General features: G+C 43.3%; 1 protein-coding gene across 1 annotated transcript; it reads right to left on the bottom strand.

The window, feature by feature from the left end:
* Nucleotides 1-20,209: 20,209 nt before the first annotated feature.
* Nucleotides 20,210-56,463, bottom strand: LOC306786154 (uncharacterized protein; the record flags this gene model as incomplete). Its single annotated transcript, XM_079280831.1, has 4 exons — nt 20,210-24,136; nt 24,644-24,701; nt 54,490-55,540; nt 56,233-56,463. 4 exons carry the CDS (start codon nt 56,461-56,463, stop codon nt 24,121-24,123), a joined length of 1,356 nt encoding a protein of 451 aa, XP_079136957.1. The 3' UTR covers nt 20,210-24,120.
* Between the last annotated feature and the right edge of the window lie 13,204 nt (nt 56,464-69,667).

Genomic DNA, 69,667 nt, shown 5'->3' with positions numbered 1-69,667 from the left:
GCAAATCATATAGAGAATGAACTGAAAATAGTTACTCAAACTGCAGATGATATTTATATTTATATATATTTTTAAGTTTTTGTTGGGTAGTAAACTCATACGGCATAACTGTATAATATTTGTGTCCCACTGAAATATTTGTGACAATTTTGTCATGACATCTGAATAATCTATTGTTTTATTTGTTTGTTTTGTTGTCTGTCATTTAATTACTCTCTGCATGTCGCAATATTATGAAGGACAAATACTTATTTTCTATTGTTTTAAATAACTGAATAGAACTGTTTTCATTTCACCATACAGTTTTTCTCGATTGCTAAGACACATTTCTTGAAACGGTCCCCCATTCTCTCAAAACTGTAAACACAAAACCTCATCTTCAAGCACTATTTACAAAACCTCTGAATCCTCTTGCAAAATGAAACTTTCGCCTCAAAACAGTTTTACCTGTGCTCAAAATCAAACACTGCTCTCAAATCATAAACAAAGTGATCAAAATAATATACACCATCAAGCAGTCAGTAAACAATACACCAATAAATAGAAAACACATTGTTCAAAACATATAGTTCTCAGGGAGAAGTCGATTTTTAATCTCAAAACAAATTTCATATGAACGAAAACATGTTCTATTACAGTAGCTCAAAATTGATCAGAAATGACTACTGTGCTTTGCTCTTTGCAATTTCTTTTGTTCTTCCTCCTCCTTGTACCCCTATTTTTACAGTACTGTACCCTGCATCTCACAAACGTGTCCTTGGTCTCTGTGATACTGTAATTCTTGTTCTTTGTTGATATGAACCTGCAACCAGTCAAAATCTATTGAGCAGTCAGTGCTGTTACTGTAACAAATAGAAAGCACGATGTTCAAGGCCATACAATTTGTTTACGTATTGTACATTATACAGCCTACAATGCACTGTAGGCCTACTACAGTATACAATACCACAGTAAAAGGGACAAAAATCAAAGGAGTCAACATGTCATCAATGTGCTTCTTCTTGTCTTTGGGCTGAGTCAGACCAGAGCACTTCGTCGACATCACCTTCAACCACCTGTTTGCTCTCTAAACTGGCTTATATTGGTTGTGTCACATCATTTGATACAAGTGAAATCCATTTTGAGTGATTGTGTTGAATCAATGACATGTGTTCTCTATTTGTATTTGATTGTTGCCACTTGTGTTTACCAGTGTGGATGACATGTGCATTAGAGTGCAGAATGTGTTTTGAGACTGAGAATGTGTTTAGAGTTTTGCTGAAAAATCTAAGTGAGATCTGCAAATTGTGTTTTACCATGCGAAATAGTTTAAGGTATTGACAACAGACTGCACAATTAGCTAAATGAGTTCAGGCAACTGAGAACTTTGTTCGGCCAATGGGTTTTAGTGTTTTAGCAATTGAGAAAAACTGTAAATGTCTGAATGAATGTTTTCTACATAGTTGTTTTTGTGCCTTCACCAAACATGAATCGTTCATATTTCAGCGGTGATTTCTAATGGTTTTGGAATGCACAGACACATCATGTGGCCCTGCTTGTAGGGACGTGGTGTCCATCCTCTTCCTAGGGTTCCATGGTGGTTGCTTGACATCCTCCCCGTATATTCTTCATACATGTTTCCCATCCATCCATCCATCGATTCTCCATCTTGTCATTTGTACCACTGTTCTTTCTGTCTGCCCTGTTCAAACATCTATTCCAGGTCCTGTAACAGATGTTTCCTGGGGTTTTGTCCTTCTAGATGCACCTCTAGATAAAAACTCAAGAACCCTAATTCATGTTAACGGCATTTATGATATTATGAATATCCAGACAAACACTTTACATTCGGTACATGTGAGCAAATACGCATTAAGAATGAAAGTCCCTGACGTAACAGCATGTCCTTCTGTCGTCGGAGAGGATACAACATGGTGAGGGTGAGCAGCATTGTCTGTCTGAAGAACGTTGATGAGTGAGTGGGCATCAAGAGATTCCTCCAGCGCGGTATGATGTTGTCTGTAATACGCAGGTTATATCACAAGAGGGCAGCAGGAGTATTAGGAATAAATGCTCAGCTGCGTCCCCAAAGCCTCCTCTCCTCTCGGGTCTCAGCCGATGACATAATCCCTCTGCCGATGAAACGGAGGGAATTCTCTTTGAAACCGAGGGGATTTAGAAGATTACGCTGATGAGGCAGACTTCATCAATGTTCATTATGATGACATTCATGTGTTTGTTTCATTAAAATGGAAAAGGAAATTCATCCCTGCATTGGTATTATAAAAGACTTCTTGCTCTGTGGCGTGTAAGAAAAAGCATTTTCTTCACCTGATCTTGGCAGCGGGGGGGATCAATGCCGTGTGTGTGTGTACGGCTGCATCTGCGTGCAGTGCAAGCTTGACACATCACTAGTTGAGGCCGGTCACCATGGAAACCACCCCCCCCACCCCCCCTGCCTGTGAGGATGCTGATGGAGAGGAATAACAGGGTGAAGCAGCAGTCAGTCACCCAACAGGCAGGAGATCTCGGGTGTGCATGAAGCAGCTCTTCTGCCGTACGCTATACAGATGAGATAGCTGCACAGGGAAGTCTGATTGGTTCCATGTTCACGCTGATGAGAGCTACACACGCGTTGAAATACCAGGGCCGTGGTGACAGGAACACTTCCACACTAGTCAGCTTGTTTCTCACACAAATACGTGAAATGAGCACAGCAAAGTGACAGTGAACAAGTGGTGGTGGCACAGAATGTTTTAAATGATATCCTGACACCACAGAAACAAAGCTAACGGAAAGTCAATTAGGATTGGGGGGGGGGGGGGGGGGGGGGTTGACAGGGTGCTACCCTGCCAGAGCCTATACAGCATCTTTACGTCACTCTTCCGCAGTCCAAATATGGTCACTTTCGTTCACTGGTTGCAAAAAGGCTAAGATGGCGAGTGTCAGAACGTCGACAGTCAAGACTTCATTATGGCAGTCCACAAACCAATGGGTAACGTCATGGTGACTACATCCACTTCTTATAGACCAGGGGTGCCCACACTTTTCGGCTTGCGAGCTACTTTTAAAATGACCAAGTCAAAATGATCTACCTACATTAAAAATGCTGAATATCTATTTATTTATTTATTTATATATATATATATATATATATATATATATATATATATATATATATATATATATATATATATATATATATATATATATATATATATACACACTGAGTATACTTTATATTGACAATATATGTTGGCGTACCTTGCATAACTGCATGAACCCTTATGGCACAATACAATTCTATACATCTTTGGTCATTCCCTTACTCTGATGACTTGCACTGAATGGGATTGGCCAGAGTTGCACAATCCGGACAGTAGCTGCTGGTAGCCGCCTCAAGCAGACTTCAAATGATCATCAGTCATGGTGGAACGGTGTTTGGACTTAATGTTCTTCATGTGGGAAAAGGCTGACTCACATAAATGAGTAGAGCTGAATAATGCAGTCAAGAAGGTATCACATGTCCTCATGTTTGGGGACTTTTCCTCTGTGAGGAAACTGTCCATGAGCCCTGGACTTCAGCTGAATGTCAGCTTGCAGTGTCAACATCTCATCCTCTACTCCAGACGAGTTCAGGTGAAACAGCGTTGACATTTTTGATGCGAGTGAATCAACCTCAATATCTTCCCGAAATGTGCATCTCATAAGTGTAGCAACTGGCTCGAGTAAAGCAAAGTCTGGAAAGCGTTTGTCAAACTCTGACAGACACTTGTCAATCTGCTCTGTGTAGCGCGCACGCCTTCCGTCTCCAGCTCTGACGCCAGGTTTTGGAAGTTCCCCAAATCATGGCGCTGCAGCTTTGAGGACTGATGTTGCATTTTCCGTTTGAAAGCATTAACTGAGCTGATCATGTTGACCACGGTTTTGTCTTTTCCTTGCAGCTCTAAATTAAGCTCATTCAACATGTTGGTCAGATCGGTTAAAAATGCCAAGCCTCAGCCACTGATCGTCATTTAGTTGGCTGTATTCTGCATGTTTAACAACAAGGAGAAACTCCTTTATCTCCAGACAGAGTTCTCGGAATCTCTGCAGGAACTTCCCCCTGCTAAGCCATCTGACTTCAGTGTGTAGCAAGAACTCAGAGTGGTCGCAGTCAGCCTTCTCCAGATGTGCACGGAACAGCCTTTGAAGAGCTGTCGCTCGAATAGAACAGGCGATCTTCGTTGCCACATCCATTATCTCTTTCATGTTTAGCATTTTAGCGCATAATGCTTGTTGGTGTATTATGCAGTAGTAATTAAGGAAGTCGGGGAAAGCATCGTCCTCCCTGCACTTGGCAATAAATCCATTCGAGCGGCCAACCATTGCGGGCGCACCGGCCGTGGTGATTAACATCAATTTGCACACTGGGAGCTAGGTTTTGTCAATAAAGTTTTTGAAAGACTGAAAAATGTCCTCTCCCCGAGTGTGTTCTTTCATGGGCAGTATTGTTAACAGCTCTTCTTTTGCAGTCATGTCTGTAAACACCATCCGAATAAAAATGCACAACTGGGCTGTATCACTTACGTCCGTAGACTCGTCCAGGGAGAAACACTCTCAGTCCGCGATGTCCTTCCAAAGCTGCTGTGTCAAATCCTCGGCCATGACTTCACAGCGCCGTGTAACTGTACTTCTTGATAGCTGGAGAGCTTTGATTGACGATAATATTTCCGGTTTGTTTTTAAAGTCCCAAAACAACGAGTCAGCTGCTTCAACGAATGCCTCTTTTATCATCTCTCCATCTTGGAAGGACTTCTTGTGCTTAACGATGGAGTGACTCACCCGGAACGATGCTTCGGTGGCAGCCTTCCATTTTGAAGTCAGCTGTGAGAAAAGTGACTGCTGTCCGGACAACTGTGATTTTAGTGCCTTCACCTTTCTCTTTCTCAGCTCGCTTTCCGGCGGGAAGTCAGTGTCGTAGTTTTTATGAACAGTCCGAAAGTGCCGCTCCACATTTCCCTTCTTCGGAATAGCGATGGTAGTTTTGCAGATCAGACAAACGGACTTCGAAAATGACATCGTGAAAAAAAAGTCCTCCTCCCATTCCGCATGGAAGTGGTAAGTTTTTGGTTTCTTACTTGGTCCAGCTACCCCACTCATTTTTATACCCTTTCTTCAATATAAATACATTGGAAGGCTGACAAATTAGCTCGCCGGAGTTTTGCAGTAGCTTCTGCGGTTGACTGCGCATGTGTGGTTAGAAAAGACGTGATCTCAGACTGGCTGCCCTGCACGTCAATCAAGTGTCAAATGCCATAGGGAGGATGGACGATGATAGACTTTGTCATGTCTGTCTTATAAGTGCCCCTCTCCCCCCTCCCCCTCTGGACAGCTATGCATCTCTCGGATTGGACTTTTATGTCGGACCACTTCTTGAGAGGGTCTGACCTTTTCTGAGCCGGCAGCATTCAATGCCTCCGTCACACGCTGCCACTCTAGAGCCTCTTTGAGATTTGAAATGCCCACACTGTGTCGCCCAAACAATATATACTTTCGTTACTTCTTCCTCCCCAACAAGTGCTTTGTTTAATCCATTTTCTCTGAAGTCTGTATTATTCGTCATATTGATCAAAGATAATTAGGGGCCTTTCACTGAATACTTGAAGGCAACTATGGACGTTAAAAGGGCAAGAAGCTCGCTCACACACTGCAAATCTCAGCTTGATTTGGATTTATAAAGGGAAATCGTTGCGGGGTGTGCGGGGGTGTGTGTGTGTGTGGGGAGGGGGTGTTGCATATCAGAATATTTACTGGCGCATTCACTTTCCGTGTTTCGTATCTAAGCACATTTTAGATGGGAGGCTGCAGGTAAAATTAAAAGTGGACTTGTTTTCATTGATTAGTTTTTTTTAGAGTGTAGCCTTTATTTCAGTGATATTTCAGACATTTTTTAACATGCAGGATCTCCTGAACACATTTCTTCACAAAAGCAGTTAAAAAGTAAAACTCTACATACCTTACAGTGTTATACAGCAGTTTATAGGTTTGCAGTAAGAGTGGCTTGTTACAGGTGCAAAATTCAACATTTCGAGCATTAATAATGCAACAAATTACTATTTGCTCCGTTGAGATACCGTCTACCTGAGCAGAGAAAGAAGTAAATCTTACTCGAACTCATCACCAAGCCTTAACGCCCACCCTCTGGTTAGCTCCGTCAGCACTCCTGTTGTTGCTGTTACCACTATTAGCTGCCATGCTGAGAGCCGTGTAGAGGCAATCCCCCAATCGTAGATATACTCTGAATTTGGAATTTAGCCCCTTTAACCTACACCTACAACCAGTGTGCAAAATACGGGGGGTTCTTGACACTTCTAACCCCCTGAAAACCTCAACAGCAACATTTCAGATCTCTCTCAAATCTTAAGACAGTTATTTAACACTTGCAATTGTCACTAAAATGTCATTTAGAAGCTTACTAATGCCCAGCAGTTTTCATTATTCAAACTGCCAAACATTTATTCACAAATCTATATAGTGAGTGCAAGAGACGATTTTCAATCAATGACACAGCCAGCCAGTGCCGCAATATAGAGCCTTTCTTCATGTCTGATTGTGACCTCACTGGACCCCCTTTGGACAAATTTGAACTCCCCGATTGCCACCGGGTATCTCACACACTGCCTACATCCCTGATTCGTAAATGCAGCAGTTTAGACCTGCCGATGTAGACATCGCAACGAAAGCATTATATTGCAGTATTTGTGTCTGGTCTACTTAATAATTGACCTGTAGGTTACTCTATGGATGGACTTGATGCAATGTGTGATTGGCCTGCTGGTTGGCGGATGTCGGCTGGGCTTTGCTCTGGTCCTTCAGATTAGTAACATTTTGTGACCTTTTTTCTTTAAACTGATGGATGTTTACCTTTAGATGACCCCCAAACTGGAGGTCAAAGGTGATCCATTGTTCGATATTTACATATGTTGGTGCTGTACTGTAGACACAGTTGAGCGATATCTGAGATCAGACACAAGATCCAAGTGATTAGATATGCCCTAATCGCTGACAAATCAACTGCAACATCACCAGGGATCTGATAGGATGCCTCCTCCTTTCTAATTAAGACTCCTCGTTCACTTTCCTTATGTCTACTACATCACACTGTCAGAGGCCACTCACTGCCTCATCCTGCAGTCTGTGTAACGGCAGGGAAAAGTGACGTCCGTTAGAGTGTCGAGGCGTTCGTCCCCCGGCGCGTGCAGCCCATTAAAAGTAATTTCTGGAATTTGACATTTGTGGGCGAGGGGGTGGGATGCATAGTGAGGGTGAGATATGTTTCGCTGTTATTAACACCGACAACATGGGCCAATTATCTGCTCTGTCTTCATTTGGATGGTCTGCTTCCAGAAGAAGGCTGGCGAGAAAGGCAGGAAGAGATTAGAGGCTGGCTGGAACCAAACAAAGCCACAGAGAGCAGATTATTACTGCTCCTGTGTTATCGGAGTGCTGCTCGTTCATTTTAACTGTATTTTCTATTGCTTTAAGAAAACACATGACTGAAATGACTCAAAGGAATATAATGGGACCATCTTTATAAACTCAATCTAGTTCATGGATTATCACAAGCACACTCAAATTCCATGTAACGCAATCAAAACTATACATGGCAGTTATTGACTGACCACTATTTTCTATGAGCAGGTGTTGTGAATCAATACACAGAAACATTAATATGGGCTTTAAATGGTGCTTTGTTCGTGGGCATTCCTGTTCTACATAAACCAACGATCCATATGAACGTTCCAGCTGCAATCAGACCCGTCTCTACTGGTGAGCACCGGCCCACTTCCCACTTCTGACACCTGACTATCCCATAATACATTGTGTGCTGGTCACTAACCAGGTACATCTGTATGTGTTCAGGTGGTCATCCGTCATTGGATGGGACACCACATCGATTAAAATAAATCGAGTTAACAGCTTGCGACATGTTGAGACTGCTGTTGAATAGACCTCAGTGACTGTGAGTCAAATGGACTCGGCTGCAGCTGCTGCTCTGCTTTGGGCTAAGGGATGCCCCCATGGACTTAAACGTTTGTGCTCATTGCACATGTTTTATGACTTTGTCATATCATTGTTTTCTGTTTCTGGTTTAATTTGTGCTTTTTTAAAACAACATATGTTTTGGGGTCCGAGTTAAAAGCACCCAATCACAGCCATATGCAGTTTTAATAGTGTGCTCGTTTTTCACTTGACACAATATTCAAATTAAATGTAGCTTTCCTACAATAATACAAGTTTTGTAATAGTTTTTCACTTGAGATGACATTAATTACAAGAACTAACTAATTATGTTTTCAGAATAAATAAGTTCACATTTTGCTGTGATGGTTGTTTCTTACAGCACTTTATTTTTGGGGTCAGTTGTTTTTATCTTATTTGCATTATGTTTCATGAAAGGTGGCCCACTAAACACATTTGGAAAGATTAGTGCAGCACCTTGATGAAACATGTGTAGCTCTCTAACATAGCTTACCTTCACTTATCAATCCCAATCATGTCACGAATTCCCCTTCATATTAGTTTATTTTCATCCTGTCTGCTTATTTGACTAACTCTCCTGTCATTTCAGATCCTACCATGCACACCCAATCATCTCTCATTCCCCTCACCTGGTCCTCCACACCCATCTCACCTGCAGCCCATTCCCTCATTAGCCCTCACTATTTAGGTCCCTTCACTTGCACTTGTTCTCTGCCAGATTGTCTTGTGTGTCTCTGCCAAGCTCTCCGGTGTTATATATCGTACTATTCTGATCTGCCTGTTCCGACCCTGTCTGCCTGTTTTAGCGACCTTGGATTTTTGCCTGCCCCTTGTTGGATTTGTTTGCCTGTTGGACTGACCTCCCGGTGTTGACCCTGCCTTTACTTAGTAAAGAAACTAGTGATGGCGAGATGAAGCCTCATGAGGCATCGAACCACTTCAGCCAATTGGTTCGAGAAAGGGTTCATTACTCGAAGCTTCATGTGCACACGAAACCACCTACTGGCCAAGTGTATAATCACAGGCAGCTGTATCTCAACCACATAATGTGATGCATTGAATTTTTGTGTCTGTTATGGCTGTTGGGAATGACTATGACTTACAAAAATGTATGACCAAATCATTTCTGTACATAAATGATCACATATGTGCATAATAAAATATTTTTTGAATGTATTCTGTGTGTAAATTTTCCCAAAATGGTAGTATCATGATATGGCAGGCTGTGTAATAATGTTATGTCACTTTAGGAAAATGGCATGGGCTTAAGCAGGCAGAGGACAGTGAAAGTGCTTGTGGAACTAGGAAGAGGGGACTGAATATGCTTGTGTAACTTGGACAGTGATGTACAGGACAGGGGACGTTTTATTCATTTGTATTCAGAAATAACAGTTTCTCAACAGTTTTTGGTTTTAAACGATTCCTTTTTTTTTTGACACAACCTCTCCGGCCTTTGAAAACACCCTTTCACAGGCTACAGAACATGCTGGCGTGCACAAAAACGCAAGAGAAAGTCTATATCAATTTTGATACAGGAATTTTTGCCTCTCCCAGTACTCCAGAGGCAAAATCTGAACCACTTCCCGAAGCAGTCACGTGGTACAGCCGGGCAGCGAGGCTTCGGACGTCATCATTTGTGGCTCCTCCCCTAAATGAAGCATGCCTCGATACGCGCTTCGAGGAAACGCCCCCTCCATTACTCGACACACGCTTCGAAGCGTCGGCACATCTCGTAACATCACTAAAAGAAACCTATACCTGAATCTAGTCTCCGAGTTGTGCTTTTGGGTTCTAGTATCTGTAATCCTTACAAATCAGCCTTTGTTGGTTGGTTGTTGCTTGATTGTCAGTACTGTCACTTTCAATGTTTAAGATGCTGTGGATGAAGACTTGAGCTGTATCAAGAAGATCATCAACGTAGTAGATCTGCTCTTGTGTTGTGCTGTCTTGTTTGTTGTTGTCATTTCTTTATAATAAGTGCGCGTATTGTTATGGGCAGTCGGCTCAAAAGTTGTTTGGATAACGGCAAAAATCCTACATCTTGCATTCCTAACGGTTAGTAGGCAGGGTAGGAAACGTGGTCTGGACGATTAGGTGGTCTTGCTCGGTGGAGATTCCCAACCATCTGTGGGGAGGAGAGTTCATAACCTCATTGACATCATGCGTCTGCCTGTCATAATGGTGCTGGAGATCCATGACAGCATAGCCTGATGTCCTTTAGGCTGAGACACACTGCAGCCTTCAAATAGAGACTTCATTACTAAATAAAAATGTACAAATAAATAGTGTATTTGAACCATGGATATCATAAGTGCTATGGTGGAAGAGCAGTTTATTAAAAAAAATATACATGGCAAACTATTTACAAAATGTACAACTATAACTTTTACAGGTTATTATAGCAGTCATGACCGGGGACCAAACACAAAGGCACATCGCAGGAGGAGCACTTCAGTGGTGTCTTTGCATGGCAGTGCCTGCACTTCAGACGCCCAGCGGTGCTGTGCCCACTGATATATTCCAGCCTGTGATGTGCTCCGCTTGGAGCAGGAGGTGGTACGGGTCTGGCTGTGGAGGGAGACCCCACCTCTGCCAGCTCCTCGGCAAGAGTCTCTCTGAACACCTTCTGGTGCATCGGTACCTCTCCTTTACCTTTTGCAATGTCTTTGTGCAGGAAGGCGTTCACAATCGTGATGTTCATGAAATGATAAAAGAACGTCTTATACCACTTCTGGGTCTTGTGGAGGACTTTATAGGACCCTATCACGGCGTCAGAGAGGTCCACTCCACCCATGGACCTGGATGGACAGAAATACACAACATTGAGAAAAATATACCAAAACATAAATATATCAAGCACACAAATTATTACATTTCAAAGGGCATAAAACATTGTTGAATATATAGTACTTACTGGTGGAACTGGGATATTCTTCAATGCCCAGTGCCCATCTATACCTTTGACCCTCCTTTGCACCGTGTCCTCCGCATGGGCCGTGTGGAGTGTTGAACACATGAAGACGTCCCTCGTGTCTCGCCACTGGACAAAGAGGAGGGAGTCCTTCCTGATCCAGCGAATGCTGCCACAGGGAGATTTTGAGACCCGACTGTTTACTTTAGTTTTTGGGAATCCAATTCTGTTCGTGCGGATCCTCACATCCTCTTCTGAAGGATGTCGCGGAAAAGGGCGGCACTAGTGTAAAAATTGTCAACAAAGAGCTTGTAGCCAGTGCCCAGCAACTTCGTGTCGACGAGCTCCATCACCAAATCATATCAGCAGAGGAGGGGGGGGCAGCAAAAATGAGTGGTTAACTGTGATATCATGAATGAATGAATGAATGAATGAATGAATTTTATTTATATCGTGCTTTTCACAGACAGTAGTATCACAAAGTGCTTAACAGAGCAGACATTTAAAAGCATAAAAAACACAATGTCACCCTAGGGTCAATAAATTATCTACACAGAGAAAATAAAAAAATAAAAAGATAAAATAAAAAAGAATAAAATAAAAATATTTTAAGAGCAGGTCTAGGACATGGATTTTTACTCAAATGCCAGCCTAAAAAGGTGGGTTTTGAGCTTGCTTTTAAAAGTATCCACAGTATCTGCGAGGCGTAGAGTTGCAGGCAGAGCATTCTAGAGCTTCTGGGCCGCTGCCTCAAAGGCTCGGTCACCACGGGTCTTAAATCGTGTGCGTGGGACTGACAGAAGACCTAGAGCGTTTGACCTGAGAGTGCGGGCGGGTGAATAGGGGCGAAGTAGATCAGCTACATAAGTCGGAGCCTGACCGTGAAGTGCTCTGTAAGTGATGGTGAGAATTTTAAAGTGTATCCGAGATGCTACAGGAAGCCAGTGGAGAGATCGGAGTACGGGGGTGATGTGAGACCGTCGGTTTGTCCTGGTGAGTAATCTGGCGGCAGCGTTTTGGATGACCTGCAGACGGTTAAGAGCAGATGCACTGAGTGATGTGAAAAGTGAGTTGCAGTAGTCAATGCGTGAAGAGATAAATGTGTATTGTAAGAAATTTGAGCAAAAAACTGTGTGTTTAGTAGATATAATAAAAGTGTTTAATAATTCATAATTAGGAATTCATAATTAGTCATAATCACAAGTGTTTAATTAAGATAAACATAAAGTGTTTTAGGATTCGTAGCTAAAAGACATGAAACTTCTGCCAAGTTGCAGAAGTTTAGCTTTTATACTGAAGGATTATCATAGAAGGGATTAAGCAATAACTGACAGAATTTGAATGTGTTAGCAGCTCAGGGAGAGAGAGATGTGGAGATAGGCGTTTACTGAAGTGTATAGAGAAGTTAGCTAATAAAAATTGAGATAGACGGAAGGGGAGGAGTCGCGAATGAATATGTGGGCGGGATATAGAAAAGTGTTTTCTCTTCCTGTTTGGTTTTTCCAAAGTGGGGCGAATAGTGTATTATTTCATGAGATTAATGTACACCATTGTATAACTGTAATTGCAACAGCAGGATTAAAATCCTTCTTGACGGTAAACCAGTTTCGGTAACGTTTTTAGCGCTGTGTGACTGAACAGCTATCAGTCCACGTGTGCTGGCCTGCTCCACTTTCATCGTGAGGAGATTTTTCCCTCCACAGTATGATCATTTCTAATTCAGGTGTTGATACTACAGATCTCAGTTTACTGATATTTCTTAGATGGAAGAAACATGACCTGGACAGCTGCTTAACATGAGGGTCAAATGACATGGATCGATCAAAGAAAATCCCTAGATTGCGCAGGTTGCAATGGGCAGCAGAGGAGAGTGGACTAATAATCTGCCTGATCATGGGGACAAACTCCTCTGGAGCAATAACTAGGACCTCCGTCTTAGAGTCGTTGAGTTGTAAGCAGTTTTCTGCCGTCCAGTCTTTGATGGCATTGACACAGTCCAGCAGCCTAGTTAATGTGAATGCCTCGCTGGATTTGAATGACAGATGGAGTTGTATATTATCTGCATATAAATGATGGGACACAATATAACTTTTTATAATCACCCCCTTCTACATCCCGACCGGGTTCACGCACCCGGGTTCACGCACCCCCAATCCCCCACACCTTAAAAAAAAAGCAACGGAGCCCATTTATAGCCGCATAAAAATCGGACCAATGAGAGAACAGTTTGCTCGCGCGTGGCATTTGTTTACAAGATAAAAAAACACAAAAAATCTTCCTCCACCAAAACATATTTATTGAACAGACACAAATAATAATTCAGCTGAATGGATAGACCTCTTTCCCCACGGATGGTTAGGAGGTCTAACAACAATGAATCGTTAAAACAGAGTATATCTGCGTATTATCTCGTCTCCTTCCCCCCCCCCTCGCTGATGTCGTCCTCCGTCGGCCGCTGCACCCACTAAGGCCACGTTCCAGCCTTTTCGTGTGAAGACGGTTAAGATTATATGCAGGTTTAGTGATACAAGTTATAACTAAGAACATTATGATGTATTCCTCCAACAAACACACATCCGGGTGAGCAAAGGCCTTTACTCTGAAGATCAGGCTCATGCAAACAGCGCTGGCTGCTGCAGCTTGCTCCACTACTCCAACCTCCTCCTTGCGTGGCATTTTGTGTCATCAAATTGGGGCATTAGCTGACTCAGCAGAACCTTCTTGTCTCAGATTCATTGAGAGCTCCCTAAAACAGCAGAGCCATCCAGGCCAAATGTAACCAAATGTAACCAACTATATTTATTAGCTTCAATGCAATGCGCAGTTTGTGCAGCTGTAGACTTTGTATTAATCTCTCCTGGAATTGGCAACGTATCAAATTAGTTTTAGTTTAGTAGCAGAGACTGCAGCTTGTTTGTGTTCATTTCTGATGTAAAATGTACAAGCTGCTGTCTCTCACACACCCACTCATCAACCCCCACACACACATAAAACACACCAAAGCCTTAAGCTGAGAAGCTGTCCTGCATCATAACTCACTCTTTGAAGACACGATGAGGGACAGGAGCACGCCACATCTTACATTACATAATGCAAAGAGACATCACTATTTTGCATCCCGTCATGAAATGAAACGGTCAAAACGAGTGATTCTGCGAGCTCTTGGGGCGAGGGCTCCTTCAGTGACCCCTGGGAAACGGAGTGCTCACAATCCAGGATTAGCCGAGCCCAGAGACCGAGACTAAAAGAACTGTGTAAACGCGAGGTTGCGTTAGCCAGCAGTTGTTTGCGGCTCAGAGGACAATTATGTAAGAACAAGCAGGGCTCAATGAGGCGGAAAGGAGTGTGTGTGTCTGCAGTGATGCGAGGGGACTAATGCGCACAGGATATGTGCCCACAATTAGCTTGACCGTCCGCCTCATTGCCCATTGCTCACTGGGTTCAGAAACAAAGAGAGATAAAAAACAGCATGACATCAAACTGCCCACTTCTCCACATTTCCATGCCAAAACCCAAAATAGGCCCTCGGCCTAGAGGCTGGCAGTTGGAGGGCCGAGCTAACTCATGACTTACACACTTGGCCCGTAGAATAAAGTCGATTCAAATCTAAGTCAGACAGCTGGCAATCCATATTTGATGACTGGTATGACAATGCATCAGATGATGTAATCATATTAAAACACACAGAGCATGACCTTTTGGTTGTGTTTGTATTTTTGACTGCAGGCCATTGCTGTTACAGTGCATTACCCTCGAACTGTACAAACCTCAGGTTTATAGCCCGGACCTTCGGATAGACCTGGAAATCTGTGCTTCTACAGTCAGTGGCAATGTGGGTTTTATTGTGTGTTATATTATATCATAATTGTATTCTATTGCAGGGTGTCATACTGACATGCATGATTTATTTGACTCACAATAGGATGTGACACTGCATGACAATATGATGGCAGATGGTATACTGTCTTTATATATTGTTCATGGTGTTCATTTGTTTCCCGTACTGTGGGACACAGTGGCTGGGATGGAGGTCGTGTGGTGGGATTGGATTTGTGTCAGGCATAAACCTGTATGTGTGTCGAGGTCTCGTTTACAACCGAGGGTCAGATGTCGCATTGCTGCTGAACATTGCACCAGACTTGTCTCTGTTACCAGTCGATCTGCAGTCGTACTACGGTCATTGTGAAGAGATTCAGATACAAGCAGACAAAATGACAATCCCTTGTTCATCTTTTTCCACCAACATTAGCGAGAGGATGCAGTCCTTTACCATTGCCAGTAAGCCGTGTTCCCGCCTTTCTGTTTCTGTTTTTGTCCCGGCGTGTCTCGTTTGACTCCTCTCAGTGAAACTCTTAAACCGGAGTGGGAAACAGTGGAAAGACGAACATTGTGAGTTTGGATGGGTTTAGTTTGTGTGTTTCAATGATCGGCGAGGTGAATCCTGGTGGCTTTGAGGGGAGCATGTTAATTATGTGTTTTGAACATTCAAATGATAATAATTGATTTTATTGATCCTATATTCACTTTAATGTGCTTCACGTAGTCGCGCCAGGAAAAGGGATGAACAAATGAGCACGTCCACCCGGGTGTCGTGTTTCCATCACTGCCGATCCGGAGCCGATAAATACCGGAGACTACTGCAGAGTCCTTTGTCCCGGGACAGATCGCTGATTGTGACCTTTTCCCCACTGAAGACATCTGCATGGAGCAGAGCAGAACCGCTGCTGGAGGTCATTTTCAGATGTTTGGGCCATCTGATCTGGATGTCTTCTGGAAGCCTGGAGGTTTTTCCATGCTCGTCCAACTGGGAGCAGACTGCAGAATTCAAGCATCATTTACTGTCATTATGCAACACAAGGTTGCACAACCAAATGCAGTTGTAGACCATTTGTAACCCGACAAACACAAGACAAACAAAACAGAAACAGTAGAACATTCCTGTGGTGCATTTTTCTGATCCTGGACCACCATGGATCAGGTCTCTGTGAAGATGTGGACTCAACAGTCACCGACCTCACGCTGCTTTCATCCTTCTTATTCGTCTGTGACCGGGCATCAGGCAGCCAGCAGCATGCTGGGTAATGGAGTAGCCTGAGGTCCTAGCTAGGTTAGCTTAGCTTCCATCTGAGCTCTCCTCTCTGGGGCAGTTTGGCGGCGTTTGGGCTGGTTGGTGGGCCGTGGACGGTGATCCTCTCAAAGTCCTGCTCGTAGTCCGATCCTCACGCTTCCTTTTCACATGTTGATGAGTGGATTCTGTCATATTAGTGCTCCAGTAATAAACACGAAAAAACAACAAATAAAGACAAGAATGTAGTGAAATTCATGTGAGCTACGTTGTTGGACCCTTTAGTTGACACAACAGCATGCTCAGCTCCAGCAATATAATACAAGTTATTAATGTTGCTGGTCTTTTTCAAAATGTCTTTGAATAGATTTGAGTTTGAGTGAACATTGACTTAATTCATCTCTTTGTTGTGGAGAAAGACTTCATACACATATTAATCAGTCAACTAGAAATGTTCCAATACTATTTACTATTACTTTACTGTATACTTCTACTGCAGTATGTGATCTGGTCAAATACAGACTGTATATTGACAAGCTGCTGATGGTTTGCTATCTCGTTACACTCTGATCTGTACTGAGCATGTGCAGGCCTCAACAGAGATGAGAAAGACACAAGATGGCTCACTCGTTGCTTCCATCATGGATTTTGGACAAAGCAGATGATCTATATTGCTTCCTTCTCATCTCCGTTGAGAGTTGCACATGTGCAGTACTTATGGAGTGTGACGAACGGATTGCGTAACGAGTGACATGTGCTGTTGTTCCTGTTTAATCCTAAATAAGCTGATAAATGACACGATAATGCGATGTTGGATCGGTACAGTACCAGTACCCGAGCCAGCATCTTAGGCCGTATCGGCATTGGAACAACTCCATTCGAAACCCAAAACCAAATCTCCTCTTTTCTTTGAATCCAATGCTTCACATCTGAAAGGAATAGTTCACTCAAACACAATATGAATAGTGTAGAGTTGTAATCTCCCTAGGCTCGCAATAGTCCAAGCTAAATACATCAGTGTATACAGATGTTGACGGAGTCTGAACCAAAGACAGCAAAAGAGGTTATGAAAATCTGTAAATTCTTTGTTTCAGCAATAGTTTAGCAACAAATAGTATTGTTTACATTTCTGTGAGCCATGAATGGATACCAGTGTCACAGCTCTGCCCCTTCTCTTCTGTCTGTCACTCACCTCACTCACCTATCAGCTCATTCAGTGCACCTGTCAGCCTCCCTCCTCCTCAGCACAACTCCCCTCACCTGCCTATATCCAGTCACTATATAAACCCCTGCCTCTCAGTCACTCACTGCTATGTCTACTCGCCCGGTTGGCTCGTCCTGTTCCCAGGTTTCCAGTCGTCCTGCCGGCTGTTCCAACTCATTTCTTCTCTTGTGCTTGGACTCCCTGTTGTGTTCTGGTAACGATTCCGATTTTGTTCAATCCTCATTAAAACTTGTTTCTCACTACCTCTGGTCCTGCATTTGAGTCCACCACCACACCTTGTGACAACAAGATGCCGGGATGATACAGCACAGGAGCTATCTGGGTTATTTATTTAACTTTTATAACCTTTTGTTGTCTTTCGTTCAGACTCCACCGAAGTCTGTTTGCACTGATACGCTTGCATCTTTTCAGGCACTGACGCCATTTTAAAAGAAACTGTTTTTCTGGGACCATAGGCGGCTGAGTACTGTGAACAACTCTCAGTATGAACTATTCCTTTAAGATGTTACTTTGAAAGTCATTTTCTACCGAGCTGTCGATTGTCGTATTTAAACACGGAGATGATTTGTGTACGGGAGTTCACAAATTTCATATATTTTGGAATATTTACAATAAACCCCTTTCGGCTTTGCCCTTCAAAGAATACCAGTCTTTAACTCCTTCCTGCAGGTTTCCGGTCCCAGTTTGAACAGAGCTACACTCTTTCCTCTCAACTCTCTCAGCAGAAGAAGGAAACACTGCAGGCCTTTGAGCCGAGTTATCAAGACATCGTGAAATATGTTGAAGCAGTTGGACAGAGACAGACAGTCAGGGAGGACCTGGGATCGACTCGTGTACTGGCATTCAGACGGACACCGAGAGCCCACAACGCTGCTGCATTGCAGAGTGAAGCTACAAGTGCTGTATGTGTGTATGTGAGAGTTTATATTTGCTTACACTGACACCTCCCCGACTGTGTGTGTCTGAGTGAGTGAGAAAGAGAGTGATGGGTAAACAGGAAAGCGTGTGTGTGTGTGTGTGTGTGTGTGTGTGTGTGTGTGTGTGTGTGTGTGTGTGTGTGTGTGTGTGTGTGTGTGTGTGTGTGTGTGTGTGTGTGTGTGTGTGTGTGTGTGTGTGTGTGTGTGCGCGCGCTGCGTGGGTGGCACATATTCAAATGTGTCTTTGCCATCTCAGCTAATAAGTAATAGGGGGGGGACTATTTCCTCTGGCAGCCAGCCATCTGCTCACTGTACACAGAGCACACACACTACTGCTATAATTAAATGAAATGCACACATGCAGCAGGTCCTGTTATTGACGGGGCAGCAGTGTGAAGAATGAGCGACATGCAGAGCAGTGACAGCGATCACCTTAAAGTACAGTAACAAGGCAGCACTCGGGTTCTTAACAGAGCTGATGACAAAGAACTGCTGAGCTACGCCGGAGCATCACGTAAAATGATTCTTAAGAGTTCCCCGGATCATTTGACTGGATGTACAAATGGGCCCAAGTCATCCATTCTTTAATGATTTGACATATATAGTATGTAGAAGCATATGTTTGTCAGAATCAGGGTAGGAAATTTACATATTTTTAGGGGGCAATTTTTGCATAAATCAGACATAAATCAGACAATCATGTTCAATTTTATTCTTATTTATTTGTGGTTATTTATTTTTATTATTGCATTTTTTAAACAACTATTAACAATTATTAAGTCAATGATGCCTTGATTACATATACATCAGTCATTGTATGGAATTATTGAGAAAAAATATTTTTGTAGCACCTCAAATATTGTGATATTACCCATTTCTGTCCTCAACTTATGCATTAGTCATTGTGTGGAATATTTGAGAAAAACATTTTTATAGCACCTTAAAAATTAAAGAAATGTGCCATTTGAAGGTACAAATTCAGTTCAGTTTTTACTTCGTAAAATATCTTAATTGACTGTCAGTCAGGTATTATTAATTTCCAGAAAGCCTCAAATCAAAGAATAAAGACACTTTACCCACAATTTAGGTGTATTTTTCCTTTAACTCACGAGATGCAGGTAGCATGTTTTATTCTTAATGTGAATATAATTCATACTTTGTTGGCATCTTATTCTGAAAACCGGATGTTCGTCTGAAGAAACCGGATGTTGTCTCACGTTAATCTTTCCGTTAACTTTCAAAGTCCTTCGCTCGCTCCCGATCTGTGCCGTTTGAATGTGTTTACCGTGAATTTCAGGATATCGGTGCACTCAAATTTAAGTGTCTGTTGAGTTGACCGCAGTCACAGGTCTGATTAAGAAGCGCTCCATTTTTTTTATTCGTTTAGAAAGTTCAGGGGTATTTTTTGCCCCTCTCCTAGTGATATCAGGGGCAAAATGATATTTCTTAGGGGCATTTTTGCCCTTTGCCCACGTGTATTTCCGACGCTGGTCAGAATGGAATCCAGCAGACTGCACCCAGATACCAACCTCTCTAATGTTATATTCATGTACAGCTCATTATTATATTATAAACGTATCTACAGAACGTTCACTGTCAAAGTATTTTCTTTGTATTTCACCTGAAGCAGTTTCAGCAATTTGAATGAATGAATGAATGAATTTTATTTATAGAGCGCTTTTCACAGACATAACATCACAAAGTGATCAGGTGATAATATAATAACACAATAATTAATTAAAACACTGACAAATGTTATCACTGAAAGGATCCAATTAATCAAGAACTTTCGTTCTTGATTAATGAAAACATTCTTGGCAAATGCTTTCGCTTTCGTTCGTCTTGCGCCGGTCCAAGAATTTCACCTCTAGCGGCACAATACGGATGCCCCCGGCCGTCCCTCTTAATCATGGTCCTTGAGTTTTCTCCTGCTTCCAGTCTTTATGCTAGGCTAGGCTAACTCGAGCTCCGTATTTTATGCACATATGAGATTTGGAACAAGCTTCTCGTCTCCTGTATGTCTGCGTATGTATCCAACAAAAGCACAGACACAAGGAACAAAGGAGTGGATTTTACATGAAGACACTTTATTAGCTTATACACACATCTCTGGTTATAGTAATTAGTTATATCGTACCGAAGAAGTCAAAAATAACAACTGTAGTTATATTTATAAAACTAAGCAGATTTACTACTCTTGACTTTGAAAAACATAAATGTCTTTGATAATATACTATTGTTCTTGTCTGGTCACCACCAGTGTGGATTCAGGATACATCTGGGTGGATGTCTGTATATTGTTGTGAGCTACTTTATGTGCACCAAGTAACTGTCAATTTCCCACACATCTAAGCATCACATCTACTTCTCTCTTGATTTATTACCTCAGTAAACATTGTAAACATGAGTTTATGGTCTCAATCTCTAGTTTCAAGTCTTCAATACAGCATGATGTTCATTTAGTAACTTATGGTCCATTTAGAGTCAAACAGACCATGAAGCAGGGGATGCTTTAGGGCGGGGCTACTGTGATTGACAGGTCTCTACCAGAGACGCATATGGAGTCTCAACGTCACTTTCCGCCGTATGGTAAACATATGGTAACTTCTGTTCATTGGTTGCAAAAATGCTAAGATGGCAACAGCCGCAATTCAAGATGGCGACGGCCAAAACACCGAACTCGAGGCTTCACAAACCAATGAGTGACGTTACGATGACTACGTCCACTTCTTCTATACGTCTATGGTTACAACCATACGAAGAACAAAAAGTGTAAAAACAAAAGATACTTTTGTGTTCTCCCGTGAAATATTGAGAGTGGGAAAAAGTACTTCCTTCAAAAACAAAGGGAGAAGAAGAGAGCAAACAAGTGTCAACACCAACACTATGAAGGACTTTCAGTTAGCTTGAAACGGCAGCAACAGAAGGTTTGCTGATCACGGACCTATGGCTTTGTTTGTATCTGACATTAACTGACTCATTCTGGGGTTTTAGTTTAGGTTTAAGTAACTACACTCACTTTACAAGTAGTTTGTATTGTACACAAGCACAAACAACCACCTACGTCAACCTTTGAATCTGTTGAAGCACTCCCATTGTGTCCGTACGTTATATATATATATTTTTACCGTCTTCAAAATTGTTAATACTTTTGTATTCAACATGTGCTTTTGTTCATGATTGTAATGTAGAAAACTTTGTTTGTCATTTTTGTTCTGACTGACAGATATCTTCTGTCCGACCTGATTAATGCTTCCAACTTACTCCACAATGTTTGTTTCAAACTGTAAAAAAGAGCATCTTAAACAGATAGTGGTTGAAACAAATTGCAATTACAAATTTTCTCTAATCACTGAGCCCGAGGTGCATGTTCGCTCCCTCCCTTTTTCATATATTATCAGAAAAGACTAGTCTTTCCACATAAATGAAAATTCTGTGTGATAATAACGAGTTTTCATTTTAGGCTGTAAAGCACCAAATCCAGAGTTCCAGCAAACCCCTTTCCCGAAGTCTCCGTGGTCATCTGAACCAGCACGTCTCCTGAACGTGCGGTGAGAAAATGCAGAAGGCGTGTCTAAATACCCAAAAGTGTGGAAAATGACAAGGGCACACACACACACAGACACACACACACATACACACACACACACACACACATAGACACACACACACACAGCATCATATCTATGACTGAACGCTGACACAAGGTTGAGAATACTCTAACACTGTCGGTATAGGAACGGACCTTGACACTAAAGCTGAACGAGGAGCAGTAAATTAGCAAACCTTCTCTCCTCACCTGAACAACATATTTAAATTACCCCCCCACACGCCCCTATATGTTCTCTGTAAGCCTTAAAAGTACAGCACCCTGGGTAAATGTGACAGAACTACACGGAAACAAGATTTCACACAGAAGCTATGCATACTTCCAAATATGTCATCTCCTCTGTTATGGTATGATCATCAGACGGAGGTAACTCGCTGTGCTGGTAACTGCTGTGTTCTATTTCCAAACAGACGCAAGTCTTTGTTTGGCGGCCTTTAAAGTAGAATTTGTCTTTATTACAATCTGGCTTTTAGTGTCGTAGTTTTCAACATAAACAGTAATTATAATAACACTGTACTCATCAAGTTACGGGCTGCATCCATCCATTATTTTCACTTTTGTTTATTCTGCCCATTATTTGCTTGGCAGAGGCCAAGGTGACGTCTTCAGTGACCATCAGTAAGAAAAAGCAAAGGTACTCAGTTCACTGCTTATCAGTGACAGTCCTGCCATCAGAGGAGCTGAAACCTGAGAATGTGTCGCATCTTTCACCATGTTTGCTTAAATTAAATAAAAAGACTGAAACAATGAGTCGATTCTCGAAGTAGCTGTTCATTATTTTTCTGACGATCGACTAATTGTATCGGCTGAGATCCAGAGGACTTCTGGGATCTGGTGACATAAACGTGAAGGGGAAAGAACACCAGTTTTAAAGAAACCGTCAGTTCATCAGAAGCGGCTACATCATCATACGTTTCTTTAATACGGTGGAGACTCGTGTCACGCTAAGCCATGACCAACTACGACCGTTCCATTTGTCCAGCACAGCACCATGATGATGAATGAAGTCGGTCTTCTGCATCTGGACCTTTAATGAGCTCACTGCTTTTCTTTTCTATCCATGATCCAACAAATGGATGCCAAGCTTATCCTTATCTTATTGTGCTATTGTTCATTTTAACAATGGCGCCCTAACAAAGCTTTGCTGAACTTGGTCACAATTATACTACATTTGTGAAAATGTTTCACAATAACAGCCTTCCAGTGGTTTACTGGTAGAAATGTGAACATGTGAGTTAGTAGCAGTAAGAATCTGTAATCTCAAGCGGTATACTGTAACGAGGCCCATATCGGTCAGATGAAAGAAGGGCTGCAACAATAATCATTTTCATTATCCGTCGATCAATTTGTCAATTAATCGTTGTGAAATGTGAAAAATATGCCAAAACACCCGAAAGTCATAATTTTGTTCGACAGTTCAAAATCTAAAGACTGAAGAAGAAACCACAGAATATTCACATTTTGGAAGCTGAGACCAAAGAATTTCTGTCATTCTATTAAAACAATTACTTGGAACGATTAATAGATTATCAAAATGGTTGTCAATTAACTAATCAACAAATTGTTGCAGATGAACTCCCAAACAAGAGAGAGTTACAAGCTGCTGATGTACTTGCAACACATGAGACTTTAAATGTCTTCAGTCACATAAGTCAGCTAGCATGAGCTCAGCTAGCATAAGCCTCAAGCTCAGCAGCTGGAGACCATCATGGATGGGCTCCAGTCAGCCAGTTGTAGGTCAGTGCAGCTTTTCCTCAGCTGTGTTGAGTGAACATGAAGGTTTCATGTGCAGTGAAGAATTCCAATCAATGTTTTTGGCGCTCTCGATTCGGAAGAAGCTCCAAATAAACTGGCTTGTTTACGAGGTTTACCAGTTAAAATGACTCAGTAACTTCCTCTGTGCTTTACTTTCCAGGTCCGCAATGACCTTCATCAGTAGTGATGCTGTCCTCTCATGTTGAGGGGAAACCATCACTGCCATGTGACTGTGAAGAGGAGGCTGTAACCTCCGGGGTCACTCTTCCATGGACAGGTTCTTTCATCCTGACGGGCCTCCCCTCCCGGTTTCCAAAGATGTAGGACTAGTTTGTTGGCCACACAAAGATTGTCAGCTGATTTATTTAATTCGCTCTCTTCATTTTTGTCAATGCAGGGATTCAGCCGTCTGTCTTTTCTGGTGGTCCACGGGGGAAATGCATAGCAGCAGGCAGGGCAGAGTGTTCAAGTGTTTTCTCGTCTTTTCACTCATTTTGCTCCCTTCGCCCTCACTGCTTGGTTTTAGAATTTCACATTATGCCTCCATCTTCGATCCATCTTGCCTCCTCTTCAGTCTCTGGGGGGGGGGGGGGGGGTCGTCACAGCAGCGTCTGATCAAGAGGCATGTCATGGTCAGGAGGCATCAAAGCTAGAAGACAAGAAGGAAAAAAGTGCAATTTCTGCATGTGGATGAACATATGTGTGTGTGTGTGTGTGTTTTTGTATATGTGTGCGCGTGTGTGTGGAAGCTGATCTCAGCAGAATGCAGGGACGAGTCCTCTCCAGGTAAAGATGGGAGGCTGATTTATTCACCCATTAGGAACTGCGTCATCATTAAATATTAACCCGGCGCCATCACTCACCCTGCGGCCACTGCATTAAAGCAGGGGTCACGCCAGGGTGACCTCTCATCATCTCACAAACACACAAACAGTTTGCCTCTCCCTATACTGCAAAGACACCTTCACCAGTATATATATATATATATATATATATATATATATATATATATATATATGGTTTTCAACAATCAAGCTCTGAAAACCCTCTATATGCCTTCACCTGACAAACAAAGTAAGCAGCTCCCTGGTGAACACAGTGGAGCATTTAGCAGCTAAAGAGACTAGACTAGGAGCTGAAGGTGCGTGCGACTCACCTGTCCCAAAGCTTTACACTCCTACAGGAGTTGGTGCAGCAACCGGCAGATATCAGAGCTGCAAGAGAAAACAAAGCAAATGATGAATGATCAAATCAATTCCAGCACTCATTGTCCAACATGCGCGTGAGTGGTTTGGTGTGACTTTCATCGACTTTTTCATCATTTAAGCCAGTTTGTAGAGGGCTGGTCAGTTGGTCGATTGTTTGGTCGATATGCTCTTGTGCGATCAAATTCTCTTTGGTTCACTGGTGTTGCTTTCATGAAGAGAAAAGTGCCTCTTAATCCATTGCTTTCGGGGGCGGTAGGGGCATGTGTGTGTGTGAGAGAGAGAGACAGAGTTCATGTCTTTAATAAAGGGTTACTTGTAAACAATAAAGAACACCATTTGGAACAGCTCATCTGTTTATATATCCTAGATCTTCCCACACCTTTGGGCGGGACAGAAAGAGAGCACAGTGAACACCTCTCAAGCTGTAGCTGCTTCCGTCCTTGTCTCTGACAATTGAGGCACTATAGTACAAAATAATTTTGGTTATAAAAGTGTCACAATAATAAAATGCCCAAATATGTTCAGAGTCACAATATGTTTACTTATGGAATGTATTATATGTTTACAATATGCTTACTGATAGAGGATATTATATGTTACAGTAGTTTACTCATTGAATGTATTAAACCATAGAAGCATAGTCACTGTAGGTATTAAAACACTGTACGAATAGTTTTGAGGGTCAGAAAGGGATCATTTTGAGCGAGCTTTCACAGGCATGGAGGTGAAGTCTGGACAACTGGCCAGCGGGTCACAGAGACGAGGCGGAGTCCGAAGACGTTTTGCTACAGAATCGAATTTGGTTCGAAGCCAGGAGGGAACAGAATTCGAATGGAGCCAATCACTGATTGACACGGAGGATCATTCAGACTTTGGGACAGCGACGTCTGCTTTCTGGCCTTTGCAGGACAATAAGAGACACAGTTTGATAGTATTCTTCAGATCACATCCGCTCTCGTTTTACAGCTAACCAAATTCAGTCTGTTGGGCGAGGCTTGTGTTGTGTTGTCTCTGCTCTCGAAAACACCACTATCGATAGTGTAATTAGGGCCCGAGCACCAACAACGTCGGTCCGCGAGGTCCCTATTGAAAATGTAGGAATTATTATTATTATTCTTTTTCTCTCGAATGAAACGCCTTTTTCAGAATCAGAATCAGAAACCGTTTATTGCCATTGTATGTTGAACATACAAGGAATTTGACATGACGGGAGGCGCGTAACATTTAACAACAATCAACAATGCAAAGTAGAAACAAATTAAATTTACAGAAAATATAAGATAAAGTCAAATATAAATAAAGTGGAATATAAGATAAAGTGAAATATAAAATAAAGTGAAGTCGAGTGCACAAGCGGACAGATAACAGGACTATAAACCAGTGAGATGTAAGTGTAGTGTGAAAGTGTCGAGTGTGATAGAAGGGATGTGCGGGGGAGTGACCAGTGAGAAATTGTCCTGGGGAGGACAAAGTCAGTGGGGGTCCCGGGCTCTGTTAATGAGCCCGACTGCCGACGGGAAGAAACTGTTCATGTGTCGTGAGGTCTTAGTTCTGATGGACCTCAGCCTCCTACCAGATGGAAGGGGCACAAACAGTTTATGTCCAGGGTGGGAGGGGTCAGCTACAATCCTTCTTGCTCGCTTCAGGGTTCTTAAAGTGAAGAAGTCCTGGAGGGACGGCAGATTGCAGCCAATCACCCTCTCAGCAGAGCGAATGATGCGCTGCAGTCTGCCCTTGTCCTTGGCTGTGGCTGCAGCGTACCAGACCGTGATGGAGGAGCAGAGCATGGACTCAATGATGGCTGTGTAGAAGTGCACCAACATTGTCTTTGTCAGGTTGAATTTCTTCAGCTGCCTCAATAACTACATCCTCTGCTGAGCCTTCTTGGTGATGGAGCTGATGTTGAGCTCCCACTTGAGGTCCTGGGATATGATGGAGCCCAGGAAGCGGAAGGACTCCACCACGTCGACGGGGGAGCCGCACACAGTGATCGGGGCATGTGGGGCTGCGTTCTTCCTGAAATCCACAACCATCTCCACTGTCTTTAGAGCGTTGAGCTCCAGGTTGTTCAGACCGCACCAGGTCACCAGATGGGGGCTTTATCATATCCCCAACCTCCCCATATTTGGCGGGCATATGAGGACTGCGGGGAAATTTGATATTTTTTATATGTTTTTTTACACATCACACAAATGTGTTCTCTCGCTGTCAAAGAAAACTGATGTTAAAAACCGTTGCCACTCTGAAGGCCCGCCCGCGGGCCGTCAGAGTGGCAGCGGCTAGTTATGTCTGGTACACAACTGCTCCCTTCAAGACAGGTACTGATGCGATATCTCATTAGAAAGCTACAGTTCTTGTGATTCGATTTATGGAAACCATTTCAAGATACAATTACAACAGCAGGTACAGTTAATGTCTCTGTCAACCATACACTGCAAAAATAGCCAAAAAAATTTCGCCGTGACTCACCGATTATGATTCATAACGGCTCCCTCATGGATCCTACTCTTCCAAAAACGGTCTGGCTTGGTCGCTAAGGGTCCACTCGATCGATTCCAGTAAAAGATTTAGTCCAAAACACATTAGTACGTCCATAAACACCCACGGGGGGCTGTTGCATCATTTAAAATTAGCCAGTAGATTTTGATAATCTTCGCTGCATTTCTCTTCATATCACTCGTTAAAATGTAAACACAGCATCTCTGTGTCTCAAGATGGACGCCGGCAAGTCCGCCGGTTAGATAGACACCTCATTTGACCTAATAGGAGCTTCTATAGCCTGGTGACATTCTGGAACAGCCAACGAAAGTCCGCTTTGAAAGACAATGCCCGCCTCTCTTCTTTGGGTATATTCGAGCCAATTGGAAACAGATCCTGTTCAAACTCAGCTTCGTTATAGCCAATGAAATTACGAAGAGAGCGCTATAATTTGCATATGGGGGGGCTGCTGGGAAAATAGCTGCGAAGTCAAATCTTGAATCTTGGATCTTGGATCTTGAAGTGCAGAGTGTAGTTGGTGAGAATTTTCAAGAATCCGTGAAAGTTGACAATGGTTAAGTACGTTGTAGATAACCATATATCGACATAAACAAACTATAGTTCGAGTTCCGGACACGTAGTGTGTCGTAGTCTTTGACTTTGACGTGGCGTCTACGAGCCTCCAAATGCGCATTTAAGCGGCCGTACTCTAAACCACGTGTAAAATTTATTTTCTGTCGTATTGTTGTCAAATTTCAACGTCTACCGGGTCCTATGACTTCCTGCAGTCTTTTCGCTGCGAATCTAAGCTCCTAAGTGCCAGCCATAGATAACTGCTGCCATCTGTTGGCCAAAAGAAATCCAGCCAGAAAAAAAAGCTTTCTGTTTCAGTGTGTGGTAAACTATATAGCTCAATGCCAGTAGCACTTACAGTGATTCTGACTCCTCCCAATGGTTCAATAAGAGCTGTGCAGTTTACTTTGAGTACGCATTGGTTAGGTGTTTTGTGCAAATTTGAATGCTGTTCTCCTAAAAAATAATGTTCATATACAGTGAAGTTTTTTTTATCAACATCAATAAGGAAACGTTTAACATCTACAAAATGTTCACTGCAGCTCGTTTCTGCAAATAAGGCAAGATAGGAATGCAGGCAGTAATTGTGTAAAAATGAATTTTTAAATGTATTTATGAATATATTTACATTCTCAAGTTTAATTCCAACATTCACAGTGTACAATCTGGTGATTGACAGGTCTTTACTAGAGCCGTATACAGCGTCTCTACGTCACTCCTCCTCATTCCTAATATGATCACTTTAGTTTATTGGTCGTAATCCTAAATGGCGACGGTGAAATCGCTGAATTTAAGGCTTCGTAACATCAGTCCACAAACAAACGGGTGACGTCACCATGACTACGTCCACTTCTTATACACAGTCTATGGAAGTTAGACTTTAAAGTTAATCTTGACGCTGCATGTTGAAACACTGCTTTTAGGTCTGCCGATGTCCCACAATGAAGGATACGTGGAAATCACTTCGGCTTTTGACCAAATCAAAGAGAAACGTGTGACAGCAGCTGTGATGAATACCGATACATTTGTGTTCTATCAGCTGCAAAGAACAGCAAACTCCAGCACATCGGGACCAACAGGAAAGACATAATCCAAAATGGTAACGTCGTCACGGTTTGAAGGAATTATACAGCATCACATATTCACGTGAACGTAATACTAATCAGTAATATAGTGAATTATTCACGCAGGCTTCTTTTGCTCAAGCCTGGACAAACGGCCAGAAAACACCTCAGACCTATTCAGCAGTTCACTGACGGCACGGACATCTTTGAAAATAAAATAAAAAAATGTTCTCTGATTTCCTGCATCGCCGACTGAATGCATGTTCTTCACGTATCAGATGATATGGTAACATGCCTTCTGCTGTTCAGTGAGTTTCTCATACTTTTCTCAAGTGATAATATTATAGGAACTGTAAGTGGTCCCGATAGCAACTAAACAGTGGAAGTGGAATTTTCATATTCAGCAAATCCACATCAACATGAACAAACCCAGCGTGTGTCAGTAGAAAAAAGGGGCGTGAACACACACCGCGGCAGCACGGCAACCGGTTTCCATCGGTCACCACGGCGAAACTAGAGTACACGTACAACCCTCAAAGTGAGCATGTGGCAGAGCAGCTGTGGAGAGGAGAAGCTGACCGCTGACTGCGGTCGTTCATCAGCCCTCAAACACAGCTTAACCACTCACTGTGTGTGAGGGTGTGAGAGGGTGATGGATATTCTAATTGCAAATGAAACAGTTATTTTTGGATCAACCTGTGTTACTCCACCTCTCCCTTTTATAACAGTGTACATCCACCCGAAGGCAAATGCCGCCTCTGCTTCCAGCACTATCTTTGATGTTGTGCAAAAACTGCAGTCGATTTCACCTGATGCACCAAACATCATATTGGGTGATTTTAACCATGTTCCCTTAAAAAGACAAGTACAAACTTTTATCAATATGTCTCCTGTCCAACCAGGCGGGATAACACATTAGACCTTTGTTATGGGTCAGTAAAGAACGCTTATAAATCACTCCCACTACCCCCACTGGGCTCTGCGGATCATAACTGTGTGCATCTACTGCCCATATATAAAACGGTGTTAAAGAGAGAGAAAGCACAGACAAAGGACATAAAAGACTGGACAGAAGAATCTGTGCTCTGCCTGCAGGAATGTTATGACTGCACTGACTGGGACATGTTTAAGCAGTCCTGTGGTGATGATTTGGATGAACTTGTTGATGTAACATGCTCATATGCTACCTTTTTGCAGGGACATGATCATTCCTTGTAAGCGAGTTAAAATTTACCCGAATAACAAACCATGGGTGACCAAATCTGTTAAGTCCAGCATACAGAAAAAGAAACTAGTTTTTAAACAGGGAGGAGCCTCTGATCTGCATATAGCTACCAAAGAGCTGAAAATAGAAATTTTAAAAGCAAAACAGAAATATAAAACTGAACTCGAGAAGAAGATGGCTGCAAACAACCTTGGCTCAGCCTGGTCTAGCATGAAAACTATAGCAGGCCTCGGGAATTCAAAGAACAGCAGTCATGTCACTTTGGATGGCTTTAATTCAGATACTGAGTTTGCTAATGCCCTCAATTGTTTTTATATTCGCTTTGATACCTTTGATTTTAGAAATGAAATTCAGGAACTAAATTACAAACTGAAAGACAACCAGCACTTTGACATCGCCCAAAAGGATGTGGAGAAGGCCTTCCTTAAGACGAGAGTAAATAAGAGTCATGGACCCGACAACATCTGTGGTCATTTACTTAACCCTTGTATGGTGTTCATTTTTGTGTTACTCAGCAGGTGTTGTGGGTCTGTTGGACCCGCTGTATTTTTGGGTTTTTAATTCAACACAATCAAACAATTTTATGTTAAAATACTCAACAGATGTTTTCTTCATCCCAATTAGAAGCAATATAAACAGAAAATATGGTTAATATTTGCCCTTTAACTTTGTTATAACACATTTACGAATTAAAGTGCTACTCGTTTTTTTTTTGTTGTTGATAAAATCAAGAAAATCAATTATAATCAAGATATGAGTGGACAAAATTCAACAAATTTACAAATGAAGCAAGGTTGTTCATAACTATTGACTTTTATTTATTTGAATTATATTGAATTTCATTAGTAATCAGGTAATTTTACATAGCAGAACACAGTTTACATTGAACACATTGAACACATTACATTGTTGAACACATTGCCTTTTCATACCAGCCTATTGTGGCATTGTAGTCCATGATTATCTCTGGTTTCTGATGCTCCAGGCCACAGATTCTTCCATCCCTGTGCAGTGTACTCATGAGTACCACATTCTTGGTTTTCTTTGGCACATAGGATACCAGGGACGTGTCAGCCGTGTAGACAAACTTGGACGAGTTGATCGGCCTGTTCTTTGTAGACAGCAATTGAGGAGGGAGCTCAGACCTGTTTTTTCTCATCGTTCCCACCATGGTCAGCTTCCTCTTTAAGAGCTCCTGTCCCAGCTTGTACGATGTAAAAAAATTGTCGCATGTGATGTTATGTCCACTGTGTGTGCGCGTGCACACACACACACACACACACACACACACACTTACAGCAGGCCCAGACATGAGGAGGACAGAAGGTACACAGGACCTACAATTTCCACACTTTTATTAGCCCGGGTCCAGTGGACCCGAACACCCTGTATGTAATATAAATGTGTAGGGGGGGTTACGGTGTGCGGTCGATGAAAATTTTGTCTGATATATGTTCTTCGCAGAAAATGAGCCAAGGCCAATAAGTCTGAGTTTGAAAAAATAATGAATCATATTATTTTTGTTTTGATGAAAAATGAAAACTGGTCCCACAGACCCGAACACCATACAAAGGTTAAATCTTGTGCAAAATAACTGAGTCCTGTATTCCACTACATTTGTAATACATCTTTACAGGCACAGCATGTACCTAAGGTCTGGAAGGATGCTGTGGTAGTCCCTGCTCCTAAATCCAGTTGCCCCAAAAGTCTAAATGATTTTAGACCGGTCGCTCTCACATCAATTTTAATGAAAACTTTTGAAAAACTGGTACGGTCAGAAATTTTAAGAAAAACCGAGCAAGCACTTGATCCCATGCAGTTTGCTTTCAGGCCACACAGAGGAGTAGAAGACGCCACAGTCACTTTGTTTCATCTACTTTTTAAACACCTGGAGGGGAATGGATGTCATGTCAGACTTTTATTTGTTGATTTCTCATCTGCTTTTAACACAATTCAACCCCATATTTTAACCAGCAGGCTTTTAGAACAATTTGACTTCAGTCATAATCTCGTCGGCTGGATTCTTAACTTTTTCACTAATAGGACACAAAGAGTGAGAGTCAATGGAATTCTGTCTGACCAAGTTTGCTCCTCCACTGGCTCCCCACGAGGATGTGTGCTTTCACCACTATTATTCATCCTCTACACAAATATGTGTCAGAGCAGGTATGAAGATAGGACCTTCTTAAAGTATGCAGATGACTCTGTTATTGTTCGTCGGCTACAGGACAATGAGACCAGCCACGGCCCGGTCACCGACCACTTTGTGAAGTGGTGTGATGAGTCCTATCTTCAGCTGAACATCTCTAACACCAAAGACATGACCGTTGATTTTAGAAGACCAGCCCACACACATGAAGGCATATCCATGAAGGGTCAGACAGTGGATTGTGTTGAGTCTTACAAATATCTTGGGACAATGATCGACTCAAAACTGAACTTTGAAGCAAACTGTGTAGCTGTGTGCAAAAAGGGCACCAACGTTTGTTTCGTTTGAGGAAACTGTTCTATTTTCACATTGACAAAACCATGATGACCTTATTTTATGGTGCTTTTATTGAATCCATTTGATCCTTTTCTTTGGTGTCATGGTTTGGAAACCTCTCTTTAAAGAACAGGAACTCTCTGGATCAAACTGTGAAATGGTCTAGCAGGCTGATTGGGGAGTCACAGCTTGGCCTAGAGTCCTTGTACACCAGACAGGTGCAGCTTCTTCCTTCTAAACGGAGGTATAGGGTCCCACGGTGCAGAACAAAGCGCTATAAAAACAGCTTTGTTCCAGCAGCCATCACGCAGGTGAACAGATCATAGCATAGTGCACAGATGCTATAGAAACGTGTGGGTACTTATTGATTTTACTCATCGATTGACTGATTTTTAGCCTTGTGTACTTTCATCATGTTTGTCTTGCTGTCTGTGCTGTTTGTAATGTCTGTCGAGATGGATGCCTCTCTCATTTGCAAACCAAGTCTACCTACGGGTACAAATAAAAGGAACCTGAACCCACCCTCTCTCTCTCTCTCTCTCTCTCTCTCTCTCTCTCTCTCTCTCTCTCTCTCCCATACATTCATACAGCCCTCATTCTCATATTGACCTGCTGACGCCTCTGGTTGTGTTTCAGTGGTCGGGCCTGTCAGACACACACACACACCTCTGGGTTGGTTCATATCAGGGGCAACGCGAGAGAGGGGTAGTGTGTGTGTGTGTGTGTGTTTTCCAGCATTTTGTTCTGAAATTAAATTTATTTTTGTCGAGGAAAGACGAAATACAGATAAGAGACGTTCTCTTTGAAGGAGAGGACCGGCCCTCTGTCCACCATCAAAGGGCACACACACACACACGCACACACACACGCACACACCCACACCCACACCCACACACACACACACACACACACACACACACACACACACACACACACACACACACACACAGAAAGTGAATATACTGCATTCATTTGAATACATAAAGCAGGCTCGGAGCCAACACCTGGACACTTGTGTTTTTTCATGTGCACGCTTTCTACAAAGGGGGTTTTAAATAAGCGTGTGTATGTGTGGTGGTCAGTGTACAAGAATATAAACTCCATTAATATGCTAAATATTCCTGTGTTGAGATAATAGCTTAAATAATAGCAGGAGGGAAAAAGTCTTCAAAGCTGACTGGAGATGAATACCCAGAGAAGCAGCTGTTGGCCTAGTTAGCAGGCCTGTCCTTAACACAGGACCTCTGATCACACAGCCTCGCATTACACAAGCTCATGGACGCTCACACACACACACACACACACACACAGCCTGAACTTAAACACACCCACACAAGCTGCCAGCTCCAGGCAAACTTTGCCAGAGACCTTTGCTGACCCCCCCGAACCATCTCACCATCGCTTGTTATTATGCATGTGTGTGTGCTTCCGTTTGTTCATCTGGGCCTGTGTGTGTGTGTCTGATTTCGCTGTACTGTAGCATCTCATAATCCACCAGGCCCCTCGGGTCAACACTTAATGACTTTCCTGCCAAATATTCCAAGGCTCTGCAACCTTCCTGACCCACTTCCTTATGAAAAAAGAGGCCCCACATTACATGTCATACACTGTAAAAAATTCACTAGATCTATTACTGGCATCATAAAATATGGGGCTTTAAAATAATGTATGGCAGCTACTGGGAGATATATTCCAGCCGCAGGATGTGACAAAAGTCCATCCAGGCAGCAACCTCCGGAGTAAAGCCGATGTGAAAGTCTTAAAGCTGCATTCTCTCTAGTGTCCACCAGGGGGCGACTCCTCTGGTTGTATAGAAGTCTATGAGAAAATTACTTCTCTCTTGATTTATTACCTCAGTAAACATTGTAAACATGAGTTTATGGTCTCAATCTCCAGTTTCAAGTCTTCTTCAATACAGCATGATGTTCATTTAGTACATGATGGTCCATTTAGAGTCACACAGACCATAAAGCAGGGGATGCTTTAGGGCGGGGCTACTGTGATTGATACGTTTCTACCAGAGCTGCAGTCCAAATATGGTTACTTACGTTCACTGGTTGCAGAAAACCAAGATGGCGACGGCCAAAATGCCAAACTTGAGGCCCAAAACTGTATGGGTGACATCACGTGGACGACGCCCACTGATTATATATCGTCAATGGTCGTGTCTTATTTATCTGATTATGTCTGTTTGAAATCCTAAATCAAGACCACTGGCCAAAGACCACTGATTTAAGATAGAATAAAAAGGTTTCTGCTTCTTGGAAGGTAATCAGAGTGGTATGCATCAGGCAGAAGGACTTCAGAAGAGAGAAAGCAGCAGAAATGTACGAGAGAAAGAAACGTTCTTCAACCCAGAGTTACTCACAGTGATCCTGAAAGATGAAGCGACCTTCAGCTCGGCACATGGTCACTATGACACATCACTTTAAACACAAACACTCACAGCCTGCGTCAGCCTGTCAACATGTGTCACACACATTGTTAGTCATCCCACGGTCCTCTATTCAGTGAGATGCAATCTAAAAGTCTTATGCTGCGTTCACACCGGTCGCGTTGATTTTTTGACGCACTGCAAAAAAGCGTCCAACGCACTGCAAAAAAGCGTCCAACGCGCCGCCGGTTGTGTTCACACCGATCGCCGCAAAATCTCGTAGCGCCGGAGAGGGGGCGTGGTTTATCGTCCTGGAAGCCTCCATCTGGCCGCCATTGTTTTCCGCCGTCAACCATGACAGGAATAAGGACAATTGCTGCTTTGTACGTGTTGTGGAAGTCCCTCAAACATCGGAATGCCAAACCCCGTCATGTCTGGTTCATAATATTGTTCAGAGGAGCTCCGTGGATTGTATCGAGCTGTATTCACTGAGTCTAGCAAGCCACCGGTCGCTGTTTACTACAGCTGTAGGAACACAAAATAAACTGATTTGGCTGTGATTCAACGGCAATAAACCGACAAAAAGGGACTCCGAAATAACTACGTAATGATGCCGATTTGTACTTGTCTTCTCCGACAAAAAGGGACTCCGAAATAACTACGTAATGATGCCGATTTGTACTTGTCTTCTCCGACAAAAAGGGACTCCGAAATAACTACGTAATGATACCGATTTGTAGGTTACTGGTCTTCTCAATGGAGCTCTGATGGATCGGTGCTAGGCTATGCTAACATCGTAGCAGCTCCACCAGCACTCAATAACGTCACGTAGACGTAAATACGGCAGCGTCTATTTATTGTTTGTACCGTATGGTTTACACACACACATGCATACACATAGTTTGGTCCGGTCTCTGTTGATATGAGGTATCGTAGCGCTCTGGGTGAACACAGACGGCTACAGGATTTATTTCCTGATTCAACAACGGCAGGAAGCCAGTGATGACAGGTGGAGCAACTCAACGCTGATAGGCTATCGCGCCACAGCGTCACGCGATTATGTCGCTGAAGTTGAAAAATTTCAACTCGCGCGTTGGCGATTTTGCGGCGTCCAACGCGTCCACCGCGTCCACCGCACTGCAATAACGCGTCCAACGCGCCGCGGGATCGCAAAATCGAGGCGGGCCAGTCTCATCGCGTCTGTGCATAGACTTTGTATGTAATCTCGACGCGCGTCAAAAAATCAACGCGACCGGTGTGAACGCAGCATTAGTCTTGGGAGTTACATCACATATTCTTCCACTGAAACAAGGACTCTTATACTTCTGCCCACACGAACCACATTTGATTTCCGGTTTTCAATCAAACACACGCAGACAGTTGTCAGTGGTGGTGGGGGGGGGGGGGGGGTGGGCAGATTGTGGGGGCTTAGCTGGCATCGCGGCTCATGAACTTTTGTTTCAACACCCCCTTGGGATGAGACCCGGTGAACCCTCCATTCGTTCAACTTCTGCCCTTCTGGACCTTCATCCTAACAGACCGCGGCTGGATGAGGGAACACACGCCCACATTGGTGGAGTTTGATGAAGACTTGCTGCAGCAGTCAGATTATGAAACTGACAAACAGACCAGATATAAATACACAAACAAAAGAAAAAGAACTCGATCTGTTTGGAACCAGAGTCACTACGATCTGCTTAACACCTTGAGTTGAAATGCTTTTTGGGTGATCGGATTGTTTGGCCACATGGAACAACAGGTGAAACACGCATTGAGGGTGGATTGTGATCTGATGGGCCTCCGGAGGTGGTCGGGTACTCAAGAGTAAATGCAGTTGTGTTTACTGTCCGCATGCAACAGCCAGGTGGCCGTAAAAAATATTGAAGCGTACGCGACTCTTCCAAACCAGCGAAGAAGCAGCCATTAGCCAGCTAGAGAGTGAAGCTATTAGCAAGAGAGAAGCAATGGCTAAGCAGCTAGCATGTGACGGTCGGTTGTTTGGGCTGGACAGAGCAATCGGATCTCAGTTGGACCTCCATTGGATCTCAATGTGGACGCTGGATATTAAGTGTAATATTTGATTAGCATCAAGCCTCTTTTGCTGCTGACATAATTGACACAATTCATTGCCCATGACGGCGTGTCCAATTATCACAGTTTAAGCATTGCTGTATCTTCGCTGGAATTAAATTGGTGTGATTGAATTACTTGTCTTCATATACTTTAATGAAACAACCAAAAAGCTCCTGAAGCTACGTGGCCCATAATGATTTCATTTTGCAAAGTACCTCAAAAGTAATTTTGCAGGATGGATGATGTCTTGGAGCATCCAAGTCATCCTGTGTGGTTCCAGTGTGCGATACATATAAAAGAATAAGTACGTTCTCAAATATTAGGTCTATAGTTTCCCTCAACTGTGGTGAGTAATACTCATCACTCTGCTGCTGTTAACCAAGAGTTATACTGTCCTAATTCATCATGTATTAGCATATATGTGCTAATACAGTGCGTGAAGTAGCATTTATTGACTGAAACAGCCAGAGGACCAGTTTTAACAACCTTTAAATCCAGACTAAAAACTATTGATTTTATTTTGCATTTGAATGTTTTGTGCTGTTTTCCTTCTTCATCATCATTCTGTTGGATGCGTATGATTTAGTGTCCCTCTCTGTGTCCGTCCACAACCGAAGGACACATTGTGACTGCGGAGAGAACGTTGTATGTCTGCGTCATCGTTTTCAAAACGTCTCCATCCAGATTACAACGCAACCCCAGAGTTCAGCAGATTCATGCACATATTACCCTTTACCCCTGAAAGTAGAACTACAAATCAACCTTGAGTGAGAAAATACTATTTTTGTGATTTAGGAGTGGTGACCAGTTTGGAGCTTAAAAATAATCTGTTTGGATAAATATTGCGAGAGAAAAACATCCTGTGCAGGATGCCAACCTTTCAGTGATGGCTGTCCAGCTGTTTGTGGCGATAACAGTCGTGTCCCAAACTGAAATGGCTTAGTAGCCTAAATGCTACAGGTGACATTTTCAATTCCAAGCAAAGCAACTTTCTCTCAGGCAGTTGAGACACATACCTTTGTGCTCAGCTGCAGGTATCCAGAACTATGTGGCTTAGGTTTATTAATAGCAGCGGCAGTGTCATATATTATTTTCTCCCTTGACAGAAACTAGATGAGTGTGTGTGTGTGTGTGTGTGTTTCGAGGGCCGATAGGTTTTTTAACCACAGAGTGAGGACATTTTTGGAAAGTGAGGACATTTTTGTTTCAGAGTCCTGGTGGAGGGTACAGACTTGGTTTTAAGCGTCAGGTTAGGGTGAGGGTTGGTGTTAGACCTTTATTTGTGATGATTAGGGTCAGGGTCCTCACAAAGATAGAAGTACAGGGATGTGTGTACTTTCGGCTCACAATGAAGATTCTTTCTGCCGATGCACAGTAATGTGAACCAGCTGAGTCCCAACAAAAACAGCTGTGTTCAAATACACCGAGGTCACTGATGTAACACACGCAGCAACACACACACAAGAACACACACACGCAGCAACACACACACAGGAACACACACGCAGCAACACACACACAAGAACACACACGCAGCAACACACACACAAGAACACACACACGCAGCAACACACCCACAAGAACACACACGCAGCAACACACACACAAGAACACACACACGCAGCAACACACACGCAGCAACACACACACAAGAACACACACACGCAGCAACACACACACAAGAACACACACGCAGCAACACACACACAAGAACACACACACGCAGCAACACACACGCAGCAACACACACACAAGAACACACACACGCAGCAACACACACACAAGAACATACACGCAGCAACACACACACAAGAACACACACACGCAGCAACACACACACAAGAACACACACACGCAGCAACACACACACAAGAACACACACGCAGCAACACACACACAAGAACACACACACGCAGCAACACACACACAAGAACACACACGCAGCAACACACACACAACACACACACGCAGCAACACACACACAACACACACACGCAGCAACACACACACAACAACACACACACAGCAACACACACACAAGAACACACACACGCAGCAACACACACACAACAACACACACGCAGCAACACACACACAACAACACACACGCAGCAACACACACACAAGAACACACACACGCAGCAACACACACAAGAACACACACGCAGCAACACACACACAAGAACACACACGCAGCAACACACACACAAGAACACACACGCAGCAACACACACGCAGCAACACACACACAAGAACACACACGCAGCAACACACACACAACAACACACACGCAGCAACACACACACAAGAACACACACGCAGCAACACACACACAAGAACACACACACGCAGCAACACACACACAAGAACACACACACACACAAGAACACACACGCAGCAACACACACGCAGCAACACACACACAAGAACACACACGCAGCAACACACACACAAGGACACACACGCACAACAACACACACGCAGCAACACACGCACAACAACACACACGCAGCAACACACACACAAGGACACACACGCAGCAACACACGCACAAGAACACACACGCAGCAACACACACACACGCAGAAACACACACACAATAACACACACGCAGCAACACACACACAAGAACACACACACACACAAGAACACACACGCAGCAACACACACGCAGCAACACACACACAAGAACACACACGCAGCAACACACACACAAGGACACACACGCACAACAACACACACGCAGCAACACACGCACAACAACACACACGCAGCAACACACACACAAGGACACACACGCAGCAACACACACACAAGAACACACACGCAGCAACACACACACAAGGACACACACGCAGAAACACACGCACAACAACACACACGCAGCAACACACACACAAGAACACACACGCAGCAACACACGCACAAGAACACACACGCAGCAACACACACACACGCAGAAACACACACACAAGAACACACACGCAGCAACACACACACAAGAACACACACGCAGAAACACACGCACAACAACACACACGCAGCAACACACGCACACGGACACACACGCAGCAACACACACACGCAGCAACACACACACAAGAACACACACGCAGCAACACACACACAAGGACACACACACAGCAACACACACACAAGAACACACACACAGCAACACACACACAAGAACACACACGCAGCAACACACGCACAAGAACACACACGCAGCAACACACACACAAGAACACACACGCAGCAACACACACGCAGCAACACACACACAAGAACACACACGCAGCAACACACACACAACAACACACACGCAGCAACACACACACAAGAACACACACGCAGCAACACACACACAAGGACACACACGCAGCAACACACACGCAGCAACACACACACAAGAACACACACGCATATTAACACACACAAACATGCGTGCAGGCCATCTGTTGCAGTCACGCCATACCTGACCCTTGTAAACAAACAGCACACCAATAATACATGCGCTCTACACACACACACACACACACACACAGCCAGGAATGAATTATGGAAGGTCATTTTGCAATTGTGCAAAAGACGAGGGCACAACAAAGGTCACTCAAACTTGTGTCGCAGTAAAGGAAGTCAAGTCAAGTCGTGAAGGCATTGACGTCGTAGAGGATTCAGCCTGTTCAACGTTGGCTCCATCAGCAGATGAATGATGACAGAAGAGGCCATTCTCATTTCATAAATCGGTCGAAACGTGACTGCCGTTATTTTTTCGATAAGAAGGGATGTAATGAAATCATCCTCATTTGTTTTTAAATCGGTACATTTCGGTGACACTACTTTACCCACCGCCCTGGGCTGAGAGGAATGTGGGCAAACAGACAGGAATCACATGATGGCAGGATGAGGAGAGTAAATGGCTGTAATGCTTCAGAGAACTGTGCTTTTATAGGCGCCACCTTTGTACAGTGTGGAGACGATGATTAATGATTAAAGCCGTTCCACAGAGGGAGGAGTGTGATAAGGACAGATGTGGGACTGGTGAGGATGAAATAGGTGAGCTACAAGAGCAGAAACACTTTAATAAGTGTGACAAAAATCATAACAACAAAGAATACAATTTAAAAAGAAAACAGCAGGACGTAGAGCAAGTCTAATAAAGAGTTTTAAGACTTGAGTACCGGTCAGTGATCTCTACATGAAGGATGTAACAGAGTATATTCTTAATAATAATACTACAGTCACATTTAACAATGGTCAAAAACTTATTTTGGACATTATTGCTTTCAGTGACTGAGTCTTTATTTTTAAGGTAGGGGAAAAGCCAGGACATTATTCAATTGTTAATACTAACGCAACAATGTTTAAGTAGCATTTAGCCGCTGACGGTGGAACTGTTGAAGAATAAGCATATGCGACCTCATATCATTTGTTATGTTGAACCCGGTATATTTGGTTTCATGTAAACTGTTGAACTTTACTGCTCCCAGTAAGCATTAACAGAACGTTGTGATGAAGTCGCTCTGGGAGAAAAGGGCGTAGAAGTACAAGGTCTGACACCCCAGAGTTCAGACAGGAAGCAGAGTGTCAGTCTCCCATTAGAGCAGTTACTCACCCAGAACCACACAGAGACTCACGACCCACGGCCACTTCAATCAATTACATCAAAAGCAAACAGTCGAGGAGTTAAACTCAATAACCTAATCCAAGTTAAAACTAACGCAGAATAGGATCATTAAATGTGGATCTTCAATATCAGATCTCTGTCATCAAAGCTGTACTAGTAAATGTAGCTCAAGCGCAAGTTCAGTCAGTTGATTGGGGGCGTGCACGGTTAAGCAACCAACCAGATTCGGCACACAGTTTCCTTAAGCCAATCAGCTCGTTGCTGTCAAACGTTAAAGTCTTCTCCTCTCTGCTGCTGTCAGTTGTCATTTCAGCGTTAAACAGATGCGACCCGCCTCCACCCAGTCGCCTCAAGTCAGCAGCACAGTCAGGCTCCTGATTCATCATCAGTGCAGCAACTCCTTTCACCACCACCACCAGTGTCTGGACTCCAGGGGGGTTAGGCCTGTTGGACCTCAGTACCCCTACCTCGCTGATAGTACTTCAGGATGGAGTCCAATCGCCAAAGACTTTGCACTTTTCATATTTGACGCTTGTATAATAAATCATTGTTAAATTATAAAACAAGTCTCTCCTGATTGAAATGAGCTAATATCAGACAATCATATTGATTTATTTTGTCTTACTGAAACCTGGCTGTGTGATGAAGAATATCTCAGCCTAAATTAATCAACTCCTCCAAGTCACATTCATACTCACATTCCTCGAGGCGCCGGCCGAGGAGGTGGAGTAGTAAAAAAGTAAGTAAGTAGAATTTATTTATTAAGTACTTTTTACAGACATAAATCACAAAGTGCTTAACAGGGCAGAATTACAAACATAAAAACACAATGTGACCATAGGGCCAATACTTTACATGCACACTGAAAATACTAAATTAAAAGAGTTTAAAAGCAGGTCTAAGGCACGAGTTTTACCCAAACGCCAGTCTGAAGAGGTGAGCGTAGAGGTGCAGGCAGAGCATCCCACATCCTCGGAGCCACTGCCTCAAAGGCTCGGTCACCACGGGTCTTAAGGCGAGTGGGTGGGACAGACAGAAGACCTAACAACCATTGAACTAAAATGCGGCCGATGACATTTAGGGTGAATAATCCTATATTCTTTATCAAATACATATCGCAGGGAATAAAGTATTGCAATGTCAGCTTTTTCAAATAACATGCTGCCTTAACTGGACATATTGCCCGGCCCTAGTTCTGTTACTACTACCCTCCAACCTCCAGAGCAGCCCAGTGCTGTTCTTCACTTGCTGATGATGGTACTTCGACTCAAACCCAGGCGACCATCCTGAGGGTGACTTCACTTTTAGAAACAGCGTCGATACTACAGGTGCTGCTATAAGAGGGGAAAATCGAACAAGGGTCTTTTCAATTATTCAGTGCACTAAGGCAGCAGTGCAGAGAGGGACCGCTGAAGTTAATGACCTCAATTTGTAAAAGTGCCGGCCCTTGATGGAGGCGGCTTAACGAAGATTTATGCTGACTGTATGCGGGGGCAGCAACCAGACGCTGCGGAGGATAGGTATTACATGCTGGTGGTACGGGCGCAGAGGCACGGGCAGATGGATGTTAATGGTAAGAAAATGGAAGTGGAGTGAATGAAAAGGTGGAGGAGACGGATGAAGCTGTGGAAGAGGATGGGGATGGAATCTGGGGAGAGCAGTGGAAAGCTACAGGATGCAGAGAGAGAGCCTGAGAATAAAAATAGGAATAGGATTTGTCCTACAAAGCAACCAAAAGAAGCAAAAGTGTAGCTGAAGCTAATTATATATTTCTATTATTATTTCGATTTTTCTATTAATCGATTAATTGTTTCATCATAAAATGTGATTGGTATTTAAGCTTAAAGCTACGAGGAACTTAAACTTTGCGTTGGTTTTGGCGGTCCCTGTCACCAGACTCAGGAAACCTCTTTAACTGCAGCAGGGTCTGACAGTCTGTCCGGCTCAGTCCTGGTTCTGCCGTGCCTCCCTTCTCTCTAGCGCAGAGGTAGCCAGCACGGTGTACCTGGTAGCCCGCAGGGACCACGTGACTCGCCCGCAAGGCATGTTCTAAAAATAGCACGAGTATGAAGGCAAATCACTGTCAAAATCTGAGCGTGCAAATAAGATCCATGAGCGCACGTGTGTAGAGGTCCCGCGCTTGCAAATGAAACAGCAGCGCACGTATATTACTATGATGAGTGCTTTCACATCACTCCACACAGAATATCTCTGCTCGCGTGGACAAACCTGCACCTGTGAGGAGAAAACCCTGCTTTGAGCGCGAGGGTGTCCTCTAGCGCAGTGGTTCTCAACTGGTCTGGCTGCGGGACCCACCATCACCCCTTAATGACAAGCCGGGACCCACCATATCTATATTCACGAAGTCTAGTAGTAGTAACGTCTCTGTGTAGTCAACAACTGCCAAATCAAATAAAGAAAGTACACCAATTATATTTTAACAATTATTATTCTCAGTTTTCAAATTTAACTGGATGGATTATAAATAATACATAGAAATACTCTGCAGCTCTGTCCTCTTCTTCACCTCTGTCTGTATGCATTGATGTCCCATTAATGCTCATTACTAACTTTACTTCTTCCCCGGAGTATTTGTGCTTTCTCGCCTCACAGGTTCCCATGACCGCAGTTTTATCTGGACACTGGTTCTTCAACCATCCATGGCCCTGCTGACACCTACTACTATCCTTATTGTTAACATTATTAATCCTATTACCGATACCATTAATGCACAGTACTGATTTTGTCTCTTCCCCGGACCTGGACCAGGTCTTGCCTCCTGTCGTGGTTGTGTCATACATTGAATGTGCTGTAATTACATTGCATGTGTTGTAATTCACTATCCTGTTCTACACATGACATCATTGCACTTCTGTCCATCCTGGGAGAGGGATCCCTCCTCTATTGCTCTCCCACAGGTTTCTTCCTCTTTCCTCCCCGTTAAAGGGATTTTTGGGGAGTTTTTCCTGTTCTGATGTGAGGGTTCCGGGACAAGAGGATGTCAAATGTGTACATATTGTAAAGCCCTCTGAGGCAAATTTGTAATTTGTGATTTTGGGCGATACAAAAATAAATTGAATTGAATTTAAGTGAAAAAGCCACAATATTATATTTTTCTCATCTTCTAAAAAGAGAAATTAGTGTTTGACTGGACAGACTCATAGAGGTGAATTCTTCAAACACTAATTTCTCTTTTTAGAAGATGAGACAAAATATAATATTGTGGCTTCTTCACTTCACCCTGAATGGACTGAATTTAAAGCTGCAGGGCAATGCAGTGAAAATATTTTTTCTAAAATGAATTTTGTTACGTCATTCATTTTTTAATCCAGCCGTTATTTTACTTGAATTGAGAAGAACATTTATTCATGTATTTCTATGTATTATTTATAATCCATCCAGTTAAATGATTTGACAGTTGTTGACTACACAGAGACGTTACTACCACTAGACTTCTTGAACATAGATATACCCAAATTATAGATATATATATATAATTTGAGCCGTGGGTCCCGGCTTGTCATTAAGGGGTGATGGTGGGTCCCGCAGCCAGACCAGTTGGAAACCACTGCGCTAGCGCTCACTCCTATCACCGCTCTTCTGCTCGCAGAACTTTCACCTGCTCGCTCGCGACTAGTTTTTCTTTTTGACACGAAGGGGGCGGACCCAGTCACTATTGTACAACTACATTTAATTGGTTACAATCCTCGTCTTTGGATTGGCCGGATATCACTCTGATATCAATCTTACATAACTGATCATTTGTACAGACATGGGACAGAGTTCATGATTTGTTCAAACATCTTACAAAGGTCGTGGTTAGTACAAACGAGACACGATGTGAAGATGTGACAGTTCATGATTTCCTAAAACATGTTAGATGTGATTTTGAACAAAATACACAATCATTGTTAATAATTATTGTGAGGAATAATTCACATTGACATGTGATCAGTCACTTCACATATATTATTATTATTATTAATAATAAAAGGTGATCTGTGCAACTTTGTTATTCAGGAAGTTTGTATCTAACAAGTAGCCCTGCCTACCCTTGAAGTAGCTCTCAGCTTCATAACGGTTGGTGACCCCTGCTCTAGCGGGTCCAGCCATGCGGCCTGGGTCTCCAGCAGCGCGGTCTCGTTGTTGGCTCACAAAGCCCTCCTCCTGGCTGAGGCCAGAACTCTCCACCTCCCGCTGGAGGTCCGACTGCAAGCCGAAGGGTGACAACAAAGCTGTATTTGTGTCTGTCCACGCGGGCTGGTGGCCGGAGGACCTGCTGGAGTCTGAGGTGAAGGACTTTCTGGAGAACCTGCATGATAGTCCGTTCTCATGGTAATTCCCTCAGATTCTAAGACTACTCGGGAGTGACCATCACAGGGTTAATATCAGGCTAACCTCAAATCCGCATTTTTGCTTGTGCCCATGTGAATGACAAAGACTTCAGACAGACACAGACTCAGGGAATGACTCAGGGAATGAGCCGACTATGCCTACCCTCTCAGCTGTTCACAATGCACTGCATCTGTGGAACTAAACCTGTACCATCGATGTGGTCGGAGAGTCCCCAGTCACCAGCTTCCATGTCCCGACAGTCAGAATCAGAAATAAGTTGTAAAAGCTGGACATTTTCCAAAGATGAGGTTTTTTAAACCAAAGTATTTTGCACCTCACGAGCATTCTGAGTCATTTGCTGATCCATGCATCTATTTTCTACTGAACTGGACGCAGTGTTTTTTCTCCAAGAGTCCCAATGAGTGCTATAAGCCAGAAAAAAATGTAATATTGAAAATATTAAAAGCATATAGCACACTGCAAAGGTACTGGGATGAATATTCATCATCGTCTCGGCTTACGGGACAGTACATCCAGCCGCTATTGTTTCCGGATAACAGCCAAGTCAGCAATCCTGCGTCCACCCAAGGTGCAAAGCGATTTCCCATGGCCTGAGCTGCAATCCAGAGCATCTCCAGTCAGTACTATAGCAATCGTACAGCATCAGGTAAGAGCCGGTCATAATACTGGAAAAAGACATCTCTACTATAACCTCCGACGGGGAGCTGTGAGAGTGAGTAGTTGCCAAAGAGTTCCAAGAGTGCAAAAAGCAATCCCAGCTGCTATGCTGCTCAAAGTAACAATCATGCAAGATAGCGCTACTGAAGAGATATGTGATTTTGTTGGAGCACTCAAAAGCTCACTATTGATGTTGTCAGACTCGACACAGGTCATGGTTTAGACCAGGGTCATGGTTTAGACCATGGTTTAGACCAGCCCCTCTGCTGCGGCTCCCTGAGTCTACATCCACACAAATACCTTTTAAAACATCTCCGTCCACACGGCGTTTCAGCATCGTTTTCGAAATGATCTCCGTCCAGACTTAAACGCCTGAAATTGAATATCACGTGACTCTTCACGTACACTGGGCATGCGAGTGGGTTCCGGTGTAAACAGGAAGTGGATTGGTTGCTCAAAGCCGTTAACGTGACTCCGTAGGTCTGATAACGCCGCTGGACACGCTGCTCGCTAATCGCTCCACTAACAGCTGCTTCCTCCGTAATAATGCAGACTTTACCTGAACAGCTGCTAGTAAAGACAACACGGTCAGCAACACCTGACCTTAAATAAAAATGTTTTAATATTTTGTCAACTAAAATGTGCGTCACATCCTATTACACCTGTCAAGCACCTTTCCCTGCAGGGGGCTCATCATGATGTTCAGACCCGCCCTCAGTAAACTATCAACGGATAAATCCAAAAAAAGAAAAGTATCGGAGGAAAATAGAGTTTAACTCTGCGTGGACGTCTTCATCTGCTTTCACTGCGAACGATGCTGGCTTACCTGTGTATGATTGATATGTGCAAACAATGTAATGTTGAAAGTCACTTCCAAGCACACAGCATGTGCTGAAAAGTGTCACGCAGAAGATGAACGATAAAGAGCGATTTCTCAACTGCTGCAGCAAACTCTCCTCTTCATAAGAGTTTGATATTGGTATATCAGGTAAAATTGCAAGAAAATGTCAAGAATTGTCTTTATTCTTGTTCTATAATTTCATAAATACAACAAACTATAGTTTTTGTATATATAATGTAACTATATATACAACTTTATAAGCTGTGATATCAAATAGCTTTTGCGGCTCCAGACACATTTGATTTGGTGGAAAATAGAGCAAAATGTCTCTTTGGACAGAAAAGGTTGCCGACCCCTGGGTCAGACATTAACTGTGGCCTATTTGGCGCTGTGAAAACATCTTGAGGTAAATTCGAGATAAAATCGGGAGCCAAGATTATTTATCACCCGTTTGCCCTGTGAGCATCAAAGTCATCCTTTAGTCGCATATTCTTTATCACAGGTGGATGACACAAGACAAGAGTATTTACCAAACACAACAACACAGACCAGGAGACTTTGAAACATAAAAAGAGCATTATATTTACGAAATATTTCAAAATGATATTTGTTCACAAATAACAAAAGTTATGACAAACAGAGGATGTGAACATTGTACGGATCAATGCAGCACCCTCGTTCTCAGCACTCAGACAAAGAGTCAGAAGAAGATGTAGAGCAGGGGTCTTCAACTAAAATTCCAAAAGGTCCAGATTGAGAAAATCTCCTCGGGCAAAGGTCCGAAACATTACAATAATATCTAACTCGTGCTATTTAGTGCCATATATATATATATATATATATATTCAAGAAGTCTAGTAGTAGTAACAATGTCTCTGTGTAGTCAACAACTGTCAAATCAAATAAAGAAAGTACACATCAATTATATTGTAACAATTATTATTCTCAGTTTTCAAATTTAACTGGATGGATTATAAATAATACATGAATAAATGTTATTCTCATTTCAAGTACAATAATGGCTGGATTAAACAACTGACATAACAGAAAGCTTTTGAAAAATGTGCATTAAAATAAAGTAATTCATTTTAGAAACATTAATTTCACTGAATTGTCCTGCAGCTTTAAATTCAGTTCATTCAGGTGTGAAGTGATGTCAATCAAAAAGTCACAATATAATATTTTTGTCTTCTAAAAAGATAAATCAGTGAGCATGGACTTTATCTGTGGTTATTAACACTTGTTTCAGCTCTATTCTCTCTGTAACATCATTGGACAGTGAATTCATGCGTTAGGATTCTGATCATTTTGGGCTCTTAGGTTTATTTTCTGTGTCTTCATTTAGATGTGAGAGGGTACGTTTGTTCAAAAGAGTTGTGCTTTGTCTCGTAGTGTCGCTTCATTTGCCGCTTTTATCAATAGTTACGGTTTCTGAACATATGAGACATGCTGGATTTAACTACCTGTGGGAATAATTAACATAGAAGAGTCTGGTCATTCATCCTTGTAAATTATATTCTCTCTGAACACGTTTCTCTTTTTGGAGAACGTCATGTGAGATAACCTCTCTGATCAGCGCAATGTTCCTGCTCTTCTTTCTATTTCCTCGTCTCTCCCCGTGTGTCACGTTGTGTGTAAACCTCGCTCAGTCAGGAAACTTGTCAGAATACTCATTGGCTGAGCTCTATCACGTGATGTGATTTACAACGCATTGGTCGGTGTCTCCTGCACCGCTGAACAAGTACTGTCACGGCTGAATAAGAGGCGCCGGTTAAAAGTAAAAACTCGCCGCCTAATATGTATGATTCCGAAATATCGATTTTAGGTCCTGGGTCCGGATCCGGACCGCGGTCCGCCAGTTAGAGACCCCTGATGTAGAGTATCGGCCCACGAGCACTGATGTGGTGTATTTGCTTACAATGAGCCGTCCTATCGAGGTTGGGAAGATGTGAGCGAGGCGCTTTAGAGAGGTATCAGCTCTGGATAAACTGCAGCAAAGGAGACCAGGTGTTGTGGAACGGGATCAGATTGTCCTATAGGGTGGTGTGAGATTTTCTTTGCTCACAGATTGAGCCAATGGATGAACGATCATTTCGTTCTGTCTTTCCAGTTGAGTAAGTTGGGTTTCTTGGCCACAATGAATGACGTTTGGGGAAAAAGTAATGTAAGAGCGAAGGGCTCGCCTAACAGAGAGCTGGAAGAGGAGAGAGGGGGATGGAGAGGTTGAGGATCTTCGACAGCTTTCCCAGGACCTCTGACCAAAACCGCCCGACTGGTGTGAGTAGCCAGAACGCATGTTTGTCTGTCGCAGCGGGTCAGTGCGTGCTGCCTGTTTTAAACCAGGGACTGTGTATGCACTACGGAGCAGAGCGGACGGTGTGGGGGGGAGTTGCTGTGAAGTGCAGTGAGCACAGAGAGTCGATCTCAAAACATAGTCATTAATTAAAGTCATTATTAAAGTCATTAATAATTGTTGGTTAAATGCATCATTAGATGCCCGAACCACCTCAGCTGACTCCTTTCGACGCAAAGGAGTAACGCCTCAACTCCAAGTTCCCTCCTGATGTCCGAGCTCCTTACCTATCTCTAAGCCCGGCCACCCTACGGAGGAAACTCATTCCGGCCGCTTGTAGCCGCGACCTCGGGCATCTAATCAGGATGACGTGCCTGGACGCCTCCCATTGGAGGTTTTCCAGGCACGTCCAACTGGGAAGAGACCCCGGGGAAGACCCAGAACACGCTGGAGGGATTACATCTCCCAGCTGGCCTGGGCACGCCTCGGGATCCCCCAGAATGAGCTGCAACATGTTGCCGGTGAGAGGGAAGTCTGGGTCAGCCTGCTGCCACCGCGACCCGACCCCGGATAAGTGGAGGAAGATGGATGGATGGATAAATGCATCATTATGGTAATCTTTACAAAAGCTAATGTTCCTGTGTACTGTGTATTAACATGTGTTCACTACATTCAGTCGTGTGTGACGGCACCATGGTGATCAGCACTGCAACACTGGATCGTTCAGTCGCTGCAGGAAGCTAAAGATAAAGCGACTGTTCATACTAACACGACACTACACACAGAATAAATATCTTTCCTGTCAATGCTAGGAGATGGAGCTAGCACCATTAGCACTACAGGCTGTGCTACAGCCCAGTGCAGAACAGATGGTTGATGTATGTTTTAGTCATACTTAGGGATGCCAATTTCAATTTGTTTTCTGACTGTTAGCCGACCTTTGCTCACCGATCATTAACTGACGAGATTTAAGGAGCGTATCAATGTTCCCTCAGATCGGTGGTTCCGCAGGTTCCATGCCATTGCTACATTTTAACTTTGTCAATAACTAACAAAATAAATTACCCAATTATGAAAACTAAACATAAGCCAACATCATTGTACATGGTAATTATACCCAAATTTAAGAACAATATCGTGTTATGTTGTTAAATCAAAGTATTTTTCACTCTCACCAACTGTTTTGAGTTTCTATGACGTGAGTGGTCTCCACTCATAAATGTGAATTTTACCCCAATGGCCTTTAACTGACACGACCTGAACACAGAATCAGCGCCATCAGCTGTATGAATTAAGCTATAGTGCATAAAAAATAGAGTCCTTGGAAAAACACAATAATCCCAAATACCATTGTTTCCACTTGAAAGTCAAAAGAATTGAGTAAATACGACTCATTATTTTCCGAAAAAGCCAATAGTCCGAAAAAGTCCCATTTGTCCGACAGCCCGTTATCCCGCAAACAATCCGCCCATTGTTCCGCAATTACTCAAATGGAAGCACATGGCTAATTATTATGCAGAATGACGTCACAAATGCATGAAGGAAGAAATACCTGGCTCCTCCCAAACACCTAACATACAAACAAGCCGCCTGTGTGATAACTGTAAACTCTTTTCCACAGGTCGACAGATGGGTAAAGTGGGTTGAGGCAGTTTTGCACACACTGATTCAGTCACATCGATCACATCTCAAAGCATAAGACATGAACAGAGAGAAGCAGCTGTACCAGACGCCTCACAAGGGAGTGCTTTAGAATAGTTAATGGCAGCAAAATTAAGTCAGGCTCAAAAACCGAGAAAATGTATTTTTACGTCTCCCCAATCGTTTCAGAGTACGTGTGCTTTATTGTGAACATGTGTGTGTGTGTGTGCATCTTGGCCCTGAACACACCTCTAGCGTACCTACAACCCACACTCCCTGGAGAGTTGCATCCCCAGCCTATGAACACGTATGTGAGTGTGTTTCTACGCTTAGCTGAGCTCTAGAGACTTAGTGTGGGTGAAATTGACCTTGCGTTTCCTCCCGTACATTAAGTCGAGGTCTGAACCAAAGGCCAGCGGGTATGTGAACACACCGCTTGGTTCCGTTTCATGTGTGTGAATTCAGCTTGAAGAACATCCCGATTCCTCAAATGTATCTCGAGGAGAGAGAGAAAGCTTGTCGGTGGAGCTGTGTGTGCAAGAGGAGTGACGCACAGCTGGAATACATACCACTGTATATCATTTGGCGGTTCGATCCCCGGCTCCTCTTGTATGCTTGTGCACAAGTGTCCTGAAGCTCAAGTTGCTGCCGATGGGCATGTGTGTGTGTGTGTGTGTGTGTGTGTTAAATAAAAAATGACATTATGCCATGCTGCTTTTGAAGTAAATATAGAAGTTGTCACGGACACTATTATGCTCATCTGAGAGATCATACAACACAGCAGTGGGCTATAATAAGACAATGGGCAGCCGATGCAGATGGGCCATATGTCATCTTTAACTGACGGCCACCGGAGCACGCATCTCTGACATGCCTCGATTCCTCCGCTCGCACTTAGGGTGAGAGGGGGTAGAGAGGAGAGGAGGCGAGAAAAAGGAATCCTCAGTTGTCATCGAGATGGTCTCATGGTGTGCCCACAAACCCTTTCAATAAGTTCAGTGTTTGGGCCGCTGTCATTATAGAATCCTGCTTACGTCCGTGGTTGCCAGTAGGTGGCGCTATGACAATGAGTTAATATTGGCATGCAGAAGTCCTAAAGTCATGACAGTCATCAAGCATGTCAAGTTTGGCACGGTTTTGACGAAGTACAGTTGAGTTAAAACAGTTTGATGGATGATGGCGAACCATGTAAAATGGCCATCACATCCACGTCGTTCGATGAAACCTGAAGCTTTTAGTAACTTTTAAAAACGAAGGTCTTTATATTGTTCTGACCAAATTTAAAGTTGATCTGATTAATTCCCTAGGAGGAGTTCTTTAAAGTACAGCGCCTGGAAATGACGAAAACAACACTAGAAATTCATAAAAAATAAAAAATGGCTGACTTCCGGTTGGGTTTAGAGCAGCGGTTCCCAAAATTTTTAGGCCACGCACCCCCTTCTACATCCCGACCGGGTTCACGCACCCCCAATCCCACCCCCACGCATCTTTAAAAAAAAAAAGCAACAGAGCCTATTTATAGCCGCATAAAAATCGGACGAATGAGAGAACAGTTTGCTCGCGCGTGCCGTTTGTTTACAAGATAAAAACACAAAAACTCTTCCTGAACCGTGCCTTCGAAAAGGTAACGGACATACACCAGAAGATTGGCCAGATTGGCCACATCTGTAGACTCGTCTACTTGCAGAGTAAAACTCACTCTTCTTCACGCGACCGACTAATGTAGCCAGGATGTCTTCGGACAAAGCATCAATGCAGCGCGACAGTGTTGTTGGACGCGGGATCACGTCCAACTTTTTTGCTTCTCTCTCTCCAATCATACATTCCACCATCTCTTTAACATTGTTGTCCCTCTCCACCACCGCCTCTCCTTCTCCCTATTCAGAATACTACCACAACACGCCGCCTGTCTCCGGCAGAAATGCGCTCATCCACGCACGGGAACAACACCGAGTTGTAATATATACCTCCATAACACCCCACCACTCTCGGCTCATACCTCCCCAGCAACGAGGCACATCACCCGGTCACAATACCTCCAGAATGTCCCCCGGGTGAAATCCGGGACTTGGTTTTATGGTTCCGAGTGGCGGGCGCTCACCCGTTGGCGCCGGGACGCGAGGTCTCCAGCCGCCCCCGCCGCGAGGCACCCGATCGTCAGGTCTTCAGCCCTCGGAACAGGCCGCGGGTCAACAACTCGTGGGTGGCGGGGTAGAGGCGAGGCAGATCACAGAAAAATAATAAAGACTAGAGTACAGCAAAGATATGTTGATGAGAAACGTATTTGTACGTCAAACACAAACGTAATCAGGGAGAAAATGCGTTTGTGGTCAAACGTAATTGAGAATGCATTTTAGTTTTGGGGGAACGTAATTTTTAGATGACAGGACTGCACCATGAGACCACCATTACATTTTTCCTCTCGCGCACCCCCAGGGGTGCGCACACCACACTTTGGGAATCCCTGGTTTAGATGATGGTCCCAAGAGACTTTATTTTAAGTCCATATGTGATACATGTGCCTACCAAATTTTGTAAATTTATGTGAAACGTACTGCGAGGGCTGCTTCTTCAAAGGTTTGTAGGGGGCGCTATTGAGCCGATTTGCAACTCTGAACGAATAAAATCATATTATATAACTACATTTTGCAGATGTCTTCAGGCCTGGAGTCTAATCAAACATGTGAAATCTGGTAAAGATCTGATGATGTGGAGTCGAGTTACATCAGTTTATTCGTTCCGCCACGTCGCCGCCCTTCAACAACTTCTTACAATCTTCACACTGAAGCATTATCAAAGTCTTAAGGCTTTAGAGGTTTCTGATTCATCTGTGAGGAGCAGGATATAAAAGTACACAACCAATAACTTCCTGTTGCTACTCGGTGGAGATACTGCGAGATGGAGCGGTTTCAGGTCTTGGTGTTAGGCCAGGGCAGAACTCTAGGTTTTTGGCCTCTGTTGATTTAGTGTGTTCGCTGGAGAAGTATAACTATGATAAACTAATAAACATCCTGGTATAACGTTCTGTAATTTTATTAACGTTCTTCTTTATGGGTGATGAATGAGATATGAATTGAAATACAAGATTAAAGTTACCCTCTGCCTACCGTTGTACAGACTCTGGTGGTGGGGGGCCATCTCCTCTCCTGGTGTCGTCCTTTGGTCCCCGTCCCTGCCGGGGGAGCCACTGCCATACCTCCCCTTGCCGTGCTCCGCCCCGGGGCTGTGCTGATAGTGGTAGTGGTGCCGTATAGACTGTGGACTACCCAAGATCACTCGCCCTTTCCTCAGGTGCTCGGGCGTCCCCATCGCTGCCATCTTGGCCTCGGGACCCCCGCAGCCCACCCCCGCCATGTTGACCGATCGGTGTCTCGGACTCAGCTCAGGGCTAGACTTGGCCGAGCCCTTCCCTCCGCCCGGTGACGCCTGTCCCGACATCAATAGCTGTTTGTGGGCTAACAGGTCAGAGCTGCAGGGTTTGGCGTGGGAGTCGCACGGTAGCCTGGTGGGGGACTTGCTGTGTTTCTCCTGGCTGCGTCCCCGAGGGCCAAGAGGGTCCAGGTTGGTGAGGGAGCCCCCGCGGGGGCGGTAGGACTGGGGGAAGGTGTGGTACTCTGGGGTGGAGCTGTGCCTCCTGCCGGTGGATTTGCACACGTCTCCCGGTTTGTGGGTGTGCTCCGAGGGGGCGCTCCTCGATCCTGGGCTGGCGTTGGAGCCCAGCTGAGATGGTTTTCGGTGGGGGTTGTCTGGGCTATCGGTGCTCCCTGCGCTGGAGGTGCTGCTCCCATCGCCGGCGTCCCGCAGCAGGCCAGACGCTGGGACCCCCCCACCCAGCTGAAACAGGCTGTCAATGGAGCTCCTACGTCCGGGACCTCCGTGCCATCCGCCTCTGGCCACGGCCGCAGCCCTCTCCTCCTCCAGCATGAGGCACACCTCCTTGAGCTCCAGGTTTTCCCAGACGAGCTCAACCTGCCGCTGCTCCAGCTCCTTCAGCTTCTGCAGGTAGATGGACATCTCCTTCCTCATCAGGCCGGCGCTGTAGCGGCCGAGGCGCTGCCACTCCCGCGACACCCGCTTCCCCTTCTGCCGGTCGTCGTCCAGGAAGCAGCACAGGTCCCGCAGCTCCTGGTTATCCTCCTGCAGTTTCTGGTTAACGTCCTGGTTTATACATATAGGTGCACACCCCCCCAATTATATTATACATGAATAACATCTAAAGCAATGACAAAAATATCCCAACTTCAAATATCTGGTTTTGTCCGACCAACGTAAAAAAAAAGAACCAAATATGTTTTTGTGATTATGATATAAAACAGCAAAAAGCAGTGAACCTCAAATTGGAGAAGTCGGAACCGGAGAATAAGAAGAATTTGTAATTACATTTTTTTGATGAAGATAGTAGTCGATAAACTTTCTTAACTCTTTAATTCGATGAATGACTTCAGCTCTGAATGAAATGATCATTAGTGGGAGCTGTTTTCTTGACTAGACTTAAAGATATTTGATATAAATATTCTAAACACAATGTGTAACTGATGGCTAGACCAACAGACGTTTTTTGGACCAATGAAGGCAACAAGTTATCCATTTTTTTGATATGCTCTGGGCACCAAAATCCACTTAATATGTAATGAATATATTAGAAATGAATTGACATGAGCATTAACCATTCCAACAAGTCTGTATATCTGTATAACATGATGAATGATTTTATAACCTTAACTATTTAGTGACCAATTTGCGCTGAACTGACAAACTATAAATGTGCCACATATCTCAGACGTCTTGCTCCCTTATTGATCCATTCGCATCCACATCAGCATGCTCATTGCAGCACACGCCCATCTTACCTTTAGACTCCGGATCTCGTTCAGGTGCTGCTGGAGTCTCCGGTTCACCTCCCGCATCAGATTGCTGTGCTCCACGATGGCGCTCCTCTTCCCCGCCTCCGCCCCCCGCAGCCGCCGCACCAGCTCCTCTTTGCCCCACTTCAGCAGATCCTCGTCGGTCATTCTGGAGATGTCCTCTGCGGGACTCTCCGCGCTTTTGGACTGCTGCAGCCGCTGCGCGCCTTTCTCCATCCTTTTTCAACAACAGAGGAGGTTTGGCAAAAAATAAATAAAAAGTAATGTGTTTAGTGAATTCCGGAGAACGAGACAGCAAACCAAGCCCCCCCCCCCCCCCCACACCAACATAAATCGAATACACCGAGGACAACTCCGATCCAAATCGCTATTTGGGTCCCCCCAACCCACCCACCCACCCTTCCTATGGCCGTTGAATCACATCGCTTCCCCAGCTGCGCGTCTCTCCCACGCACATCCTGCAGCTCCAGGTGCTCCTGCTGCTAAATCCCCGCCGTTAGAGCGTCAGTCCGCATGCTGCTGCTGCTGCTGCTGCTGCGTCTCCGGCTGAGCCCTCCGACGGCTTTGCGGGGCAGTTTCTCTCCAGGTGCATGCCGGCCGCCTTTTTGCGCACTCCCGCCGTCGCTCAGTGCACACTACCTGCGCTGTTCGACCGCCGGGGAGGGGGAGGAGGGGGAGGGTTGCAGGTGCGTTACTGTGGAGAACAGACTCTCCCTTCTCTCGCTCCGTCACCGGCTCTCTCTCCTGACGCATCTTTGTCATGTTGCGCCATCTGCTGCGGCTAAAAGATAAATGTTTATCCTGATTAATAAGGTGGATTGTACTGCAGAACACCTTCTCTCAATACTCATTTGACCTTCTCTCGTATTTTTATATTGATATTTAGTGTTCCTCATATTGTGTCCTCGCCCTACCACAGAACAAAACAAATGAAAGAAGAAACCAGAAATGATGTTGGGAAAGCAATGCTGCTCTGACAATGAAATGAAAACAGAACAAACTAACTGTATAAACTCACTGCAGACAAAGATACTCATAACACAAATATATGTATGACTCTATTTCTATTTAGAAGACACTGCACAGAGGATCTGAAACAATGACTGTCAGCTCTAAAGCTCAAGAACAGTTCAGGGTTTCCAAGAGAACAGTGAAGATGAATGAATACATGTTGTTCGTGGTGCTCGCAGCATTCAAAGGATTTCATTAATTCAAGAGTCTATATTCTGCACAAGTCAACAGTTCTCATTGGGACCATTTCCTCCAGCGAGTTTCACAACTTTGAGGTCAAAGAATTATTGAAAGAAACAGGACGCCCTGACTCAGAGTCCATGTTTGAGATTTTTGAAAGAACTCATTTATAGTTTTAGCACGGAGGCAGAGTTTCCGTAAATATCAGGAGAGCATCAGGAGATACATATATGTATATGTATATGTATATATATATATATATATATATATATATATATATATATATATATATATATACATACATACATATGTGTATATATATACATATATACTAGGGGTGTAACAATACGCGTATTCGTATTGAACCGTTCGGTACGAGGCTCACGGTTCGGTACGCATAAAGAACCGAACAATATGTTTGAATAAAAAAAACACATATATATATTTTTTTTTTAACTTTATTTAACCAGGTAGTCCCATTGAGATGAAAAATCTCTTTTGCAAGGGAGACCTGGCCAAGACAGGCAGCAACACAAGAAACACAGAGTTAGACAGAAAAACACAGAACAAGACAAGTTAAAAGAAATTAAAAGTTATAATACTAGTATAATATAATAATATTATCATAATACTAGTGCATTTGGAAAATACAGAAGCTTAAATTGTGGGAAATATTATGTTTTCGGTGGAGCCACTGTTCTCAAACTGGCAACCCACATGACGTAACGGACAGCGTGCTCTCTGACACGCCCACCACCAAAGAAACACGTTCTACTCCAGTCGGCACTTCTGCGCTGTGACACACTACAGTGTAGCGGCTACATGAAGCTAGCTCGCTGCAGTATGGCTGTAGACCAGAACTAGAAGATCCTCCAACGGCCTGCAGGTCTGGTGTTTGGAGCCACGTTGGTTTCTCTGTGAACTATGAGGGCGATGGTGAGAGAGTGGTGGATAAAAAAACAACGCTATGTTGCATTTGCTACACGAGTGTAGGCTCCATCAGTGGGAATACCTCAAACATGTTAACTCATTCACACAGACATCACCCCAGTGTGGCAGTGAGTGGAACTAAACGAACACCTGGAGCAGCACACACGCTTCAAACTCTCCCCGAAGCGTTTAAGCAGCTGTTTACTACCGATAGAACAGGGCTAAAGCATCACCACGGTGTTGGTACATTTATAGCGGCGGACATGAGACCGGACTCTGTCGTGGTAAACGCAGCTTCATGAACCTGCTGAATGTTATTGAGCCCCGTTACACAATTCCTTCACGAGCCCATTTCAGCCAAACCGTAACTCAAGAAAACAAAAGCACGAGAGGAGAATCAAACGTCCGAGGAACCCGCTGCTGCTCTTATGTGTTGCTAAGAAGACACCCCAGAAGACGGGTCACTCAGGTATAGTTCCATCACTGTTCAAAGTCAAAGAATAACTTTATGATGTTAGGTGTAATGAATAAATATATTTTAAAATCAAGTACATTTCTCTGGCATTTATAGTTTTCTACTGTACCGAAACGTACCGAACCGTGGCTCCACTGTATCGTACCCAACCCAACCGTGACTTTTGTGAACCGTTACGGCCCTAATATATATATATATATTCAATTTTAATTCAATATATTTAGTATAGCCCCAAATCACAAATGTGCCTCTTTTGCTGGGCTTTACAATCTGTATGCAACATCCTCTGACCTTTGACCCTCACATCAAAACAGGAAAAACTCCCAAAAAACAGGGAGACAAGAGGAAGAGACCTTAGAAAGCAACAGAGGAGGGATCCTCTAGATCAGGGGTCTCAAACTCCCGGCCCGGCACGTCATTTTATGTGGCCCGCGTATCCGCCAGCAAAAAAAAAAAAATGAATTAATGTTTTTTTAAATTAGACTTGATAATAAAAATATCCCCATAGTCGAAATGATGAGATATAAAGTCATAACTATGATAGAAAGTCATAATTCTGAGATAGAAAGACATAATGATGAGATACTTAAACACAGAAGCAGCTCTTTGGTTACTGTACATTTGACATGTAAATGTATTGTGAGTACATTGAAGACTACTTCAAACGTGTCTTTACAACACATGAAATGCTTCATGTGGGATTGTGCAAACGCACCCTTGAAAGGATTTTAAGCATTGAACAAAGTTATTGTAATAACTTGTGTTTGATATTTGTCTTTGCTATTTTCTTTAATAGTTTGATCTTTGATAGAGTAATGTGGGTTTCTTAACCCTAAATTAAAAGGATTTAAGTTCCAACAGAAATGTGCTTAAATATGTTTACATTTATATAACTGCATGTACAATATGTTTACACTTGAATAAACAATAATCAAATGCAGAGACAGTTATTTAACAATATGTTATGAGTAGTTACATTTACAACCGGCCCTTTGAGGGCGCCGTGATGCTGATGTGGCCCGGAGAGAAGATGAGTTTGACACCCTGCTCTAGATGGACAGAAGTGTGAAAGATGTCATGTGTAGAAAATGAACATGCCAGAGTTACAACACATTCAATGCATATGACAGAAATGATTCATATAATGAGAGTAAGCAGAATAATGATGGAAACATTATGACTAATAACAGCAGAAGTGGATACAGTAGAATAATGACAACTGTAAATAAAATATATTCATTCACTGTTAAATAATATGCACTATACTTGTAAAGCTTATATTGCGGAGTTGTGAGGTCACTGTAAGTAGGTCAAAAACGCCGAATGGGGCATTCCGTCACCCGTTCGTACGATAGGAACAGATACAGTGGCCCTGAAAGTAACGCTTGCTTAAACCACCAGATTAGGGCAGAAACTGCCATCTTAGAGTAGGAGAAGAGCTCTTTTTATCTATTCACACAGAGACTTCGAAATAGTTTAGAACTGCACTCCTTTCATTTTCTTCACCTTAAGTGTTAACAATATGCTGTAGATCAACATTTCACACACACTGACGTTCCAGAGAAGGCAGGTTTCGGACGTGAGCCAGTGTGGATGAAGCTGTCCAGAGCTCCATCAGGCCATTTGAATGCTAGAAACAAATCCGCCTCTGCTTTGATTTTGACCAATGGCTCCACAAGGAGAACCAGATGGACACGCCTGCGCACTCTGCTATAAGCGCTCTTTGGTTTCACTTTTGGCACTCTTTGCTTTTGCTAGGGGACGTTTAACTGCTGGACATAATACTTCTGTCACGAATAAATCTTATTGCTTGAATTGAGCTAAACGCCTCGATCTCAGTCTGTTAACTCGATCTTCATTCTTAACATGGTAGCAGAGTTAGGTTATAACGATCCAAGACTATTTTTTCATCGAGTAACAGACTTTTTTCTGTCGACAGAAAGAAAAAATCAGGGCGTTTTCCCCAGAGGCTGGGAAGGCCAGAGGCCTACTGGTGCCATTCTGCTCAACTCTGAGAAACTGATCAAACAGCGCGCTGAATCAAAAGGTAAAGCAGAGCCTATTTAAATGAATTCTGCAGATTGTATATAGGAAAACCTAAATTGAATTGATCGGAAGTACTGGAGTGTGAGTATGAATTGCCTTGACTAAATTTTTAAAGATAAATTGCCGAGCATTGTGACAGAATTGTTATGACAGCAGTGGGGTTTTTTACTATAGCATGTACATGTGTGTGAGTGGATCTAACAGAAATTGATGGTTGTTAACATTGTATAAGCTGCCATTGTGTTCACCGCGTAAGCTTTGATTGACTGTTCAGAGGTTACACAGCCGTGGCGAAAGCTTCGGTTCGCTGACCAATGACGGTCTGAAAGACTGAATTCCGGGCCACACTGTTGATTTATGCGAAGTTGCAAGCTGAGATTTGGATCAAGTATATAGAAAGTGTTGTTGAAATACGCTGATGTGAAAGTAGTGTGTCTGGAGACTGCACAGCGCCATTTCCTAAAGGGACCACGTTCATGCATGTTGTACACTGTAAAACGAAGATCCATCCAGAGAATTTTAATTGAGAAAAATAAATTGATGAGGTTAAATAGGAGGTTGAATTGATGGTTTGTGTACCAGTATTGCAGAAGTGGCAGTGTATGGTTTTGCATGCAGCATAGATGTGCTCAGGGAGACATCGATTCAATTGTAGCACAAGATATCGCCACTTTCTTCGGAACCGTGTTCACACAAGGCGTACACTGTAAACAAAAAGGTCAATAGACCTTTCCTGACGAGGTCTGTGTGCGATTATTTGTGGGATCACGGCTGTGTGTGGTCGATTGAGTGCTGGGTAATGTCTCAGGGAGACACAGGTCAGAATTCAGAGAATGCACAAGAATTCGCCATTTCCTTCGGGACCGTATTGGCACAAGGCGTACACTGTAAACAATAAGGTCAATAGATCTTCCCTGACGAGGTCTGTGTGCGATTATTTGTGGAATCACGGCAGTGTATGGTCGTTTGAGTGTTGAGTAATGCCTCAGGGAGGTATCCATTTCCTTCGGGGACCGGGCTCGTGAAAACGCTATAAGAACAAATCCATATGTGATTTGTGCGTATTTCAGTGACGGCAGTGTATGGTTTCAATTTGGTAAGGATGAGAGTGACTGCGTGAAGCGTACATGTGTGAGACACAGCTGAGATTTGAAGTGTGCAGAGGCTCGTGTGTGTTTGCCAGTGATTGACGGTCAGTGGAGCAGAGCACACTCATGAGACACAAACTTTGCATTCAACACAGGCACACGAACACGAGGATAGAAGAGGAAAGCTGAGGGTTAATATACGTGTCAGTTTTACTGGTGTAGTTACAAAGATTACAGATTTATTGGAAATTGTGTTCCATAGGGGCCGTCAACAAATTTAGAAGCGAAGACAGAGCAGGCATTCATTCAGTCAGAGAGACACTGGGAAAAAAAGGGAGTGAAAATTTCAGATAAGAAACCAGGTGCAGGGAGTGTAGGATCTAGGCCAAGGTCAGAGGGCACAAGAAAATTTGGGAGAAGCTTTGGCTCCCTCTGGTGGCACTACAGGAACTGCACAAGAAAATTTGGGAGAAGCTTTGGCTGCCTCTGGTAGCACTACAGGAACTGCAGAAGAAAATTTGGGAGAAGCTTTGGCTCCCTCTGTTGGTACTTCAGGAACTGCAAGAAGAACATTTGACAGGAGTTTTGGCTCCCTCTGTGGGTACTTCAGGAACTGCAAGAAGAACATTCGACAGGAGCTTTGGCTCCATCTGGTGGACATTCGGGAGTACGGCATCCAAACATTTTATATTGAAAAATTTGAGATTTGAAATTTGAAATTTGAAATTTGAAATTTGAAGTTTGAAATTTGAAATTTGAAATTTGAAAAAAAAAAAAAAAAGAAGAAGATTGGAATTGATAAAAAAAAAAAAAAAACGATTTGAAAAAAAAAAAAAAAGAGAAAGAAGACGAAGAACACAAGAAGACATGGCTGGAGCTGTGGCTCCATCTGGTGGCTACTCAGAAGTACTGCGTGCAAAACTGAAAAAAAACAGTAACAGAGACTGGAGGCAGGACTGCATGGAAAAGAGACAAGACACATTGGGATAAATGCATGAAACGATGGCAAGAGGAGGGATGGTGGAAGGCGGCCAGTCCACTACCTCCATCAGTCAACAACCTTCGGCTCTTCACCAACGATTTGACAAAACGAGTGGCTCAAGCACAGACTGCAGAGAGAAATCAAATGACAAATCAAACCAAGCGATGGGGGTTCGCTAACCCACTGAAGCAAGCCCGCAAAGACAGAGAAGAGGAAGAGCGAGTGGCAATGATGGCACTAGGGATGGCCATGACAGATCGGATGCAGGTGGACATGCCAACCGGAAAAGAAAAAACCTGGTCCCGTCTGTCACTCAACATCAACCCCCTGGACGTCACCCCTACCACTCAAGCCCCGGTAGGTCTGGAAAAGGCTGCACAGGAAACGAGCCAAACATCTCTGGCCCCGGTTCCTCCCCCACCCTCAACTAGCCTGTATCCAGCACTTCCTCCGGTTCCTCCCCCACCCTCAACTAGCCCATATCCCAGACTACACCAACAACACCACCATTCTCAGAGAGATGTTGAAGGAAGTGGGCACAAGAAATCTTACTGCCACCCTCACATGGACAAAAGAGGCTGAAGCAGCCTTCTCCCACTTGAAGCAAGCACTTGCACATGCCGCCGCACTCATGTCCCCAGACTACTCCCTACCGTTCCACCTTGATGTTTCTGAAAGAGACAGCCTACTCAATGCTGTACTGTTGTGGAATATTTCTGTGAAGAGAACACAGTCTCACAGACACATCACCGTCATCTGTGTGAGATGCTCTGATGACACAGTCAAATGCATAGACATTTATACCCAAACAGCATGCTGGTATAATAAAAGATGTCAAGGCAGATGTTTTTCTTTGAAGCATAGTGTCCTGTCTTTACGATACCCTGAAGGCGCTTTATGGCCGGTTTACGAATCCCTTTGTTATCAGTTTGTCCCACAATATTTATGGAGACATCAGATGCTTCCTTTGATGTCTCCGTGAACGGGTTAAAGAGTTAAGTCACAGTATTGCAGAGACGGAATAAACCGGTGAACCGTCACACATCATAAATACCTGAAGAGGGTCATGCTCTCCCTGATGCTCATCAGGAAGTACCGTAATCTAAACATCTGTGTTGCCGTCTTTGAAGACAAATAATGCACAGGAAAACAGATACCAAGATAACATAACAACAAGACCCCTGGATCCGAAATTTACGAGAATCATTTAGAAAACACAAGTTTTAGTGCCTGCTCTTCTAAACTCACATTCCTTAACCCTAAAACAGTAGACTGACATATTTTCCCATCACATTCCACTCTTTGATTACATAGTAATCACACAATATGGTAAAAATATGTTATAAGGACATTTCAACAACAACAGAAGTATTACCCACAAGTATGATTTGAAAATACATCACTTGAGAGAACTGAAGAAAAACTGTTCTTGTGAGATGAAAGATCCCATGAATGTAGCAGGCAATATAATTCAATTAACACAAAGGTTAAAAATCAAAAACTGTCTTGAGTGCAACAGCCACCAGTTTGTATGGAGTTCACCCGAGCAACTGGTTTGTGTGAGCAGTTTGCTTGCGTTGACACCGTGAGGTTTCCACAAAACTGTCAGAGACACTGTTATCCCGCCACTCTCTTTGGTCCGCACAGACAGATTGAATTATACAGAAATAAAATGAAAACAAAACGAGCAATAATGTGAATATAGTTATCATGAAAAGTTTGTCGTCCTTTGGAAGCCTGACCGTTGTCCTTTTCTTGTGTTTGTTGGCATAAACACGTGTCGAGAGGGGCTCTTCCAGCCGTCTTTCTTGCGTGGCATCCACGTCGAGTTGTAGACAGTTAACACAGAACACGCACGTGTCTGTCGGCTAACTGCCCGTCGTGATCCCGTCCGTGAATCACTGCATCTCATCTGTTGATGGCACCATCGTCCGTCTCTCGTCCCTCGGTGGTGCCGGTTGGCTGACACTTGGTGTAGATGCTCGCTCACCTGAAGCTTCTCCTTGGTCTGGAACCTTTTTGCAATGTGACGCATGAACCCAAGTTGCCATCTCAGCTACTTTGACAGCCGTCTGAGTGACGAGGAGGACCTGGAATGGACTTCCTTCTGAAGTCTTTCACCACCTCGAAATCACCAGGCTGCAGCTTATGGAGAGATCCTTCAGCTGGTCTCTGGAGGGCAGCTGCTACCTGTTGTCTTATGTTAGATAGAGCAAACGACAATTGTGCACAATATGTTTACATTTCATGTTCGCATAAGGCGGTTTGAGGAAAATGGTGCTCTCGGTGCTTCCGTGCCCACATGGGGAGGAAAACCAAAGCTTTTGCCCAAGGCAGACTTGTGTCAGCACAACATTTAGCTAATTTGGTCTTAAGTGTTTAATTTAATGCTTAACATTTAACATCCCCCCTTTTGACACATGGTCTAACCCATGAGTCAACTCAGCGTAGTGAGAGAAATAATGTTTAGGCAAACAAGGTTTACCGTCAGATTTTAGAAAACTGTCTGTGTTTCCATAATGCACCAAAATCATATCTGCAGCCAGTGTGAATAGTCACAGTGTTACCCTCTGCGAGTTTGCAGGCTTCCATGAGTACGATAATCTCTGCTGTAACCTAATTTAGCGTAATAATGGAAGAGACCACATAGCAATCTATCTAAGCTAAGCCATACATAATGTTATAACAATTAAATATCATAAGTGAGAAATATTTACGTAGACACACCGAACCTAAAACAAAAAAATAAATCGCCTTCACAACATCAGCTTCAGCATTTCCTGTTGAAATGGGATCAAAAGCGTTAGTGGGAGTGTCGGTGAGGTCAGGTCTCTGTATGCAGACCTGTTGAAGAGAAACTACATAGTTAATCAGCCTTCCATCTGCTGGAGGAGGAAAAAGAGTGTTAGGATTAAGGGTAGTATCGTTTCAAAGTAGTGTTAGGCAAATCTATTGTATTAATTTGCTCTAATCTGTAAAAAACAGCATAAGGAAACATGTCGCAATATCACGTGCAACAGCATACAGACAGAGGAGGTCCTGGTGCTGTGAGGTCTAACCTAGTAAAGTAACCAGGCCTTTGACTGCCCCCATGTTCCTAAGTCTAAACTAATGTAACCGTCTCTCAGGTCAACGTATTGTATGAACAGTGTGTCAAGTTCAGATAGTCCAAGTGTCGGAGCTGATAGTAATGCGTCTTCTATGTCATTAAAAACAGCAGTCAAGTAATCAGTCTGGGTCAGTTCGTCTTGCGCATAAAGATATTACCATGAATCATGGAAGAGAGGAGTACCTCTCTTTCTGACTAGTTTGGGATCCACTTTCTATAATATGACGTCATTCCTAAGAAGCTCATCATTCGTTTCTTAGTTTATAGTTTAGGCACAGTGTGAATTGCCTGTAATATTTTGGGAGGGAGGGTTTTTGTCCTCTGCTGTGATCACATGTCCCAGATATGAAACTTTATCGAGAGCAAATTGCAATTTGGACGGTTAGGCTTGAGCCAAAACCTAAATAGGACAACTGTAAGTCTAAATTATTCTAATTTACATGCTTCTTCTTCGGCCTGCAAATCATGATATCATCAACATATTGTAAAAAGGCTGAACCATTTGGTAAGTGTAAATCAACCAGATTGTTTCACAAGGCTTTTGGGTGGCAAAAGTCTTTCCCCTCTGGGGATTAATAAAGTTGTCCTAATCTAATCTAATCTTTCTGAATAACCCTAAGGACACCTGGGTCCAGGTAGAGACTCTTCCTTTATGAGAAAGCGAAATAAAAATTGACTGTCCTTGTGCACAGGTACAGGAAAAATAAAAAAATCAAATCAAATCAAATAAAATAAAACAAGCAGTGGCCAAGTCGACGACGAAATAAGTCTGGAGGGATGAGTGACATAATGGTGTGTGGATTAGAAATTTGAGGTGCTCGCGGCTGCACCAAACCTGCTTACAAATGTTATCCAAATCGTCACTCAATTGGTTCCCTCAGATCATGAATTTTCTTTACCGGTAAAGTTTTAGTGTGCACACTGGTTAATCATCACACTCCATTATTAATACAGCCTTCAATAAAAACTCAAAAACAGGTGTAATACTTTCAATAGCCTCTCATTTGAGACAGCTCAGTCATGTTGACAGATGTGTGTGTGTGTGTTTTATCAAACATAAGTTGAATGACTCTTTTTACCGATAAAATTGATTTGTGTAAGTCACCTTTGTTTCTGTACATTACCAGGATCCTCAATATTGCTGAAGTCAGTGAATTGAGTCTGACTTGCTGCCAGTCAGACATGTCCTTCACACCAGTCCTGGGCTTGTACCATGTGGAAACATGTGGAAACATGTGGAATCCTCCCCCTTTACAAACTCAGATTGTGTGGGACACAGAGAAACAGACAGCAGCAGTACTTTTTTGTCCAACAAACTCTTATTATACCATTATATCATTTCCACTTCTCTAAATCATACTTCCTCTAACCTTGCATCTCGTTCACGTAACCCATGTGGTGTGCAGTGAAGTGAATCAGCCTGCATGTGACAGTCTAAACATTTTCTCTTTTTTTTTTTGTTTTCTTAACAGTTAACGTGACTTGCTGTGACTTTCTAAATCCTTCAATCTCATTCGAATACATATGTGGGTGTGAGTGGTGTTTGTCTAGTTCCTAATGTGTGTATTAAATGTACAAGTTTGTCATCTAAAGAATCTGAAGTTAACTCACCCTCTGTGTTGTATTTGTGTGCGGGTCGTTGGTCCAGCTCTGGTCTCACTCCGGTCCCTGCTGCACCCCCCTTTGATGGCTGATTGTCGAGCCCTCCCACCACTCCTTGTTCATGGAGCGTGAGCATCTGTTCCTCAATGTTCAAGCTGCCACATTTATGGCACACAAAGTCTTCAGTTGGTGTGTGTCAAAGTCTCAAAGTGTCTTTCAGCTTCCTCTCATGCCCTGATACATTATCAGCTGGGCATGCTTGCATCTGTGCTGACGAAACTTCTCTGTTGTCCGTTGTTGAACTGATCCTCATGTTCAGCATGCTGCATGTCACACAACTCTCTTGTGTGATGTTCTCCAGGCTTATGGATGGCGGAAAGCCTTCTTACAAAGTTCAGTCAGAGCTGTCACCGCATGTTTATACGGCCAGTTTTCACCATTGTCGTATGCACTCACTGCATGTTTGAATGCCGCAGATATTTTCTGTCATTGACATGGTACCTGTAGATTTTGACGAGTCTCGTTCGTCTTCTTCATCCTCGACGTGTTGAGTGGTGGGTGTCGTTCAAGTTGTTTGTGGCTGGGGAGCATACAGCAGGAAGCGGAATCCCCAGATCAGGACCAAGGACTAAAAATGAACAAAACAAACAAAACAAAACAGCTGCCGAAAGTTCAGCAGTAAATGTTAGACAACGTTGTCTCATGTAGAGATACAATTCTTAGATCTCTGTGTTTCTGTGTGTACGTGCCTCTGTGTGTGTGCGTGTGTGTGTGTGTGTGTGTGTGTGTGTCTCACCCCTGCATTCCTCTCTCTCTCTGCTCATATGCCTCTCTGTCTATTTTAAACAGTTATACCTATTTTTGTTTCCTCTTGGACATCAACTTATTTGTATCTGCTTCACCTCTTTCTCTGCTCCAAGCACGTTTTGAGTTAATCAAATTTGAATCATAGGCTAAAAACTGCCTCTTTCAGGGAATCCCAATTTTGTTCATTTTTCCAATTATTTGGCAGTCTGATTGTCCTTGTCCCACATTTATTTATTATCGGAGGTAAGACCTTGGCATCGGGCTGCTCAGACTCATTCTATGACTTTTATCATTCCCAAATGTTTCACTTTTATTTCTAAGTCTTTGACTCTGTCTTTCTTCGTACATTTAATCTGTTTCAATTTACCTTCGAAATCCCCTCTTTACATTTTGAGCTTAGCGGCGCTCAATCAGCCGTTTTCAGGAAAACCAAACTCCTTTGACCAGCACGTGAGGCATTCTAAACACCATATTTCCATATTTCTGTCTCATCGCATCCACTATCGGACCCGAAGGCTCCGTGCTCTTACTATCTTTACCACCCATCTTTCAGGCATGGATACGTTAACGTTATCTTTACAATACGACCGTCGTCGTAAGGCTTAATTTCTTTCCCAAGGAAAAATTTTGCAAAAACCTTATTTGAAGTTCACGTTTAATTATTTGTCACGGTCTTATTCTATCAGTATAGAATTCACGTATTGGCGCACGAATCTTATTCTATCAATTACTTTAGTAGAATTCACGTATTTAGCGCATAACAACGGTCTTACAACAAACCTATATCTGTAGTCAAGCGATCTGTGTTACGATCTCAAAATGTTTTTATTCTGAGTTAAATCATCACCGTATAACACAATCCTGTCTTCTACATAAGAAGCGTGCAAATAGTGATATGCCAGAAAATGAAAAAGGGAGTTTACATGAACCACATTCTTAAAACGAAAACACGAACGTCAAAAACAATTGTTACCCAAATAATAAAAAATAAAATGACTACTTGACCATTCATCTGTGTCTGTTAAATCATATGACCTTAGTATAATTTTAGCATTACTTTTACAATTGGAATTTTAACTTTCTTACCCGTTTGTAGAAATTAATTCTTTTTCGTTGGATTCGCGTGCTGTCAATCAGAAACTCCCTCGGGTCTGCCGGTTCTCTCTCTCTCGGCTAATGAGGTATGAGAC

This window comes from Melanostigma gelatinosum (assembly GCF_949748355.1).
Source record: "Melanostigma gelatinosum genome assembly, chromosome: 12".
Taxonomy (NCBI): Eukaryota; Metazoa; Chordata; class Actinopteri; order Perciformes; family Zoarcidae; genus Melanostigma; species Melanostigma gelatinosum.
The sequence above is the reverse complement of the archived record's forward strand: the minus strand, read 5'-3'. Positions and strand labels throughout refer to the sequence as shown.